The sequence below is a fragment of the Gossypium hirsutum genome, chromosome A04 (genome assembly GCF_007990345.1).
Source record: "Gossypium hirsutum isolate 1008001.06 chromosome A04, Gossypium_hirsutum_v2.1, whole genome shotgun sequence".
In the NCBI taxonomy this organism is placed as follows: Eukaryota; Viridiplantae; Streptophyta; class Magnoliopsida; order Malvales; family Malvaceae; genus Gossypium; species Gossypium hirsutum.
Genome location: NC_053427.1, coordinates 8,983,592 through 9,055,680, shown reverse-complemented (window position 1 = coordinate 9,055,680; position 72,089 = coordinate 8,983,592). Strand labels below are relative to the sequence as shown.

Genomic DNA, 72,089 nt, shown 5'->3' with positions numbered 1-72,089 from the left:
CGGGTTATCATCAATTGAGGGTTAAGGAGGCTGATGTGTATAAGACGACATTTAGGACGTGTTATGGTCACTACAAGTTCCTAGTGACGCCCTTTAGATTGACTAATACGCTAGCGGCATTTATAGACTTGATGAACGGAGTGTTTTAGACCTACTTGGATCAGTTTATGGTGATTTTTGTTGATGATATTTTGGTGTATTCTAAGACTAAATATGAGCACGATGAGCATCTTAGAGTGGTATTAAAGATTCTTCGTGAGAAACAGCTGTATGCGAAGTTCAGCAAGTGTGAGTTCTAACTTCGGGAAGTAACATTTGTGGGACATCTAGTTTCTGTTGAGGGGATATGAGTCAACCCTCAAAAGATCTAGGCGGTGTTGGATTGGAAACAGTCGAAGAATATGTCTGAGATCCGCAGCTTTCTAGGGTTAACGGGTTACTATCGGTGTTTTGTAGAAGGGTTCTCCTTGATCGCAACTCCGTTAACTAAGCTTCTGTGTAACGGAGTTCCTTTTTTATGGATTGATGCATAGTAAGAAAGCTTCGAGAAGCTCAAGACTGTTCTGACTCAGGCTCTTATTCTGATACAGCCTGAGCCTGGTAAAGACTTCGTGGTATATAGTGATGCATCACATGTCGATCTGGGTTGTGTGTTGATGCAGGATGGTAATGTGGTTGCATATGCGTCTCGTCAACTTAACACTTATGAGGTGAATTATTTGACGTATGACTTGGAGTTGGCCGCAGCGGTATTTGTACTAAAAATCTAGAGGCATTATCTATATGGTGAGAGGTGTATCATCTACACTAATCACAAGAGCATCAAATACCTCCCTACCTAAAAAAAGCTAAATCTTAAGTAGCGTAGATGGATCGAGCTGCTTAAGAATTACGACTGCACAATCGAGTACCATCTTGGCAAGGCCAATATGGTGGCTGATGCTTTGAACCATAGGGCTATGTCTGATCTGAGGCTGATGTTTGCTCGTTTTAGTTTATTTGGTGATGGTAGTCTGTTAGCTGAGCTTCAGGTTAAACCAACTTGGATCGAGTAGATTAAGGGTAAACAGTTGGAGAATGAGTTTTTGGGTCTTCGTTTTCGACAAATTGAGAGTGGTAGCACTACAGATTTTGGGTTGAACTCTAAGAGTGTGTTGTGTTTCTGAGGCCGGATATGTGTGCCGAATGATTCTGATCTAAGGTAGTCTATACTTAGAGAGGCGAGAGGTGTATAGTAGCCCTTATGCTATGCACCTTGGTGGGAACAAGATGTACCGAGATCTCCGTGAGTTGTACTGGTGGCCAGGACTGAAATGAAAAGTTACCGATTTTATGGCTAGATGCTTGACATGCCAGCAGGTTAAGGCTGAGCACCTGTCACCTTCGGGTTTGTTACAGCCGATTAAGATTCCCCTTTCGAAGTGGAAACGTGTGACGATGAACTTCATTAGTGGGCTACCCTTGACACCCACTAAGAAGGATTATGTTTAGGTCATCGTGGATCGATTGACCAAGTCAGCAGACTTCACACCGGTTCGTACGGACTATTCGCTATAGAAGCTGGCTAAGCTTTATATTTCTGAGGTAGTGAGCTGCATGGGGTACCAGTTTTGATTATCTCTGATAGGGATCCTCGCTTCACGTCTCGATTTTGAGGGAAGTTGCATGAGGCTTTGGGTTTGAGATTGGACTTCAGTACTGTGTTCCATCCTCAAACTGATGGTCAATCTGAGAGGGTGATTCAGATACTGGAGGATATGTTGAGGAGCTGCGTGATTGATTTCCAAGGCAGTTGGGAGGACTATCTGCCGCTAGCCGAGTTCACCTATAATAACAACTTTCAATCTAGCACTCAGATGGCACCTTACGAAGCTCTATATGGTTGTAAGTGTCGTACTCCCCTATGCTGGATAGAGTTGGGTGACGTGTTCTGGGTTCTGAGTTGGTTTCTGAGATTGAGGATAAGGTTAGACTGATTCGGAATTGTCTAAAAATGGCTTCTGACAGACAGAAGTCTTATGCTGATCTGAAGAGACATGAGATTGAGTATTCTGTGGGGGACTTCGTGTTTCTGAAGATCTCGCTATGGAAAAAGGTTCTGAGGTTTGGTCGCAAGGGCAAGTTGAGCCTTAGGTTTATTAGGCCGTACCAGATTCTGAAACGAGTGGGACTAGTCACTTATTAGTTGGAGCTACCTCCAGAGTTAGATCATATTCACGATGTGTTCCACGTCTCGATGTTGAGGCGCTATCACTCTGATCCCATGCATATTGTCCCTGTTGAGGAGATTGAGGTTAGGCCAGACTTGACCTTCAAGTAGGAGTCGGTTCAGATTCTGGATTGCGACATTAAAGTTCTGAGGAGGAAATCTATTCCTTTCTGAATGTGCTGTGGCGGAATCATAGCACTAAGGAGGCTACGTGGGAGCTTGAGGATGCGATACGTTTGGAGTATCCTAATCTATTCTGATCAGGTAAATTTCGAGGACGAAATTTTCTTTTAGGGGGTAGAGCTGTAACGCCCTAAAATTCTTATTTTTGTTTCTGCTAAAATGTGACAACTGTGTATCGGCTTCAATGGTTATATGTTCTGGGTGTGTGTGGGAGGTCCCAAGTTCAAGCCTTACTTGGGGTTAAATTTTGGTATTTTTCTGAATTAAGCTCTATCATTGGTCAGTAGGCTTTTAAGTAATTGTTGATAAGCTTATATCAGAATGGGTCTGCTGGTCTAGTAGTTAGGTGGAATGTGGGTTTGCTGGAGGTTCTGTGCTCGAATCCCTGTGTTAGCAAGATGGTGTTTTATTTTTGCTCGTTTGATTGAAAGAGTTTCTTTCGTACTAAAAGACTGAGAGTGGGTGGTTAGGAGGTGAATTGGTGAAGAGTTATCAAAATATTTTATTTTGATTTTATTTTTAAAATTTCTAATGCTTTTTTTTCTTTCGCTTCTCTACCAAATTTCGTTCCTCCATCTTCATTTTTCTTCTTGACCTCTTTTCTGTTTTGTCTTCTTTTATTCAACGTGTGACTGCTATAGTTTGGTAAGTGGAAGTGTTTTTATTTTCACTCGAGTAGGTAATCTTTTGCTTAAATCGTTTGAAGTATGAGAAATTCTTTGTTAATAGGGAATCTATGTTTTGACCACAGTGAGTCAGGCGAAACGGAGTTCTTATCGTGCTGTTTCGTAATCGAGCCGTTTAGAGTTTTGGGGGTAAATGTTAAACGCGTGATATGAGTGGTAGGTTTTGAATTTCGATCTAATCGAATCTTAAGATTGGTTCTGGGTTTGGTTCTGTCAACTATTTGGTGCTAGTTATCTCGGAAGTATTTCTACGACAAAACGATACCAGGTGTGTACCCGAAAACACAAAAAACGAGATTTAGCTAAAAGCCAAAAAAACTTTCTGTCTATGCCACACGGGTGTGTGGTCGCCCATGTGGTAGGCTGTGTGAAAGAACACGGGCGTGGTAACGACAAGCCCGGCCTTGCGCGCATGACACGGTCGTGTGATGGCCAGGTAGACCGTGTGCGACACACAGGCTAGACCGATCTGGGCCGTGTAGGCCATATAGGCTTATGGGCCCACACGGGCTTGTGGGATTCTGGGTCGAGCCGTATGATCCATACGGCCAAGGCCAAATTGGGCCATGTGGGCCACATGAGCGTGTGAGCCCATGTTTCTGAAATGTTGCTTAGGGTTGCATGGGTCGCCCAAGTCGACTGTGAACCTACTATAGGGTCGGTAAGCATTACTTAGACCCCTAATTGTATGAACTATCTGTATGATATCTAAATTGAGCATATATGCTGATCTGAATGTATGGACTGTAACTACATAATAGCATGACATCTTTTGTATGTTGTGTTGCATCGGGGTGGGTTATTGTTATTTGGAGGAAGTCTGAAAGGCTATCAAGCCTATTATCTGGCAGTTCTGCTGCAAATTTCTGATTATGTACCGCATTTCGATACAGCATGGCGTGTAAGGATGGTTGGGTTGATTTAATTCCCACATGGTGTGTAGGGATGGACGGAGATGGTGTGTAGAGGCTGGTGGGTAGGATTCTGATTTTCTGCTATTGCATATTGTATCTGAAATGGGCTAAGGCCCTAATATATATATCTGAAACTATATTTGATTGGGCTAAGGCCCAGACCGAGTTTGTACTGGGCTCAGGCCCAGCCTGTATTTGACTGTATTCTGATGTGTTCCTGTATGCATGTTTTCTATGGGGATTACACACTGAGTTTGCGAAAACTCACCCTTTTCTGTTTAATCTGTGCAGATAATCCCCAGACTTGACGGATCAACGCAGCGGAGAACTCGATGGTGGCCACACGTAAATTTTAGACTGTTTTATTTAATTTTCAGATTTTATTACTTATTTTGGAGGTTTGATGTAACTTATGGACTTTGGACTGTCTGGCTTAAGTTTTCAGTTTCTTAAATTATTTTACAGTTTATTACTACTAGACATGATAAACTCAGTTTTCACTAAGATCAAACTATTTTTCTAAAATAAGTATTTTCCAAAGCTTCCGCTAAAAAGATATGCTTCTTAACATAATGAAGAACATGCATTTTACTTCGAATTAAGATAAGGGCTAATTAACTTGTAACAGCCCGGTTTAGACCCTAGTCAGAATAGTGGTTTTGGGACCACAAATCTGAGTCAAAAAATATTTTAATATTATTTCCCATGCTTATAATATGTGAATTAATATCTGTGAAAGTTTCGTGTGAAAATTTTATTATTTGTGTGCCGATTTGATAAAAATGACCTAATCGCATAAAATGTAAAAGTTGCATGCTATATGTTAAGTGTCCCTATTTTTTATGTCTTATTAAATGAGAGGTCCTTATGATGTTATTAGATTATAACTAAGGTTAATGTACATTAATGACCATCCATTAAACAATTTTATAATGGTTTAACAAAGGTTATTATAGTAATTAGTATATTATGTTAATTAAAATAAAACAAAGGCATGCAATTAGGCCATTAATTTCATGTTGCCGGAAATTAAAGAAGAAAAAGAAAGAAAAACTAAAGTTGGGGTTCGGGCCTTGGTCTTCTTTGATTTAGGTATGTGTTTTGCTCGGTTTTTGATAATTTCTACGTTTTTGTGATTGTTGCTTAGTAATCGATCAAGCCCATGTCTCAATTTTTGAATTTGATGATGAATTTGAGTTATGCCATTGATGAAATTGTAAGCTTTGTGATGTTAGTTGATGGAAAATGAAAGATATGTGTTAGGTTAATATGTTTTATCTTTGAATTTTTGATGAATTTGAGTAATTTGGACTAAATTGTGAAAATGAGAAACTAAAGGGCTAAAATGTGAAATAAATGAAATATGTGGGCTTATATGAGCTAAAGGAAAATTCGGCTAGGCATGTGTGGAATGAAATTTTGTATATTTTGTGATTTTTGTGATTAGGGACTAAAGTGTTAAAATGTGAAAATATGAGGGCTAATTTGTAAAATGCCCTAAATATGTGTATATGGATTTATTTGAATGAATGTGAGATTGAATAAGTTAAATTTGAATGTATCTAGATCAAGAACCAAAGAAAAAGAAATTAGATCAGGGAAAGTCGAAAGTAGTTGAATAACTGTTTGTTTCTGTTCATTCCCGTACGAGGTAAGTCGATATACAAATAAATGTGTTTGTATTGAATTATTATGGCTTATATGCCGATAAATTGTGATGATTGGCTATTTACGTTGAATATAAGAAATCTGAGAAAGTTCTGATAATGTGGTGACGTCCGAAAAGGCCCGTACGAACCATAGGAATAGTTAGGATACATATGTCATGACATAGGATTTCTGATATGTGATTTAGTGTAAGACCACGTCTGGGATGTTGGCATCGATTTGAGATTTACATGTAAGATCGTGTCTAGGACATCAGTATCATATTTGATTTTGTGTAAGACCCTGTCTAGGATAGTGGCATCGATGTTAGAATACATGTAAGACCACGTCTGGGATGTTGGCATTGTACGAGCTTTCTGAGTTATCCGCGTATCCTATTGATTCCATAGGGTTCAACGGGCATTCCGAGAAATTAATGACTATGTGAATGTGTATTTAATTCAGGTACATTTTAAATGTATATCATGATTGAGAATGAAAGGTAAGTATATGAACATATGTGGTCATATGAAATATTTATGTATTATATAAGAATGAGATGTGTTATATGTAAGTGAATTATGCACAAATGAGCAATATGAGATTTTTGGATATGTGGTTAGGTTTTGCCATGAGCTACATGAATGAATTGAATTAGAAATGTGTTATGTGATAATTTTATTTGTATGTCTTACTAAGCTTTTAAAAGCTTACTTTGTGTGTATTTTCAATATTTTTTAGATATCGAAACTACCGGGAGTTTGGGGGTAGTCGAAGATCATTACCACACTATTGAACTTTACTTTGGTACCTTTTGAAAGTGTAAATATTTAAGTATGGCATGTATAGTCTAGATAAATTGAGATATGTTTTTGAGTTGTGAATATCTAGCCATGTGATGTGGCTTGGCTATGGTTGTGTTTATGAATGACTTTTGAGTATAAACTATGTGATGAAATTATGTCAATATGAGGTGTTTATGGATGGCTAAAGAGAATTGGTCAATTTGGTAAGATTTTGGTATGTGCTTATTTGAGAAATTGGTAAGATTATGGCATGAGATTGAATGAAGTAAATTGAGGTATGAAACATATGTTTTGTTGTGACTTTGGCTTATGATTTGACATGATTTGGTATGGATTATAAGCATGAAATTGGTTATTATAATATGGCATGAATGATGTATGTTTTGGGATTGAAATTGGTTGAAATTATGGTGCATTTGAAGCTTAATTGGTGCTTATAGGGAGGACCCTATATGGGTGGCATATTGGCATTGAAAATGGCCTATTTTTGCTCAAATGGGCAGGGACACAGGCGTGTGTCTCTGCCATGTTGCTCAAGGGCCATTTGGAAATGAGCCTGGGCAGACCACACGGTTGCACACAAGGGCGTGTGCCAAGCCGTATGGCTAAGTCAGTTTCGAGCACGAGCTAGACACACGGGCATGTGACTGGCCGTGTAACCCAAGTCAGTAGTCTCCCTAATTTTCACACAGCTTGACACACAGGCGTGTCATGTGGTCGTATGGACAAGTCAGTATGTATGCCCTATTTTGCCATGGCTTAGAGACACGAGTGTGTCTAATGCCGTGTGAGGCACACGGGCGTGTGACTTTTATAACTTAGAAAACAATGATAAATACCGACACAAGTTACCTAATATAAATACATTATCATTTCATGCACAATACTACGTAGAAAACAATGAATATAACAATATAAATTACATAATCTATACAATAATATTTCATGCAAATATAACTTAAAATAACAACATAAATAATCAATTTTCATGCAAATATAAAAACCATAAAAATAATAAATAATTTATGAAATAAATCAACATACTGACAATAAAGATAATAAACAAATTATGATCATATAAAAAATGGTTAAAAAAAAGAAAAATAAAGACAAAAACTAAATATAATTAAAAAATAAATGAGATATCAGAAATAAATATTTAAAACAATATATAAATAATAAAGGAGAATTTAAAAAAAAATGGTTAATATATATAAATATACTATATAATATAATAACTTAATATATATTTATAAAAATAATATTATATTAAATAGGAGCAAAACTTTATAGTAAATTTAGAATATTACATAATATACTAAATATTTAATAATAATATATGTATTATTTAATAATAATTTACAAATTTTTAAAATTATACATAATAATAAATAATAAATAATTATATAATGTATAATAGAATAAAAATAATATATATATAATAAAATGATATATAATAAAATGTATAAATCAAAATATATAATAAAATGTAAATAATATAATAAACAATACACAAATAAAAATAAAAATAATATATATAATAACCATTTTTACATATATAAATAATGTTTATAGTAAAAATAAATAATAATATATATAATATTTAAAATAAATAAATTATATAAAAATTAAAAAAGATTAAAATTAAATAAAAACAAAACTCTAGGGTTAATTTTAAATGAAAAATTTTGGCCCTAATTGAAACGCAAACTAAAATTCGAGGGGCTCACTGGGCAATTAGCCCTAATCTCAAAACGACGCTGTTTCAAGGATTACACTTTAATGGGTTCAGGAACCAAATTGAAACAGAAACAAACTATTAGGGCCAGATTTAAAATAGAGAAATTTAAAATTAAACGAAAAAAATAAAAAATGCGGAAGGGCTCAAACAACAATTTGCCCATTTGCCAAAAACGTGCGGATCCTCCCCGGGTCATGAGTCAACAGGCGGATCCTCAGCCTTGAAACGACACCGTTTTAAAGCCTATTGTTTTAAGCCAAAACGACGCCGCTCCTATGAGGCTATATAAGCCAAATTTTGGCCTCAAAAATCATTTTAAACCCGTTTAAAAAAAAACCCTCTGAAAGAGGATTGAGGGCAGGCTCTCGGAGCTCCGTCGAGCCTCCGTCCAAGGGCTCCCACGCGCCCACGCGCCACCGTCAACTCCGCCACGTACAGCGGTCGAAAGTTGAAGAGCTCTGATTTTCAGCGCAATTTTGATGGTAAATTTCTTTTATTTTATTTTAGTGATATTTGTATGTATTTATAACAAAAAAAAAGAGAAAAAAATAAAGGCAAATCACCTCTGTTTCTTCGATAAGATGCTGGTATTTTATTGTAAAAGTATATGTGTGTATCTCTTTATATCTCTATAAAAAAAGTCCATACTACAGTGAAGATATTTGACTTTTATAGCCCTTGTTTTCTAAGTACAAATTTGGTGTTTTATTCTGTTTGATTCCTTGCCATGTTTGCTGTGTATTTCTTTCCCGTTTTGCAGGTGACGACGAGAAAACCAGCGACGATCAAGCGCTGATGATGATGTACTGGCGCGTCGATTGGGGTGCGAGGTGAGGCCTGCTGTTAGGGTGCTTGCGGAGCCTAAGGTTTCAGAAAACCCTAGGTCCTCTGATTCTTTGGGTTAAGGATGTAATGGGCTACTGGGTAGTTTAGGTATTTGGGCTACCGGTGTGATTTGTAAATGGGCCATAAGTAGTGCTTCAATTGGGCTATGTAAATAGGCTAGCAATTTGGGTTTTGTAAATGGATTGTAAAAAAAAATTATTATTTCTTTGGTTTTTGTTTTTTTTTTATTTTACGGGCTGGGTAAATTTGGGTTATTACAGCTGCCCCTCTTTGCTCATTACTGTGTAACAGGAATAGAGCAAAGACTATAAAAAGACCAAATTTGCCCAATCTTATCAGATCCTGATTTCCTGGTCTTCAATTTGCTCATCGCAAACTCAGAGACGCCATGTTAATATCCTTGATCTGCTTCCCATCAAATACAGAGCGCCAAATCTGCTATCTTCGATCTGCTTTGATGTAAACATACGAATGTCAGTTCTGCTATCTTCGATCTGCTCCCCGTCTAATATAGAGACGCCAAATCTGTCATTTTCGATCTGCTTCAATGTAAACACACGAATATCAGATCTGCTATCTTCAATCTGCCCCCTGTCTAATACAGAGACGCCAAATCTGTCATTTTCGATCTGCTTCGATGTAAACACACGAATGTTAGATCTGCTATCTTCGATCTGCTCCCTGTCTAATATAGAGACGCCAAATCTGTCATCTTCGATCTGCTCCGATGTAAACACACGAATGTCAGATCTTCTATCTTCGATCTGCTCTCTGTCTAATACAGGGACGCCAATCTATCATCTTCGAACGGAGACGCCAAATCTATCATTTTCGATCTGCTTCGATGTAAACACACGAATGTCAGATCTACTATCTTCGATCTACTCCCCGTCTAATATAGAGACGCCAAATCTGTCATCTTCGATCTGCTTCACACGAATGCCAAATCTGCTATCTTCGATCTGCTCCCCATCTAATACGGAGACGCCAAATCTGTCATTTTCAATCTGCTTCGATGTAAACACACGAATGTCAGATCTGCTATCTTCGATCTGCTCCCCGTCTAATACAGAGGTGCCAAATCTGTCATCTTCAATCTGCTTCACACGAATGTCAAATCTGCTATCTTCGATCTGCTCCCCGTCTAATACGGAGACGCCAAATCTGTCATTTTTGATATACTTTGATGTAAACACACGAATGTCAGATTTGCTATATTTGATCTGCTCCCCATCTAGTACGGAGATGCCAAATCTATCATTTTCGATCTGCTTCGATGTAAACACACGAATGTCAGATCTGCTATCTTCGATCTGCTCCCCGTCTAATACAGAGATGTCAAATCTGCTATCAGTGATCTACATTGTCTCCTAAAGGACATAACCTGTAGAATACGTATGTGCTCATGCCTAATGATTAGGATGCCATGATCGAAATGAGTCAAATGCTCCTACTTAGACATATTATGATGCAAAATGTTATGAGAATAACTCCTATTTCGGACATCTTTACTCATTCATCCATCAAAGTTTCATCTTTATTCTACTCGAAGTATCAATCATACTCTGCTCATATGCTTTGAATCAAATTGGTCCCATTATACCATTTTTCGAATGTTACGACCTGCTGGAGATGATCCTTTCCTAGGATTGAATCATTTGAATTGTCCACTCATCCTTTAGACTGAAGAAGAAAGTTTTTCGAGTATTTCCAACCCTCACTCATGAGAATTCTGCAAACAATTGTTCTATTTTAGTTTCTCGTATTCTCTAGAGATTTCCAGAGTAATATGCAAAACTTCGTTTGTAAAAATTTTTAGTTCATCAATCATTATTTCAATGCAACACACTTTATAAATAATGGAAGACAAATAATTTGATCTTGAGAATAGTTAAATAAATCATCAAAAATACAAAAGGAAATTGATCTGAAAACATATCTTTGAGAAGAAAAAGAATCCAAAGATAGTAAACAGGAAAAAAATTAGATGCCCTACATATCACAGCTTGGGCTTCTGTATACAAACTCCATGAAGACTGTTTTGAGTTTAACATGTGTTTAGAAGATCCAAAGTACTTTGTTGATGCCCCAGTATGTAACACATTCCACTTCTTGTTGAATCCAGTATAGCAAGGTCATTGCATGCTTTTCAAATTTTGAGCTGCCCTTTCGGGTTTTCAACTCAAAAACCCCTTTAGTCTCAAGGCACCCTTTGTGGGTTTTCACCTTAGCCTCTCCATTTTTTCTCTCTTTTTTTTAAAGAAGTCTCAAAGCGCCCTTTGTGGGTTTTCACCTTAACTTCCCTTCTCTTTAAACAAAGTACTTCTTGACTGAGTCTGAATTCATTGGATTGGGTAAACTCTTCCCATCCATTTCTGTCAAAATCAATGCACCACTAGAGAAAGCCTTCTTCACAACATACGGCCCTTCCCAATTTGGCATCCATTTTCCTCTAAAATCCTTCTGTATAGGAAGAATCTTTTTCAGTAAAAGATCCCCTTCGTGAAATTCTCTTGGACGAACTTTCTTGTCATAAGCTCGCATCATTCGCTTCTGATACATCTGACTATACCGAATAGCCCTTAGCCTCTTTTCTTCAATCAAGTTCAATTGACCATACCGCGCTTGAATCCATTCTACTTCATCCAGCTTTATCTCTGACAAAATTCGAAGAGAAGGTATTTCCACTTCAATAGGTAACACTGCCTCCATCCCATAAACCAACGAGAAAGGAGTTGCCCCAGTAGAGGTTCTGATGGACATTCGATAAGCAAAGAGTTCAAATGGTAATTTATCATGCCAATCTCTGTAAGTCTCAGTCATTTTCCCCACTATCTTCTTGATATTTTTGTTGGTAGCTTCCACTGCCCCATTCATTTTTGGGCTATATAGAGATGAATTATAATGTTTGATCTTGAATTGGCTGCAGACTTCTGCAATCATGCTGTTATTCAAGTTCAATGCATTATCTGATATGATCCTCTCAGGCATTCTATACCGACAAATAATCTCCTTTTTCAAGAATCGACTTACTGCTGACTTGGTAACACTAGCATATGAAGCTGCCTCTACCCATTTCGTGAAGTAGTCAATGACCATGAAAATGAAACGATGCCCATTCGAAGCTTTTGGTGATATTGGCCCAATGACATCTATGCCCCACATGGAAAAGGGCCATGGAGAAGTCATAACATGCAAAGGTGAAGGTGCTACATGAATTTTGTCCCCATATATTTGGCATTTATGACATTTCTTAGCATAGCTGATACAATCTCCCTCCATAGTAGACCAATAATATCCAAACCTTATGACTTGCCTTGCTATTGTAAAGCCATTAGCATGTGTCCCACAAACACCTTCATGTACTTCTTCCAAGATTTGTCTGGCTTCCATAGCGTCGAGACATCTCAAAAGCACCTGATCTTTCCTTCTTTTATAAAGGACGTCCCCATCTAGTACATACTCCCAGGCTAACCTTCTCAAGGTTCTTTTGTCATTCTCAGTTGCTTGCTCAGGATATTCACGATTTCTCACATACCATAACATATCTTGATACCAAGGATGGTCCTCCTTTTCCTCTTCTTCGATGTTACAACAATGAGCTGGGACCTCAGAAATACTCATCTGAATTGGTCTCACATCTATTTTTTATTTGCTTTAATCATGGAAGCCAGTGTTGCTAAAGCATCTGCCATCTGATTTTCGTCCTGTAGGAGATAATTGAAGGTGATGTTATCAAACTCCTCAAGTAACTCCAAAACTACCTTTTGATAATTAATCAATTTGGGGTCCCTTGTCTCCCATTCACCCCTAAGTTGGTAAATTACCAACGCAGAGTCTCTATATACTTCCAGGGTTCTAATTTTTTGCTCTTTGGCCGCTTGAATCCCCATGATGCATGCTTCATACTCGGCCATATTGTTCGCACAGTCAAAATCCAATTTACATGTAAATGGATAATGATCACCGTTTGGGGATACCAAGACTGCCCCAATTCCATTTCCTACCGCGTTAGATGCACCGTCAAAGTTCAGTTTCCATGGATATTCTTCAGTAGTTTCCACATACATCAACTCCTCATTAGGGAAATCAAAGCTCAATGGCTCATAATCTTTTAAAGCTCTACTAGCCAGAAATTCTGCTATCGCGCTTCCTTTTATAGCCTTTTGACTCACATAGACTATATCAAACTCTGAAAGCAGTACTTGCCACCTTGCCATTCTTCCATTTAGGGCTGTTGACTCCATCATGTACTTTAATGGATCAAGTTTCAAAATTATCCAAGTTGTATGATATAGCATATATTCCCTCAACCTTCGAGTCGTCCAGATTAAAGCACAACACAACTTCTCAATTGGCAAATATATTATCTCACACTCTGAGAATTTCTTGCTGAGGTAATATATTGCCTTCTCTTTTCTTCCTGAATCATCATGTTACCAAGCACACATCCCATAGAATTACTAAACATTGATAAGTACCGAATTAATGGTCTATCTGGATTGGGAGGAGATACTACTAGAGCGTTTGACAAGTATTGCTTGACTTTATCAAAAGCATTCTGGCATTCCTCATCCCAAGTACCTTGGTTGTGTTTTCTAAGGAGGAGAAATATAGGATCACATTTCTCAGTTAATTGTGAAATAAACTGAGCAATATAATTTAGCCTTCCAAGAAAACCCTGAACTTCCTTCTGAGTACGTGGTGGAGGCAATTCTCGTATGGCTCTGACCTTCTTTGAGTCAACTTCTATTCCCTTTTCGCTGACCACAAAGCCCAATAACTTCCCCGACCTAGCTCCGAAGATGCAGTTTGCCGAATTAAGCTTCAACTGAAACATTCTCAATCTCAGGAACAACTTTCTCAACACTTCAATATGCTCCCTCTCTGTTCGAGATTTAGTAATCATGTCATCAACATACACCTCAATCCCTTATGCATCATATCATGGAATAAGGTCACCATAGCCCTTTGATATGTTGCCCCTGAAACCTTGTAACAAAAGGTGCCCCACAATGTTATGAAGGTGGTTTTATCCATGTCCCTAGGATGCATCTTTATCTGATTGAAACCTGAGAAGCCATCCATAAAGGAAAACAACGAATATCCCGCTGTATTGCCCACCAAAGTGTTGATGTGCGGTAAAGGAAAGTTGTCCTTCGGGCTAGCTTTGTTCAAATCTCTGTAATCAACATACATTCGTACCTTCCCATCCTTCTTAGGGATAGGCACAATGTTAGCCACCCATTCTGAGTACTTAACCTCTTGTAGGAATCCAGCATCAAACTGTTTCTTGACTTCATCTTTTATTTTTAGCACAATATCAGGCCTCATCCTTCGCAATTTTTGTTGGACTGGCTTGCATTCCTGTCTTATGGGGAGACGATGTACCACGATATCAGTATTAAACCCCGGCATATCCTGATATGACCATGCAAAGATATCTTCGAATTCATGTAGCATCTCAACAAAACCTTGTCTCGTTTCCTTAGCAATGTGTGTCCCTATTTTCACTTCTTTTCCTTCCTCCAAGACTACATTCTCTATTGCCTCTTTCTCACAGGGTAGGATTTGTTTCTCCTCTTGTTTCACCATTCTCAACAGATCTGGAGACACATCACAATCCCTATATTCTTCAAAATCCTTAGGTTCTTCTAAACACATGTCTTGCTCACAAGAGAATTCAGGATTTGTAGTATCAGTGCTCATGTCGTTGATATCTAGGGACCTGCGGGGTACGAAAGAATATACGAAGAATGAATGAATTTTAAGAATTTTTATTTATGTGTTATGTATGGAATGAAAAATTTGAAAGAACTTAAAAAGGTCAAAAGAATATTGATCGGTATAAAGGAATATTTACTCAGATTGATGAGAAAAGTCGTGTTTTATTGAAATGCAAATATCCAAACATGAGTCCATTTTACAAATGAAATTCTTATTACTCCTAGGCTCTAGAGCAACAAGAGTGTTCTGAAAATTACTCTGAAAAATCTTTAAAAACTATAGGAAGTTCTTCTACAGTCCAATTGTTTAAAGAGCTTCCTGATTTGTAAGGGCGAATGCCCTCAAGGTTTCTTCGTTCAGACTCTTCATTATGTACAGCATTGATGTGATAACTTCCTTTTTTGAGCAATCCTCTCTCAGGGTGAATTATCCCTCCTAATATAAAGGTTTGGGATATATGAGGAAACGTCATCAATTCCCACTCTACTTCTCTTCCACTTAAACGCGCCCTTCTTCTTTGTTGACGCTTAACTATTTCCTTCCTCCTATGCTTGTGATCTGGCCTGAAACCCAAGCCAAAACAATTTCTCTTCTCCTTTAGTTCTAGAACTTGGATCCCTCCTTGAAGATATCTTCCCAATCCTTTTCTTGGCAAGGCTCCTCTCCCCATTTTCAACTGCAAACCCATTCTTGTAGTTCTGGATATCCTGGGCACCGGCACCACATTCCCCTCTGAAATAAATGTTGCATTAAAGAATTATAAGGAACGAAAAGAGCATTCAATGGCCTCCTCGTTTACCTCTACATAGGGTGCTTCACTGGTAACTGCTGCTATGATGTCTTCCTTCGCATTTATGGTGATTAGCCTTCCATCCGCTACTAACTTTAATTTTTGGTACAACGATGAGGGCATGGCTCTTGCTGAATGTATCCAAGGCCTCCACAACAGGCAATTGTAAGAGGGCTTGATGTCCATCACTAAAAATTCCACCTCATACGTGTTTGGCCCAATCATCAAAGGAATATCAATTCTTCCCATAACCTTTCTCTCCGTGCCATCGAATGCTCTCACTACATTATGGCATGTTTTTATGTGAGAACTATCTATGGGTAATCTGTTCAATGTGGACAATGGCATGACATTTAAGGCTGACCCATTATCAATAAGCACACCCGGCAATGTATATCCTTTGTAACGAGTGGTAATGTGCAAAGCCTTAGCTGATCCCATGTCACTAGGTGGGATTTCATCATCATTGAAATAAATGAAATTGTCAGCACTTATGTTACTAACCAATCGATCCAACTTGTTGACAGATATATCATTATTAACATAAGTCTTGTTGAGCACCTTCATTAACCCCTCACGATGTACCTCTGAACTCAGAAGCAAAGCCAATACTATTATACGAGTTGGTTGTTTGCGAAATTGCTCAACCACACTGTACTCACTGTGTTTCAGGAATTTTAGAAACTCTCTAGCTTCTTCTTCCTTCACTGGCTCATTAACAAGTACCTCAGCCCTATTCTCCTTCTCAACGTCAAAGGCTTTCACTTTCGTAGGCTCAATTCTGATGCTTTTGCATCATAATGCTTCCCACTACGTGTGTAGGATCCTTCAACTTGAGCCTCCTTAGAAGTACTAGCTATATCTTCTCTCTCCGGTATAGTCACATTGCAGTCATAATTCCAAGGTACCCTCTTGTTATCCTTATAAGGAAAGGAAACGGGTTTGTGAATAATGACTTTCGGCGCTGTTGGTGTCTCAACTTCATTATTCCTTGGTAAAGAAATAATGATCCTTGGCCGGTTGATTCTTTGATTCTTTGGTTTACCTTTTAATGTGCATACATGTCCCTCATCTGAGCCAACTTCATAAAATTCCAGCTCCTTATTATCCATAAGGCTTTGTACCAAAGCTTTAAACTCGTTGCATTCCTAAATTTCGTGTCCCTCTTCTGCATGGAACTCGCAGTAGTCCCTTGTTCCTTTATTTCCTTCTTCAAAAATTATCATCTCCTCTTTCACCATTTTTTTCCCAGATTACTTTCATCGGCATTCTTACCTAGGCCATGTCCTCTTTAATCCTTCTCATACCAGTTTCCCCAATTGCGTTTACCCCTTGATCACCATGGTTTGGCAACGGGTTCTTTGTACTAGGGGCGTCGTCAAATTTTACGACCCCCATCTTAGTTAGTCTTTCCACTGCTTTTTAAAACTAGTGCAATTTTTGATTGAATGCCCCGATATCCCTGCATGGTATTCAAATTTGGTGTTTGTATCATACCATTTAGGACATGCGGGTTGCAATGGTTTCAAACGAAAAGGAGCTATTGCATGCGCATTAAATAAACTTTGATAAAGCTCCCGATATGTCACCGGGATAGGCGTAAATGAGACCTTTTCAGAATTTTGTCTCGAACTAGATCCCTACTTTTGGGAATCCTGTTGCCTAACTGTAGTTTCTCTGGGCTGACTAACCGTAATCACTTTCGAATTATAACTATTCGTATTGTTCTCCTCATTATCTTTCCTTCTTGGGGCCGATCTTTTAGCAGATTCCCCATCTATCTTGCCTCCCCTTATGGCGTTCTCAATCATTTCTCCTGCCATAACTATATCAGCAAAGCTCTTGGTGGTACTTCCAATCATATGAATAATGAATGGGGCCTTCAAGGTGTTAATGAACAGTATGGTAGTTTCTTTCTCCAAGAGCGGTGGTTGAACTTGCATGACAACCTCCCTCCACCTTTGTGCATATTGCCTAAAGCTCTCATTAGGCTTCTTTTCCATGTTCTGCAAAGTGATTCTATCAGGAGTCATGTCAGTCACATGATTATATTGCTGCATAAAGGCTTGCGCTAAGTCTCTCCAAGAACCGATCCTTGCGCGACTCAATTGATTGTACCACCTAGCCGCTGCCCCAACCAAACTATCCTGAAAATAATGGATCAATAATTGATCATTGTTTACATAGCCAGTCATTCGCCTACAGAACATGGTGATATGGGCCTCAGGGCAAGTGGTCCCATTGTACTTCTCAAATTCCGGCATCTTGAACTTATGAGGAAGCACCAAATTTGGGATCAAACTCAAGTCTTTGGCATCAATTCCCTGACGATTATTAGCGTTTTCCAATGCCTTAAATTTCTCCTCTAACCATCTGTAACATTCCTCTAATTACCTTGATGATTCGAGCCTCATCTCCTCCCTCTCAGCTACATCTAAATCAGGGATGACTGGATTGGTAGGGTTATCTCCCGGGTTGGATCCCGCACCAGTTTGGAAGTTTATGGGTATTCTAGCATCGACTTGCCCATGTTGAGGCCTTATTGTAATGGACGGCCTTCGGGGATATGCCTCAGGTTGAGTTTGCACATGGGTTGGAGTAAAACCCGAAGGATGATCCTCATTATCTTCTTCAGTTATAGGAGCCTTTCCTTTATCCTTTGCCCCCTTCAGCAGCTGGGATATTTTAGCCATCATATTCCTTTGAGCCTCCAACATTTGATCATTCATCTCTTGTTGGATTTTTGCCAATTGTTCCTGCAATTGCTCTTGCATTTCTTTCTGGATCTGCTCAAGTCTTTGATCCATATTCTTTGTCTTAGTGCGTGTACCGTAAGGATATGTTGCTTCCAGGTTTTCTTTTTCTCTCACTCTCTTTCTCTCTCTCTCTCTCTATAATTTTAACTAATTAGGGTCCTTCTATAAATTGGAATGCATATGATGCGATGAGATGCAAATGCATGAATGCAAAAGATATCGATTCTGATTCAGTTTCTTTTAGAAAATGTTATTTAAGAAACAAAAATCTTTACACAAAACGAATTACAAATACGCTTTCGCCCTTAGGCCCAGAGTTTTAACCCTATCCAATAACAAAGCCAACTCTCGACCTTTATCTAACACTGACTCATACTTTGCACTCAATACATTAGCTTGCGTTGCCAGGTCTTGGAAATGATCAGCAACCTCTCGAATCTGGACTATGGCTTCTCCCATGAGATACTCCCTGTTATAGGCCAATTTTGGCCCAGTCCATTTACAAATAACCCAATAGTTAAACAGCCCAAACCCAATGGTCTATTACATACCCAATTCACAAACCCTAAACCTAGCCCACTAGTACTAAACATTTTCCACCAAAAAGAGAAAGGAAGAAACCCTAGCCACCTAGCCACTTTCCCACTTGCCCCATTTTCCTCCCATTTTTGATATCGATTGTCTGCCACTATCACCTACAAAAGAAATAGAAAAAGAAATAATAGAAAATGATGTAAAAGATGGCTATAAAAAGCCATTCAAAAATCATGTAAGGGGGGGTTTTAGAAGATTGAAAAAAAAGACAAACACAAAAATCCCTCCAAATTTTGAATACAAAAGAAAATTAATAAAAAGGTTTACATCTTTTTTTTTTCTTTCTTTCTTTTTATATACATATACATATATATATTATTTAAAAAAACAAATTTTTTTTACCTTTTCCGGCCACCATCCACGGTGGCCGGCGGTGGCTGACGGCGGTCCAGTGACCGGATGGGGACCGGTCTTGTGGCCAGAAATCACCTCACCCCTCTCCCTCTCTCTTTTTTTTCCTTTTCAAGTGCAAGAATGAATTTTTTTGAAGAAAAAGGGCTTTTTATAGCCCCCAAAACGACGTCGTTTTGACTTGGACCGATTCGACCCGACCCGCCTAGGATCCGCGTGTTTTTTTAAAGGAAGGGCTAATTCGCTTTTAGCCCTTCCGCTCTTTATTGCTTTGCAATTAAGTCATTATTCGTTTTTTAATTTGGCCCCAAAATTTATCGCGATTTTCAATTTAGTCCCCGCTGATGTGCTAAGTTTTGATGGGAAGGAATATTTTCTGCTTTGGCCCCCACTGTTTCCACACGTGTTCAATATAGTCCTTTCCTTTTATTTTTATTTCAATTTTGCCCCAAATATTTTGTTTTTAGTTCAATTTAATCCTTTTTAGTTATTTTACTATTTAAATTAATTATTTTAGTATTATTATTATATTTTATTTACTTATGTAGTGTGTTAATAATTTTTATCATTTCTAATACGTATATATATTATATGTATTTTATATATATTATGTATATATATTTTTAATGCAATTAGTTATATATTTCTTATACTATTCCATGTATGTATTTTATATCATCTTATGTATATATTCTTAAACATTATTGTATATACATATATATATATTTTAAATACCATATTGTGTATATATTATTATTACTAATTATTACTATTGCTAGTATTATTATAATTATTATTACATTAGTGTATATTTTATGTACATATATATATATATTTTGTACATATCATTATTTTATATTATTGTTGTAAATTTTTTATGTATATATTTTTTATGTACGTTTCCTAATATTTTATTTTATTGTAGATATTATTATTATTACATACTTTTATTATATGCACATATATATATATGTATTTTTATGTACATATTATTATTTTATATTATTATTACCAAATATATCATTTTTCCTATTTTATTATTAGTACATGATTTGTTTTTATTTTCTTTTTTTTTTGTAAATATCATTGTTATTGTTATTCTAATATTCTAGTATTCCATGTTAATATTTTTCATTAATGATATCATTTTTTGCGTCGTTTATCTATTTTTAATTTCTCACTTTAGGAATATTTTTTCTCATGTTTTAATTAATTTCAATAAATAAGGCAATGTTTCGCATTTTGGAACATCGAAGAATTGTGCCCTAACTTACGGGGTTTCGGTTCTCTCGTTGGTTTTAAATAGCTAAATATCCTTTTGAATTTTGAAATACACGGATTTCCAATTTAAATTAAAAGACGACCTTGTGCTCAGAAATTCATGGTATTGCGTCCTAACTTACGGGATGTGATACTCCGACATCTCGAGATAAGGAAATCTTTAAACAAATCGATTTAAGCTAATTCAAGAATTTTAAAATCAGTATTAATAGAAAAGATCGTATTTCAAGTCCCTTCCCGAACTCATCCTCTCAAGTTTCGTAGACCAAAGGCCCTGTTTTAGTAAACTAAAATGTTTTATTAAAACAAGGGTGATCCGATCACACTCAATAAAGATCGGTGGCAACTCCCGTTTTAATTTTCACTTTCAAACAAAGTCGATCCCCGTTTTCAAAAGAATGGTTTCGACAGTCCCTATCTCTGACTTGATCCTGGAAATGGTGAAGCTCTCCCTTCCAATGTCCTTCTCTTGCCTTGAGCTGCTCAATCTGAAGTTCACAGTTCTGCAATGCTGCTTCCAACCCTCTAATATTCTGCTTCATTTCCTCGATCTTGTTCAGACTTGCCTTTAATTCGACCGCAGAGTTATGACTTCGGTGATGATGAAGAGATCGTCCAAGCTCAATCACCTTAGCTTTTAATCCTTGATTCTCCTTCTCTAAGGTCTGATTTTGTGCCTACATCTCTTGAAACTTCTTCTCCCAATACGCGGCTTTGGCTCTTTCTTCTTGAACCTCTTGCCGCCACTGTTCTGGAGACTTCCCCAATCCAGCTCTCTTCATTGATAGCTGTATCCTCTTATATTACGTTTTCAAGTCATCTCGGTCTTCTTCAATCTTCTTCTTTTCTTTCCTCACTTTTTCGACCTCGATTTTCTAAACGTCGACGTCTAAGCTTAGATATATCTTCTCCTCCTCAAGCCTCTCTATCTTTTTCCCAAGCTCCAAATTCTTCCTTTCGAACTCTTACTTTATGACTTCTAACTCTGATGGAATTACTCGTAAACTCTCCTTCATCGATTGAGCAGCCCCCAAACTCGGCCTAGGGATGTTATCATTGATCCTCTTGCTAAACCACCCTTTGTACTCAAGGGTCGTCATCGGACCTTCAGTCAGAATCTTCACACAGCAAATCTTCTTCCAAGCCTCGAAAATCTCTCGCATCTTTTTCTTATAATGATCCATTTTATATGAGAAATCACTCTGAGCTAACCCTTGTGTTGTAGGTATAAACTGCCCCGTTTTGTATTGCCTTAAGACGAGTAATGGTGCATAACCAACAACTCCCCAAATTCCAGGAAGAGGTACCCAATTAAAACTTCTGCAACGATAAAGGACTTCATTAGGAGCCATCCAAGGGGCTTTCCACATTACATCTTCCTCTTGGAGATTCTGAAGTATTTCCATCCATATTTCCTCTGTAATGTCGTCCCTCCTAGGCATAGCTGCTGCTTCCCTTAAGGGAGAATAATCCTCAAAGAACACTCGGCAAGGACCCTTATCAACCTTCTAAAACTGACTATGGAACCATACTAACAACAATTGTGCATATCCAATGAATCTACTTTCACCAGCTCTTCGACATGCACTCAAGGATCTAAACGTCTCGGCTAGGATTGCAGGCACAGGTGTGTTCTGTTTACTAAGTCGATCAAATAAATCCACAACTGCTTCATCTATGTGCCCTACAGCTTTGGGGAAATCACCAAACCATAAATACTTAAGGCCAAGACATCAACCCTCTTCTTCACATCTGGGTGTGCCAATATCAAATCCCTCAAACGTGCCCATAGAATGCATTTACTATCACCCTTTTCTTGGATTCGATCTGCGGCCCACTGTTCACTCACCCCTGTAATCATCATTAATTTCTTCACAAAGGTTGGGAGATTAGCAACCCTAACATAAGCGTTGTTACCTTGAATTTTTGGACAGCGAAGCAAGGTCGTATACTCCTCCAAAGTAGGTACTAAGTCTACCTCTCCAAATGTAAAACAATTATAAGCAGGGTTCCAAAACTATACCATAGCTCGAAACAGATGCTTATCCACCTTGATGTCTAGCAAATAGGGAAGATCTCCATAATTCTGGTAGAACAGCTACTTAGCCTCGTCATCCCATTGGGCCCAAATGTCCTTCAACTCCTGAAACTTATTCTGTGTCGAACTGATATGAGTGAAGTCCTACAACTCTGACGTACACCCTTCGGTGACACTATCTCCTTTCTCTAACTAGGTTTTCTCTGACCACGCACAGACAGAAGCGTTGTCCTCCACTTTATCAAGATATTCGTTCCTCATTACAAAACTTTCTAATCTAGAAATCAAACCGTGAATCGACACCTTTAAATGTTGAGTGACATGCAATGATAGCAAAATAAAATAGGTCAGTATCATATATAAAAGGTATAATAAACAAGGACTTATAAGGGTAGCTTACTAAAGGCTATCACTGTACTCCCTAAGGTAAGCACTTAAAGTTCACTATATGTGTTTCAGTTCTAAAGCGAGGGTCCTTGAACTAGCAGATTTTTCGATCCTCACCCATTATAGGCTCATATGGACCAGGTTCGGTTCAGGGGGACACATTTCCACTACAGGAAAATAGACTTTTAGCGGCGTTTTTTTGCCTTTAGCGGTGTTTCTAAGCGCCGCTAATACTTTTAGCGGCGCTTTCCCAAGCGCCGCAAAAAACGTCGCTATATGCAGCGCCACAAAAGGTTACGGCGTTTTTTAGAAAAAATGCCGCTAAAGACCACGATCTTTAGCGACGTTTTTTATAAAAGCGCCGCTAAAGACCAGGACCTTTAGCGGCGCTCTTAAAAAAATGCCGCCAAAGACCAGGACCTATAGCGACGTTTTTATAAAAGCGCCGCTAAAAGTACAGTCCTATAGCGGCATTTTTTATAAAAGCGTCGCCAAAGACTAGGACCTTTAGCGGCGCTTTTTTAAAAAATGCCGCTAAAGACCAAGAACTTTAGCGGCGCTTTTATAAAAAACGCCGCTAATTTGCTCAGTTTTGCAATATGTATTTTTACACCTATATCCAACCCTCCTGCAAGAAATTCAATAAAAAACAGTAAATCTACCATAAAATCCAACCCAACCAAAACATGTAAATTTAAATAATACAAAATTATACGAAAAATATATTATATAAATTGGAAATGAATATTCAAAATATTCTTAAAATAATGTTAAAAGTTACAGGAAAACATGTCTATGATGGTGGATTTTGAAATTGGTGGAACATAGTCATCATAGACTGAAGCTGCTGCTGGAGTTCATTGTATTTCCTATTCTGCTCCGCCTCCTTCGCTGCTGCCTCTGCCTCCCTCGCTGCTGCCTCTGCTCTAAGTTGAGAAATTTGCTCATCTGTGCTAGCTTGTATCTGAACTATCTGATCTTTTAACCTCTGAACTTCAGCTTGTCTTTGACTCCCAGAAGGCATGTATTGGTGCGAGGTGGATCCAAAATATTGGGTCAGGTTAACACCAGATCCTTGAAATCTAACCCGACCATACCTTTCAGGACCCAAAACTTCATTAATAATTCTGTTATCAATACCCTCAAAATTAACAGAACTATCAGTCGAAGCAGTCGCTTCATACTCTGCCTTCTTATCTTTAAGTTTCTCCTAATAAATCAGTTAAAGAGTTAGAAACGAAATATACAATAAAAAAGAATACAACATAACATTATTTAAATTACACTAATAAAAACGACGAATTAAAACATTATAATTAAATATTATAAATATTTATAATGAATCAATTTTTTTTTGCTAAATATACCATAATTTCTGCAGCCTCAGACGACATTGGAGTTCCATCTTTTTTCCTGTGTGTAATGTCAAAAAGTTGAAGGCGTCCAACTTTTTGACCAAACGAGGCTTCCTACAATATAGTAGTAAAAATATTATTTAATAGTAAAAAGTTATTAATACTTGATAGATTTAATAAATCCATAGTACCTCAGCTTGAGCTACACAAGCAAAACTTTTCGACCCTGCCGTGTGCGTAAATTTTTGTTTTTGCCTGCTGCTTGTTCCAACTCGCTCACAGTCCTACATAATGAAATTATTATTACGTATATAGTAAATACTATAAACCGAAAAATTTCTAAGAGTTTGCAAGTACATAATACCTCTCCTTTCTTCGAATTCCAAAATTGAACCGCATCTTCCCATTGGTACCTCAGCATTCCCTGTGGGACATTTTACAATTTTTCTTCGAGGCTTATGGGTTTTTTAAAATATTCTTTTTTCAAAATGCTTTTATTGTCTCTCCATTTTTTACCCAATGCCTTCTTGATATAGGCATCAGAGACCTCTAAAGCAAACCTATCCTAAAAAACACAAGTTTAGGAAGTAAATATAAATGAAACTTAAACAAAAGTATAATAGTTACATTAACGTTTTGTTACCTTAATATTAGAGAGAGCTTGATTTTTATTGCTATCAGGCATGTTATGCCATGATTCGTAGTTGATGGGCAACATATTGGCATTTCGTGCTATAATGCCCAAATAGCCTACTAAAAGTCGAGCTTCTTGTCCAACAGGCTGACCATGGCTGTTTCTAGTTACTTTGACACGCTCGACAGAATTTAAGTTATATAAATCTGTTAGGAGCGTACGTCCTCGACCTCTGCGCGTCCCACCATTTTCAGCTGAAAAATGGTAAATTATTACTATATTGAAATTTAAAAATAAATCAGTAATAAAATTTAATACAATTTGTAAAATAGAACATAACATTACTTTGAATTTCCACAGACTCGGCAAGTGTCTCCGGCACGCTTGAAGATCCAACAACTGTCTGCTGTTTAGTACTTACTTCTTCCGAATTGTTAGTATTTTGTACAATACTAAGATCTCTTAATCTTCTTCTAGGCATTTTTCCTGCAACACATAAAATAGATAAAATTTTAGTAAGAAATAACAATAATAGTAAATATAAAATAGTTAAATTAGATAACATGACCAATGTTAATATTGTAACAATACATATAAATAAAAAATCATAAAATCTTACTACATCATAAATCGTAAATATCTTCGTCTACATCCTGACGAACCCATTGAAATTGTGTACTAGTACTAGGGATATTTTCATCTAAGTCTTGTTCTGGAAAAGGCAAAGTTTTTGATCTTTCACCGATGTCATCTCTATTCCATTCCCCATGTCAACAAAGTCTCTAGGGGTGTTTCGGAGTACAACGTACCAACCCTCATCAATTGGATCTTTCGAGTAAAAAACTTGTTTAACTTGAGAAGAAAATACATACGGCTCGTCTATCAAATGTTCTCCAGTGTGAATTAATCGAGAGAAATTCACCATTGTAAAACCAAACTGATCATTTTTAATTTCGCGAGCAGTATTAGCATCAGCCCAATCACATCGAAATAAGACAACTTTCCATTTTCCATAATAATCCAACTCAATAATGTCGGTTAGAAGTCCATAATACTCCACATTTCCCTCGACAGGATTACTGTCCTTAGCACTAGCGTAACTTGTAATTAAAGAATTAACAACTACTCCACAATTCTGAGTTCTCCTCAATCTCTTGCGATATTTGGTATGAAATCTGAATCCATTCATGATGAAGCCACTATATCTTTTTACTACTCGATTCGGACCTTGGGAAAGCCATTTAACTTCGTCATTAATGATATTCCCACTGCAAACCTATTGAATCGAAAGTAAATTGAGTAATTATAAATGTTATGAGAAAACATTATTATTTGTCAACAAAATGTTGAGTTGCATACCGTTTGGCTTAACCATTCATGAAAAGATTCTGCGAATAACCTATTAATCTCGCGATGTTGTAATCTTCGTGAGCGTGGACGAGATCTTAAGATTTGTTTGTACTCACTATGTTAAAAACGTGTTTAATTCGTTAAAAAATAAACAAATCAAAAAAAGAAGAATATTTATCATATTCTAGAACTTACTTGCGTAATTGTTCAAGTGCATCGTGGTGGAAAAGAACATATCTATGTGCTTGTATCCAAGATCGGTCATCTAATTCTACAATTTCAACTTTGCCGATTGGTTCTCCATAACTTTGAAATAAATAAGTTTTGTCCAAGTTAGGATCATTGAGTCCGACATTTCTACTTGGTCTATTCAATCTTGTTTCAACATCTAAATATCTAGAACAGAATGTCATACACTCCTCTGCCAAGTAGCCTTCAGCAATTGATCCTTCCGGATAACGCTTGTTACGACAATAAGACTTCAATTTGCTTAGGAACCTAAACACCATATACAACATTATCAAAACTTGTAACTATAGGTATAAAGGTGAATGCCTTTGAAATAAATTAGCACCTTTCAATTGGATACATCCAACGATAGAAAACCGGCCCACCAATTATTGCTTCACGAGGGAGATGAATGACAAGGTGCACCATAATAGTGAAGAAGGAAGGTGGAAAGATCTTCTCCAAATTGCATAATGTCAAAGCGGCTCGATCTTGTACTTTTTCAAGTTCTTCAACATTCAGAACTTTGCCACAAATTGCTTTCATTATATTGGACAACTCAATTATACAGGACGTTACCTTCTTTGACATACAGCACCGTAAAGCAACTGGAAGTAGATCTTGCATCAAGATGTGATAGTCATGTGATTTTAATGAATATAGTCTTCGATCTTTAAGACTTACACATCGAGATATATTTGATGAATACGCATCCGAAACCTTTATATCCTTCAACACCGTGCAGAACATTTCTCTCTCTTCCTTTGACATTGCAAAAATTGTAGGCGGCAACCAATATTTTCCATTAGGAAGTACTTGGGGAAGAAGATCACGCCTAATTCCCATGTGAACTAAATCAAGTCGACTTTGAAGATTATCTTTTGATTTACCATCGACGTTCAAAATTGTCCGGATGATGTTCTCGCAGACATTCTTCTCAATATGCATCACATCAAGATTGTGGCGTAATATGTGATGCTCCCAATAAGGCAACTCAAAAAAATACTTCTTTTCTTCCACAAGTCCGCCTCATTAGGGTCATCCTCCTCGTCAGATTCATCATCAGATTCATCCCTCGATCGTCTATTTGTTTGCCTATTAGATGGTTGATTCAGCTTCCTGTAACTGAAATCCATATCTTTTAACATGAATAAGATTTCAGATCCAATGGTCTGCTCAGGAGCTTTTTTCAACTCTTCAGTACCGTCAAATAAAGCCTTCTGAAATCTATATCTATGATTTTCATCTAACCACCGACAATGCCCCATATAGTAGAACTTCTTCCTATTATATAACCACTGTGAACACGTTTGAGCAGCACAACAAGGACAAGCATAACATCCTTTGGTACTCCAACCCGATAAATTCGCATATGCCGGGAAATCATTAATTGTCCACATCAAAGCAGCACGTAGGTAAAAGTTCTCCTTTCTCAATACATCATACGTCTCAAAACCCGCCCATAATTGTTTTAACTCTTCAATAAGTGGCTGCAGATATATGTCAATATCATTTCCGGGGCCTTTCTCTCCGGGGATAATCATAGATAATATCAAAGAAGATTGCTTCATGCAGAGCCATGGAGGAAAATTATAAGGAACAATGACCACAGGCCAAGTACTGTACGAGGTGCTCATGATTTTAAAAGGATTAAATCCATCAGATGCTAACCCGAGCCTTACACTCCGAGGATCACTTGCAAAGCTTGGAAATTTATTGTCAAATGATTTCCATGCAAAAGAATCCGTAGGATGCCTTAATAATCCATCATCCGTTCGTTGATCATGATGCCACGTCATAAACTCAGCTGTCTTTGACGACATGAATAGCCTTTGAAGCCTTGGGATTAGCGGGAAATATCGCAAAATCTTGTTCGGCTTCCTTCTTGACTGTGGCCCATATTCATCCTCATTAACATCTTCTGCATCTCTATTCATCCAACGAGATTTACCGCAAACATGACAAGACTGTTGATTTCTCCGATCACCCCAATACAGCATGCAATCATTTGGGCAACTATGAATTTTGTTGTACCCAAGGCCCAAATCTTTTATTACTTTCTTCATGTCTTTACATTATTGAGGGATTTTTGCAAATGGGAACATTTCTCTCAAAAGCTCTAACAGCATTGTCAAAGAGTTTCCGGTCCACCCTCTCAAACATTTTAAGTGGAAAAGGCGAATATAGAATGACATTTTCGAAAATTTTGATCCCTCATAAAATTCTTCATTCATTTCACCAAGTAACGTGTAGAACTTCGCCGCTTCTTCATTCGGTTGTTCATCCGGTACACTTCTTCGCGTTTCCATAAAAGTATTCCCACCGATATTATAATCATCAGATGCAACATAGTTTGGTGGAAATGATTGGAAACTTTCACTCCGCATATTAAATGCGTCCCGCATCATACCTTCCATGTCATCTTCTCTAACATACTGATGGTAACCACTATAAGGATAACCCGGATTAATCGTCGAAGAGGCTCCACTAATTGTACTCTCCATGGAAATTCCATTTTTTATACCCCCGAATGAAGCCATCAACAATTAGATGTTCGTAGACAACTTCACGATAATGCCAATAGATATTGCCACACTTCTTACACGGGCAAAGAATCATATTCTCTTGGCTTGAATTGTGAAATGCAAAATCTAAAAAAGATTGCACTCCATTTTGATACTCGTTGCTTGCCCTTGAGAAATTCATCCAAGTCCTATCCATTTCATAGTTGTTGAAGTCTAAAGTTGGCAATAAGTTTCACGGGTAAGTTGTTTATTATGTAAGTCTTGATATGATATATCTTTATGTTTTATGTAAGTTATGTAGATTATGTAAGTTATGAAATTTGAACTTTTAAACTATATGCTTTTAAGGAAATTATTAGATTAAACTACAAGTATTAGTTAAGTTATGTAAGTTGTTATGTACGTTATGTGAGTTATGTAATTTATTTAAGTAATGATCAATATTAATACTATTTTGACAAAAATTAGTTATAATATATTTAAACAATGATCAATAATGTTATGTTGATAAAATAATTTATAATTGGCCATTCAGTCGTTGAAATTTTTAATTCTTTTTTAAGGTCAATAGAATTATTTATAAGCTTCATAAAACTTTTTTGGAAATCTTATTAATATAACAAAATTTTAAAGACATTTAAAAATAATAGCGATATTAAAATCAAACATGTTTAATATAACAAAATAGTAATTTGAATATAATAATATCAAGAAAGAATCGTAGTTTAATTTTTATAAGTAAACTGGAAATAAATTAAGGTTATATAAATATTCAATAGCGATAGAACTTTTTTCAATTCTTTTTGAATTTTTTAAGATTCATCATACGTGGCGTTGTTACACCTACGGAGGATCCATTATATCTTGCAGCTCGATATAAGGCAACCCGTCAAGTTTCCAACCTATATACTTTGAATCTTTAAAATATTTAAAATAAGGAATGGACAAGCAAGCTACATATATGGTAATAAAATTAATTCATACTTAAGTTGAATCAAATAATACTTAAGTTGAACCAAAATATAAAAACTTATTCATACTTCAAATAATAATTAATAATACTATTTTGATAAAAATTAGTTATAAATTTTAAAGACATTTAAAAATAATAAATATTAAAATCATACATGTTTAATATAACAAAATAGTAATTTGAATATAATAATATCAAGAAAGAATCGTAGTTTAATTTTTATAAGTAAACTGGAAATAAATTAAGGTTATATAAATATTCAATAGCGATAGAACTTTTTTCAATTCTTTTTGAATTTTTTAAGATTCATCATACGTGGCGTTGTTACACCTACGGAGGATCCATTATATCTTGCAGCTCGATATAAGGCAACCCGTCAGGTTTCCAGCCTATATACTTTGAATCTTTAAAATATTTAAAATAAGGAATGGACAAGCAAGCTACATATATGGTAATAAAATTAATTCATACTTAAATTGAATCAAATAATACTTAAGTTGAACCAAAATATAAAAACTTATTCATACTTCAAATAATAATTAATAATACTATTTTCATAAAAATTAGTTATAAATTTTAAAGACATTTAAAAATAATAAATATTAAAATCATACATGTTTAATATAACAAAATAGTAATTTGAATATAATAATATCAAGAAAGAATCGTAGTTTAATTTTTATAAGTAAACTGGAAATAAATTAAAGTTATATAAATATTCAATAGCGATAGAACTTTTTTCAATTCTTTTTGAATTTTTTAAGATTCATCATACGTGGCGTTGTTACACCTAGGGAGGATCCATTATATCTTGCAACTCGATATAAGGCAACCCGTCAGGTTTCCAGCCTATATACTTTGAATCTTTAAAATATTTAAAATAAGGTTGGAGAGAAGGTCAGCTATTGTTGTAATTATAATGGACAAGCAAGCTACATATATGGTAATAAAATTAATTCATACTTATTCATACTTCAAATAATTAATACTATAAGGTCAGGTTTCCAGCCTATATATATACTTTGAATCTTTAAAATATTTAAAACGTACCTTAATAAAACGTACCTGGTCTACTCCACTCTCACCAACAAACAGAGGCTGGAGTCCAAAAAGTCAATATTTGTTAAGTAATTTAAAGTGAAAATGCATAGAAATAAGGAAAAAAATTTAGCAACTAAACGGCATGTACGTACCTAGAACAAATGTCAATGGCTGTGGTGTATTTAGTTGCACCAAATATTATTTCAGGTGCTCGATAGTACCTAGAACAGATGTAAGATTATAAGAGTAGCACCAAATATATTTCAGTTTAAGAAAATATAAAAACTTTATCTATATCAGTACCAAATTTTAATTCGAAGATTAAATGGCAGCTTCAGTTGAACCAATACTTACAGGAGGAGCAGGAAGCAGTAAATGAAGCTGTACCCCTCAGCAAAATCTGGCAATACTGCACATCTTTTCAAACCATTTCTGCAAAAAAATAATAAATCTTTTATGAGCATACAAATGACTTCCATCTCTGCAAAAAAATTGTAAATACAAGGCACATAACACAATTAGCAAATCCAGTCAGTTGTTTCTTTAAACCTTGACTTTCCTAAAGTGCCCAAATCGAACACATTATCCTACATCTGAAAACAGGTTTCAGAATAAGTACAAGCAAATACTAGCATGCTCATTCCCACTCACACATGAATCAGAGCATCATAGGAAATAATATCAATATTCTAAAGACAGAAAGCAAAAGAAAAAACTCCAATACTAACAATTTCGTTTAAGGACAACAGCCACCTCTTGTTCTCTTGACTCTCAACAAGAATTTTCAGCATGGCAGGCAATTCTCTTCTTTTTTGGTTCATTACCAACATTTCAGGAACATTATTTATAAAATTTCACAACCATCATTTTTATTAAGTTCTAGGTTTGGTGAACAAAAACTTTATAATGAAAAAAATTCTTAAAACTTTTGACTTTGTCTCACAGAGCACTTCCTTTTTTGTAGTATGGAGGGTATGAAACTAAAAAGAATCCAACAGGAAACATGTGAGGATAAAATGATTCACACAGAACTAGACATGAACAGGTTAACAACCCAATGTGTAGGTTCCCAAAAGACCATGAAAATTACTCTCGCAAGCAAGTAAAGTGTCTTTTTCTTGCATGCTAAAATTCTTTTATTTGATTCAAAATGCATGAAAAGGAAAAATCAATATTAGGCTAGACTCTAGAGACAGCCGAGGAGAAAATTAGAAAGAATCTTCACATAATTTCAAGAATGGTGAAATAGAACATAATGTCAATAAAACTATAAATTCATCTAAACCTGGTTTTACTGTAGAGTTTGAAAAGCCAAACAACAGCCCAGTAAGCTCAAAACTCAAAAGGTCCCTTTCCAGGATGCAGAACAGTAAATGCAGTTTTTAACATTCAGTACCAGGTAAATAAATGCAAAACTACCCCAGGACAATTCCAATTCAAACAATAAAAAATAATAAACAAATGGATAAGAAAGCAGTCAAAGCACAGCCAATTTCTTCACATAACTGAAAGAAAATGAATAGAGGAATTCAGCAATATAAAACGTGAGCAACAAGACAGCAATAAACTCTTAAATCAATCTAAGTCCACACTAAACACTTAAGTTGGATAGAAACATGAAAACAGACCAAAAGAACATCTAAATAACCAAAATATAACAATTTTATTATATAAAACGTGAGCAACAAGACAGCAATAAACTCTTAAATCAATCTAAGTCCACACTAAACACATAAGTTGGATAGAAACATGAAAATAGACCAAAAGAACATCTAAATAACCAAAATGGAATCACCATTATTATGTAAACATGAAAATGCACAGATTGAAACAAACCAACTTTGCATGTGCAGAATCATACTCCACAAAACTCATAAACATTAACTTCTCCTAACCAGAATACCAACTTTATGTTTACAGAGACCTTGATGGAAACTAACATAACTGTTGATATATAACTTATCTAATAAGAATCACAGAATATGCAGAAAGTACCTGAGTATTTAGTATCAAGAGAACCATGTATTCAAAGGAAAAGAGCCAGAAATTGATCAATGTATGCAAAACTTGGTCTATATTTCAAAACTGGAATAAAGCTTTCATCTAGTACCAAATACATACATATATAGAGACACAAACACACAGGCATACATCTTCCATTACCTAAATCTGTTTATTGAAAATAAAAGATAAGTATGCTTCTACAGGAAACTTAACGAAGGAAGCCAAATCGAGACAAAACACAAAAAAGAGTGGATGAAATAAGCTTAAAAATTTAGGAATGTAATTAAAATGTTAATTAAATGTTAGGAAAAACATTAAAAATTTAGGAATGTAATTAAATGTTAATTAAACATTGAAAACATAAAAGGAACAACATGTTGAAAGAAACATAAATGTTAGGAAAAACATGTTACCTTGATTGAAATGGAAATGTTTTCTTGAGGGTTTATTTAGAGATGCTTGGGATTGATCTCTAATAATGTCGAGAGACTTCCCTACTCATTGCATTTGAAGAACAAAAGTCTGTTTCTGGTCGACAAAACAATCAAATGAGTTCTAAAAATAAACAACATTTAATGATTGGTATAATATTAATTATATTGCATAATAACAGGTGGGAATAACCAAATAAAATGATTAAAAAAACAGCCAGCAATTTGGTATAACATTAACAGGAGAAATAGGACCAAGCTCAATACCATTAAAAGACAGTAAGTTATATTGTATACATATTAAAAGACAGTAAGCTGTTGTTGCTCCAATAAATTTGAAAACTGTCCATATATTTGGGATCATAGTAGATCCAATATATATAAGCACTAACAATATTACTGTTAATGCCAAACACCTTTTTTTACTCTCCGTGAGAGGAGCTGATCCCTCAAACACCAAGTTATCCACAGTTTGGCGTAGAGAAAAGTGAATAACAGGGAAAACCAGAACCAAATGAAGAGCAAATATAATTCAAAGCAGTGCTAAAATGAATTCCCAGATTCCTATCAAAATTGGTCAAAACATCACCTTCGAGCTCATTGTATATAGGTTGAACATTGAAATGGAAAACATATGCATTAGTCATAATAGGGATAACTACTAGTAAATCCAAAATTGCCATTTTCGATCCAAAATCTGGGCTCCTCCTTGGAGCCTCTATCTTCCCTTCAATAAGCTTAATGAATGCAACAGCAAAGCAAACCACAACGAAAACAATAGCGAGAGCTACCGAAGCAGCCGAAGTCATGCTCAATGAATCAATCCTATCTAACACGCAAAGTGGAGCAAGAAAAACAACCATAACAACCAAAACCAATAACTTCCTATGATCCCCAAAACCAGTCCTAACCACTGATCGAGAACCCCAATATGATGAACCAAACCAGACATAATATCACCCAGACATTACGAACCGAACCAGTCCTAACCACTGATCGAGAATCCCTAAAACAAGCCCCAGAACCTTCATAGTAGCAGGTAAAGCCATGATTCCAGCACCAATAATTGTGGTGGTTCAGTTAAAAACAGCACCAGAAACACCAGACCCGGTATTGGGTTTACTTAAAACAAGGGTATAATCATCGAGATCAACATCAACATCAGTATCAACATCATCATCATCATTAAGATAATCAAAATCAGCAATAACCTTGGGATGATTTACCCGGTTCCCATCATCAGAGAGGAGCGATTTTTGTTGGGATCTAAAGTCGTGGTGTTCATTATGCATTTGTAATTCTACAAATGAGCCTTTGGGTATAGCTGAATAACTACTATCCATTCTAGATCAAAGAAATGCTTAAGAAGCTTGAAACTTTGTGAAGATCTCTCAGAAAAAAATCGAATGTAACGATTAAAAAACTTACAAAGAATTGGAAGGAATTGAATTGAATGGAATGGATTTTGAAAGGGTCAAGAAAAAGCAACAGATCCGTGGTGGGTCAACATTTTTGGAAATAAAGGAAAAGTTTTCCAGTGCTACCATTGGAGGATATAATTAAAAGCCAAAGCAACATGGCCAGAGCATAATCACTCCCAGACTGCTATAGCAACTGAACAAATCAGAGCAGAGGTAATATGCTAAAAACGAGTTGCAAGTTCTCCATGAATAACATTTAATTACACGAATGATAGAAAAGTCTACAAGAGAAGAAGACATAATAAAATTCCAGCATACACTACATATCAAGAAAGGAAGTGGTTGTTCAAAATAGCAAGTTCAGTCATTTAAGCTTAATTCCAAAAAAAAATAAAAGCCAAGTAATACAGTAACTACACATTAATCTAAAGGGGACTAAAAAACTAACCATTATCTTCCCATGAAGCATCTGACCGTCGACGAGAGGAAAGGGAAAATAGTAAGGGATTTCGGGAATGGGGGAATTAGGGGATGATTTGGGGAAAAAAAAAGGTGTTTGTTTTAGGGATTTGGGGAAGGAAGACGAGATGGGGGAAAATGACTTAGAAAAAAAATGAAACCGATTTCGGGTAAAGGGCATAAACCTCAGGAGAGAAAAAACGACGCCGTTTCAAATAAGAAAAATTTGTGGCGTTTTCAGCAACGCGCCGCTAATAAGACCTTTTGCGGCGTTTTCAGCAAAGCGCCAATAACACCTATTTTATCTACACTATAAAACGACGCCGTTCTAATACGCGTTGTGGCGTTTATTATAGAAACGTCGCTAAAGCCACTACTATTCAGAGGAAACGATGCCGTTTTACTCTAATGTATAATGAAATTTTGTGGCGTTTTCTAAAAAAAAGCCTCTATTTTCTATCTTTTGTGGCGTTTTATGTATAAACGCCGCTAATACCTGAATATTTTATAGAAATTGATCAAAATTTAAAACTATATATTTAGAATTTCTTTTAAATTATATATAAACCCTAAAACCCTAACTATAGTTGAAACTTTAATTTTGATTTAATACACATTTTAAAATACATATTATGTATGCATATAAATTAATTAATTAAATAAAAACATGATGCTGTTTATTATATCAATAACGTGTAAATATTTTACAAGATCTAGATCAAATTACAGTTCATGTACACAATTGCACACTAAACCACTTTTCATATATATATATATATTTATATATATTTTAAAATAATATTTTATATATATTTATCTTATATACATTTATCTTCTAAATTAAAATCCAAAATTATACTCTAAATTTAAAACCCTAAACCTGATACTCTAAACCTTAAACCTTAGACCACAAACAAAAAACCCCTTACCCCAAACTTTAAACCCCAAAACAATTCGTAACCCCTAAACCAACCATAACTCCTAGACCATAAAGCCCAAACTATAAAGTATACTTTAAAAAACTGTTAACCCTAAACCATAATAAACATATTTTTGGGAATTCGTGTGGCCAATGTTAGTGTAGTACAAATTAAAACACACATATATATGTTTATATTCTTATATTAAATAATATTATGAGTACGTATATACAAAATAACATGAATCTTAGTAAAATCCAAATGTTCTTCAGTTAAGCTAATAGTATCATTTCCTTAAACCCTTAACCTAAACTTAATTTTTAACATATTTTATTTCAGACATTCTATTTAATCTAAATAAATTTAAACAAAAAAATAGATAATTAAAAATACACAATAGCATTATTATTTATACAAAGTTACATAACTTTAATAAAACAATTAATTCTCTAGATTTATTGGAACACTCTAGTTATAATGTCCACTCCGTAAGATATTTCTATGTTATATAAGCTTGGAATTTATACATAGTTCAACAAATGCTAATTCCACATTCAAAATCACCATTTCTTAATAGCATTCCAAGTAAGAATCTGGAAAGGAAATTATCTCTTAAGAAGTTAATAATTGTCCCATTAATCTAAACTTTAACCCTTACCTTTAAACCCTAAATCATAATCCATAAACCCCGAATTCATCATAAACCTTCAAATACTAGTTAACTCCTAAACCTTAAACCATAGTTAACGATCATAATTAAACCATCTTAAACCATAAACCTTAAACTATAATGATAATTAATTCAATATTTTAAATTCAATACTATCTCTTTTATGATTATATAAGAAAATATTTAATATATTGTATAATCATAAATTTTAATAATTTTTTGTTTTAGTGGTTAGAGATTAGTGTTTATGATTCTTTTTGAGTTTAGGGGTTATGGGGTTTTTAGCGGCGTTTTCCCTAAAGCGCCGCTAATGCCCTGGTTTTTAGTGGCGTTTTCCCTAAAGCGCCGCTAATGCCCTGGTTTTTAGCGGCGTTTTACCTAAAGCGCCGCTAATGCCCTGGTTTTTAGCGGCGTTTTCCCTAAAGCGCCGCTAATGCTCTATTTTTAGCGGCGTTTTAGTAAAAAACGCCGCTATTGTTCTGTTTTTACCGGCATTTTTTTGGAACGCCGCTATTGCTCTGAATTTTAAAATTTTGGGGGCGTTTTTTAATAAAACGCCACTAAAAACGCCGCTAAAGCCCTATTTTCCTGTAGTGTTCCCTATGGCCATGCGGAGATGAAAACCTCACGAAGACATAGGTACGGATGTATCCCAGAAGCAATCCACTAGCTCATGCGGAGGTGAAAACCTCACGAAAGCGTAGCTTCTCACTCCCACTTAAGGGTGCAACCACAGCGGTCATGTAAATGCAATGTGTGCGGAAACAAAATAACAAACATATGGAGCAAACACATGCAAAAAGATCAATATTTTTAAAATTTTCCAAACTTCTGACATTAAAACAGAAAATAATTAATTTCTTGGCTTGACTCTCTTATTCTTCCCTAGCGGAGTCGCCAAGATGTCGAAACCTTTTTTTAAAAGGGGGACTTTTGAAAACGGGAGTCGCCACCAACCTTTTTAGGTGTGATTGGATCACCTTATAAAACATTTTGGTCTACAAAAATATGAGAAAACAAGTTCGGGAGTCGATTACGGACGAGGAAGGATTAGCACCCTCGCAACACCCAAAATTGGTACCAAATTTAATAGTTTTCTGTCTTGATGTCAAAAGTTTGAAAGAATTTAAAAGTAGGATCCTTTTTTAAACCGGAATAATTTGAGTTGAAAATCGAGATTCCTTCGCTACAAAAAGAGTACAAACATCACATCCAGCATGATTGGACACGATATTCTTAAACTTTCATAACTGAAATCATCTCATGATTTACAAAGTCTATTTAAAAGGATACTTTAGGCATTTAGACAAACGGGAAATCGCAACCCAGCATGTTAGGGCACTACTTCCCGAATTCCTAAATACAAAAGACATTGCCTTACTTTTAAATTTCTTTTGGATTAAATAAAATATAAAAATTTTTAAAACAATGATGCATTTAGCATATTACAAGATATCAATACTAAATAATATAAACTACATGATACATATTTTAACATTTCATGTAAATATAATATAGACAATGATAAATACCAACACAAGTTACCTAATATACATACATTCACTACAGGAAAACAGACTTTTAGCGGCGCTTTTTTAGCCTTTAGCGGCGCTTTTAGGCGCCACTAAAACTTTTAGCGGCGCTTTCTAAAACGCCGCAAAAAACGCTGCTATAGGTAACGCCACAAAAATTTGTGGCGTTTATTGGAAAAAAGTGCCGCTAAAGGTCAAGTCTTTTAACGGCGGTTGTGGGAAAAGCGCCGCTAAAGGTCAAGGTTTTTAGCGGCGTTTGTGGGAAAAGCGCCGCTAAAGGTCAAGTCTTTTAGCTGCGTTTGTGGGAAAAGCGCCGCTAAAGGTCAAGGCTTTTAGCGGCGCTTTTTTTACAAACGCCGCTAAATTTGGCAGATTTGTAATATTTTTTTTCACCAATATCCAGCCCTTCCTGCATTAAAATCCAACCAAATATAACAAATATAATATAAAATGCAGCCAAAAACAGGAAATTTTATATAAAAAATACAACCAAAAACATTAATTCTAAATGATACTTCAAATTTAACTAAAGATATATGCTATAATTAATAAATAAAGTATAATTTAAAATATTTTTACAATAATGTTAAACGTGACAAAACTTAAAAACATTCTTACAATGAGAAAACTAATGTCTAAGACGGCGGCTTTTGCAATTGTTGAAACATATGCATCATCTGCTGAAGCTGTAGCTGGAGGTCATCGTACTTTTTTCTCCGTTCTGCTACCATCGCTCGTGCCTCTGCCTCTCTCGCTGCAGCTGCAGCTGCTGCCTCCCTCTCTGCTGCCTCCGCTCTAAGTTGTTGCTGGAGTTCTTCATATTTTCGTTGAACCCCGGCAATTTGCTCAACTGTGTTCGCTTGCATCTGAGCTATCTGGCCTCTTAACCTCTGAACTTCAGCTTGAGCTTGACTTCTGGAAGGCATGTATTGCTGGGAGCCGGATCCAAAATATTGGGTCAGGGTAACACCAGATCCTTGAAATCGAACCCGACCGTACCTTTCAGGACCCAAAACTTCAGTGATAATTCTGTTATCAATGTTCTCAAGATTAACAGAACTATCACTCGAAGCAATCGCTTCATATTCCGCCTTCTTCTCCTTTAGTTTCTCCTAAAAAATCAATTAAAGAGTTAGAAACGAAATATATAATAAAAACAAATGCAACATAACTTAACATTTTTTAAAACTACTAATGATGAATTGAATTAAACAATTATAATTAAAGATTATAAATATTTAGAATAAATCAAATATTATTAAGTGAATATACCATAATTTCTCCAGCTTCGGATGTCATAGGAGATCCATCTTTCTTCCTATGCGTAATCTCAAAAAGCTGAAGGCATCCAACTTTTTGTCCGGATTTGACTTCCTACAATATAGTAGTAAGAATATTATTTAATAATAGAAAGTTATTAATATTTGAAAGAATTAATAAATTCATAATACCTCGGCCTCAGCTACAGAAGCAAAACTTCTCGACCCTGTCGTGTGCGTGAATTTTTGTTTTTGCTTGCTGCTTGTTCCAACTCGCTCACGGTCCTACATAATAAAATTATTATTACGTATATAGTAAACACTATATATAAGAGTTTGGAAATACGCAATACCTCTTCTTTCTTTGAATTCCAAAATCTAACCGTATCTTCCCATTGATACCTCAGCATTCCTGGCGGAACATTTCTCAGTTTTTCCTCGAGGCTTATGTCTTTCTTAAAACATTGTTTCTTTAAAGTGCTTTTATTGTCTCTCCATCTTTTACCTAATGCCTTCTTGATATAATCATCGAAGACTTCTAAAGCAAATCTCTCCTAAAAAAACATAAGTTTAGAATGTAAATATAAATGAAACTTAAACCAAAGTATTATAAATTGCATTCACATTTTGTTACCTTAATATTAGCGAGAGCCTGGTTTTTGTTGCTATCAGGCATGTGATGCCATGATTCGTAGTTGATGGGCAACATATTTGCATTTCGTGCTAAAATGCCCAAATAGCCTGCTAAAAGTCGAGCTTCAGATCCAACAGGCTGACCATGAGTATTTCTACTTACTTTAACACGCTCGACAGGATCTAAGTCGTATAAATCTCTAAGTAGCGTACGTCCTCGAACTCTGCGCGTCCCACCACTTTCAGCTGAAAAATGATATACTATTATTATATTTAAATTGACAAATAATTCAATAATAAAAGTCAACACATGTAAAATGAACATAATATTACTTTGAAATTCTTCAGGCTCATCAAGTGTCTCCGGCACATTCGAAGATCCAACAACAGTCTGCTGTTCACTATTTCTTTCTTCCAAATTTGGAGTATTCTGGACAATACTTAAATCTCGTACTCTTCTTCTACGCATTTTTCCTGCAATACACATAAAATAATTAAAGTTTTAGTAACAAATTACAACAATAGTAGTACATATAAAATAGTTAAATTATATAACATGACAAAGATTAAAATTATAATATTACATATAATTAAAAAATTGTAAAATCTTACTACATCATTATTCGTAAATATATTCATCCACATCATGTCAAACCCATTGATGTTGTGTATTATTACTAGGGATATTTTCATCTAAGTTTTGTTCTGGAAAAGGTAATGTTTCTGATCTTTCGACGATGTCATCTCTACTTCCATTACCCATTTCAAACAAGTCTCTAGGGGTGTTCCGGAGTACAACATACCAACCCTCATCAGTTGGATCTTTCGAATAAAAAACTTGTTTCACTTGAGAGGAAAATACATATGGCTCGTCCATCAATTGTTGTCCAGTGTGAATCAAGCGAGAGAAATTCAACATTGTAAAATCAAATTGATCTTCTTTAATTCCTCGAGCAGTATTAACATTAGCCCAATCACACCGAAATAAGACAACTTTCCATCTGCCATAGTAATCCAACTCAATAATGTCGGTAATAAGTCCGTAATACTCCACATTACCCTCAACCGGATTACTGTCCCTAACACTAGCATAACTTGTAATTGAAGAATTAACAACAACTCCACAATTTTGAGTTCTCCTCATTCTCTCACGATACTTTGTATGAAATCTGTATCCATTGATGAGGAAGGCACTATATCTTTTTATTATTCTGTTCGGACCTTGGGAAAGCCATTTAACTTCGTCATTGACGTCCTTTCCACTCCAAACCTATTGAATCGAAAGTAAATTGAATAATTAACTAAATTTCGGGATTATATGTAACTTATTAACTTTAGTTACATACTGTTTGACTTAACCATTCATGAAAAGATTCTGTGAATAACTTATTAATCTCTCGATGTTGCAATCTTCGAGAGCGTGTACGAGATCTCAAAATTTGTTTGTACTCACTATGTTAAAAACAAGTGTATTTGGTTAGAAGATAAACAAATCAAAACGAAAAATATGTGAGGAAATTTTAGAACTTACTTACGTAACGGTTCAACTAAATCGTGGTGAAAAAGTACATATCGATGTGCTTGTATCCACAATATATCATCTAATTCTGCAATTTCAACTTTGCCGATTGGTTCTCCATAACTTTGGAATAAATAAGTTTCGGCCAAGTTATGATCATTGAGCCCAGCATTTCTATTTGGTCTATTCAATCGTGTTTCAACATCTTCTAAATATCTAGAACAGAATGTCATGCACTCCTCTGCCAAGTAGCCTTCAGCAATTGATCCTTCTGGATAACGCTTATTGCGACAATATGATTTCAATTTGCTTAGGAACCTAAACACGATATACAATATTTATCAAAAGTTATAACTAAATGTATAGAAGCGAATAAATAAATACTTGACAAATAAATTAGCACCTTTCTATTGGATACATCCATCGATAAAAAACCGGTCCACCAAGTATTGCTTCGTGAGGGAGATGGATTACCAAGTGCACCATAATAGTGAAGAAGAAAGGTGGAAAGATCTTCTCCAAATTGCATAAAGTCAAAGCAGCTCGATCCTGTACTTTCTTAAGTTCTTCAACGTCCAAAACTTTGCCACAAAATAGCTTTCATTATATTGGATAGTTCAATTATACAGGACGTCACATTTTTTGACATGCAGCACCGTAAAGTAACTGGGAGTAAATCTTGCATCAAGATGTGGTAATCATGTGATTCTAATGAATATAATCTTCGATCTTTAAGACTCACACATCGAGATATATTTGACGCATACGCATCTGGGACTTTTATATCCTTCAACACCATACAAAACACCTCTTTCTCTTCATTTGACATTGAAAAAATAGAGGCGTCAACTGATATTTCCCATTCAGAAGTACTTGAGGATGAAGATTACGCCGAATTCTCATGTCAACTAAATCAAGTCGACTCTGAAGATTGTCTTTTGATTTTCCATCGACATTCAAAATTGTCCCAATTATGTTCTCACAGACATTCTTCTCAATATGCATGACATCAAGATTGTGACGTAAAATATTATGCTCCCAATAAGGTAACTCAAAAAAAATACTTCTTTTTTTCCACAAGTCTGCCTCATTAGGATCATCCTCTTCGTCAGATTCATCATCAGATTCATCCCTCGATATTCTCTTTGATCTCGTGTTAGGTGATTGATTCATCTTCCCATAACTAAAGTTGATATCTTTTAACATAAACAAGATTTCAGATCCAACGGTCTGCTGAGGAGCTCCTCTGTACTCTTTAGTACCGTCAAATAGAGTCCTCTGAAATCTAAATTTATGATTTCCATCTAACCACCGACGATGGCCCATGTAAGAGAACTTCTTCCCATTGTACAACCACTTCGAACAAGTTTGCGCAGCACAACAAGGACAAGCATAACGTCCTTTAGTACTCCAACCCGATAAATTAGCATAAGCTGGGAAATCATTAATTGTCCACAATAAAGCTGCACGTAAATAAAAGTTCTCTTTTCTTAATACATCATATGTCTCAACACCCGACCATAATTGTTTTAACTCTTCAATAAGTGGCAGCAAATAGATGTCAATATCATTTCTGGGACCTTTCTCTCCAGGAATAATCATTGATAAAATCTACGAAGATTGCTTCATGCAAATCCATGGAGGCAAATTGTAAGGAACAAGCACCACAGGCCAAGTACTGTACGAAGTACTCATTATTTTAAATGGATTAAAGCCGTCAGCTGCTAGCCCAAGCCTCACATTTCGAGGATCGCTTGCAAAGCTTGAAAATTTCAAGTCAAATGATTTCCAAGCTAAAGAATCCGCAGGATGTCTTAATAATCTATCATCGGTCCGTTGATCATTATGCCCCTCATAGATTTGGCCGTCTTTGACGACATGAAAAGCCTTTGAAGTCTTGGTATTAGGGGAAAGTATCGCAAAACCTTGATTGGCTTCTTTCTTAACTGTGCCCCACCTTCATCTGTATTCACATCTTCTGTATTCCCATTTATCCAACGAGACTTGCTGCAAACATTACAACACTGTTGGTTCTTCTGATCACCCCAGTACAACATGCAGTCATTTGGGCAACTATGAATTTTATCGTACCCAAGGCCCAAATCTTTTATTAGCCTCTTCATATCTTGACAAGATTCGGGGATTTTTGCAAAAGGAAACATCTCTCTCAGAAACTGTAGCAGCATTGTAAAAGAATTTCCTGTCCACACTCCCAAACATTTTAAGTGAAATAAATGAATACAGAAGGACAATTTTGAATATTTTGATCCCTCGTAAAGTTCTTCGTTCATTTCATTAAGTAAATTGTAGAACTTCGCCGCTTCTTCATTTGGCTCCTCATAAGGTGCACTTGTTCCCGTTTCGCCAAAAACATTTCCACCAATATTACAATCATCGGATGCAATAAAGTTAGGTGGAAACGATTGCTCACCATGACTGTGCATATTAAATGCATCCCGCAACATACCTTCCATGTCATCTTGTCTAACATACTGATGGTAATCAGTATCAGGATAAGTCGGATTAATCTTTGAAGAAGTTCCACTAGATGTACACTCTCCATGGAAAATCCATTTTTTATACCCCCGAATAAAGCCATCAACAATTAGATGTTCGTAGACAACTTCACGAGTATGCCAATTGATGTTGCCACACTTCTTACACGGGCAAAGAATCATATTCTCTTGGCTTGCATTTTGAAATGCAAAATTCATAAAAGTTTGTACTCCATTTCGATAGGCGTTGCTTACCCTTGACAATTTCATCCAACTCCTATCCATTTCGTAGTTCTTGAATTCTAAAGTTGACAATAAATTACACAGGTAAGCTATTTATTATGTAAGTCTTGATATGATATATCTTTATGTTTTATGTAAGTTATGTAGATTATGTAAGTTATGAAATTTAAACTTTAAACTATATGCTTTTAAGGAAATTATTAGATTACACTACATGTATTAGTTAAGTTATGTAAGTTGTTATGTACGTTATGTGAGTTATGTAAATTATGTAAGTTATGTGAGTTATGTAAGTGGTTATGTAAATTATGTAAGTTATATGAGTTATGTAAGTTATGTAATTTATTTAAGTAATGATCAATATTAATACTATTTTGATAAAAATTAGTTATAACTTTTAAAGACATTTAAAATTATTAAATATTAAAATCAAACATTATTAATATAAAAAAATAGTAATTTGAATATAGTCATTTTTTAAGATTCATCATACGTGGCGTTGTTACACCTAGGGAGGATCCATTATATCTTACAGCTCGATATAAGGCAACCCGTCAGGTTTCCAGCCTATATACTTTGAATCTTTAAAATATTTAAAATAAGGTTGGAGAGAAGGTCAGCTATTGTTGTAATTTTAATGGACAAGCAAGCTACATATGGTAATAAATATTCAATAGTAAATGAGCTCGATAGAACTTTTTTCAAGTCTTCTTGAATTTTTTAAGATTCATCATACGTGGCGTTGTTACACCTAGGGAGGATCCATTATATCTTACAGCTCGATATAAGGCAACCCGTCAGGTTTCCAGCCTATATACTTTGAATCTTTAAAATATTTAAAACAAGGTTGGAAAGAAGGTCAGCTATTGTTGTAAATTTAATGGACAAGCAATCTACATGGTAATAAAATTAATTCATACTTATTCATACTTAAGTTGAATCAAATAATAATTAAGTTGAACCAAATATAAAAACTTATTCATACTTCAAATAATAATTAAGCTACAAGAATCAGGTCTGGTTCAAGTTTATTTAAAGGGCTGCAATTCATACATTTAAAGGGCTGCAATTCATACATTTGATTAATGTTATGAAATAAAGGGTGTGCTTGTTTTTCTATCCCATAAAGGATATCCCACATGCGCATATTACTGTAAGTTGAACTATACATCATGGTTAAGTAAGCAAAATTGTACAAACACATACAAGCATATCTAAATAAGCAAATTTCACTTGCAACATAACCAATTCATACATTGCTCACTTGACTAACATTAATCATTTTTCATGTCATTTAGCCAAATTAAAACATGTCAATTTCATATGCTATAAATCATGCTGAAATTTCATATACACAAGTAAATCAATTTATATATATTCTGTCATTTAATATGACTTCAATATAACAGTTAAAACATATTCATTCTTGCCATCGTAAACCAAACATAAATAGTCAAATATCATAGCTGAACATACAATAACATATATATATATAACAATTTGACATTTACATCCCAAATCACCAAAATTCATGACATAAGTACATATGTATTTATTTATCTATCATCAACCAAATATAACATCTCATCACTGCCATTTCCGAAACTAATGAATAAACAAATTACAGTCAAAATGTAATTCAATAATAAACCATACCCAAAACACATCCAACAACCATACTTAATTCACTTGAGTCAGAAAAATAACAACCACAAATGCATATCATACCAATTAACAATCTTACCAAGATGAGCTAATTATAAACCATACTTATCATTACTTCATACCAAATCATATATCTAAGTAAAATGATTTTTTTCAAAATCATCATGATGAAACTATTATTTATGCGAATTTTGAACTAAAACGTACCTTAATAATTTCAACAAGCTGGTCTACTTCACTCTCACCAGGAAACAGAGGCTGGAGTCAGAAAAATAGTATTTGTTAAGTAATTTAAAGGAAAAATGCATAGAAATAAGTTAAGTAATTAAGCAACGAAACATGTACCTAGAACAGATGTCAATAGCTGTGGTGTATTTATTTGCAACAACTATTAATTTAGGTGCTGGACAGTACCTAGAACAGATGTAAGAAAAAAACAAAAATTGCTTTATGTATTCGGATATTTTCATAAGTTCTAAGAATTAAAGGCTCAAAAAGAATCCATAGATTCACAATAATATAGCTAAACATCATGTACCAGACAACTGAATGACAGACTGAAAGATGAAGCATATGATTGAGTTCCTAAACTTATTGATGCCCACTTGGAGTATCATTAGCTTATTGATTTTTTTAAGAAGATTTCTAGAAGATCTTGTGTTTTGAAGTAGTAAAACCACAAAGTGCAACTGACAGCTAGAAACCAGAGCATAAATAGTAAGAATGGCATAATAACCAAGAACAGAAACAACATACCTGCATATAAATGCTAACAAACGGTTCAAACTTTCTAGTAATATAAACGCAGAAAAGCACACAGCAATGCTGAATGGACAATTAAGAAGCTATGCTATTTAAACTCAAGTGTAACTATCATATGCATACTATATTAGTTTATTTGAGGTCCATTTTATGACGATTTTTATGGACAATAGGCAGTATTGTTTTACAATTGCTGTGATTTCTCTCACCAATACATTAATAGTATTACTTGGAATCTTCTGTTTAAGAGCCGAAGTCTTATCAGCTAATCTCTGGTTTAATCCTACTATTAGTATGAATCCTGTTATGATCAGCTCCCTAGAAGCTAACAATATAGTACACGATTAAACTTTTAGAGTCAGATGGACTTCCTGTCCAATTTGGAAACAGGCTTATGATGTGGGATTGACTTCAACTGCTATGCACAATTGTTTCTTAGAAAGATGGCATGCCTTTTAATTGAAATAATGTTGTTTGTGACAGGTAGTTAACCAGTATATTGATGAAGGTGTTGCAGAGCTTGTACCAGGAGTTCTATTCATTGATGAGGTCTTGTTCTTTTCTTTAGTTGAGCTATTTTAGCATACGATATATGTCTTTTAGATGCATGGATGCAATGTATGTTTCTATGCGAATAAGCATGCTAACAAATGTATATCTAAGATACTTCTTAGGTCTTGACCTGTGCACATGCTCAAAGCATTTTACACATCATGCATGTTTATGTTCTCTAAATCATGGTTAGCAGGTGGATATGCTGGACATGGAGTGCTTTTCATACTTGAATCGTGCTTTAGAGAGCTCACTATCTCCAATAGTAATTTTCGCTACAAATAGAGGCATTTGTAATGTAAGGTAAGTGAAATCGATTTTGTCATAATTTTTGAAATATCGGCAGCTTTTAGAGGGCTAGCTTAGTTTTACATGTTGACTTTCCAGGCATGCGATGCAATTTGAGAATCTGAATATAGTAGACCTCTTCTGCAAGATGAATTGTAATTGTTTTTGTTTTGGGCCTAAGTTATATTTTCTATAATCATAAAAACAGCAACTCAATTCAGTAAAACTAATGTTCCTACTATATTAGTTTATTAGTATAAAATTTTTGGGTAAAACAAATAATTCATAAAATTCACAAACTTCAGAATTTATGTATTTAGAATTATGTATTTATATAAACACACAAACAATTCATATAAGTTCAATCACGAAGACGACATCTAAACCTGACTAAGTTATAGAACACACACACGGATAAATATATATATAACTCCTATTAAGCTTTCCAAGAACAAGATTCAAATTTCCAAATTCCAGTTTTCCAGCAGGAGCTATTAAAAGAAAATACAACTCCACTCAGTACAAAACTGAATCAAGCAACACAAACCCAGATAAGAAACTTGAATGAACTTAGAATATAACATAGCAAATAACGAAAATAACCAGTCATTATCGAGGAGAAAATAGCAAATCTGAAGCAGAAAAGAAATATGCTTTTCCGTTGAACTCAAAAATTATCGAGGAGATGAGCAGAGAAGAACTTACAGGTGTAAACGAAAATGGAAAAAGGGATAGTTAGAAACCTAAATCCAACACCTACAGGACACCTGACACTTCGAATACCGATCATTAATATAGAAGAAACAAACTTTGAAAATCATTAATCGTTGAACTATTTTCTTACCTTGAACTGTTTTCTTCAACCCCGAAGCCAACTTCTGAAACCTTTCCTTTCTTAATCCAATTTTCTATAGATGGAAAATCAATGGCCAGTGGGAAGGGTGGATTTTAGGGATTTCAAACTGGGGAAGAATGGGCTATTTTCGGATGTCAAATTGGGGAAAAAATGTGATAATTCTTTAGAGATTTGGGAGTAAACCAGAGAGGGGAGGGGAAATGAACTGGGGAGACTTAGACAAAATTTCTAAGTGTTATCGTCTGTAAAAATGAAGACAACAAAAACGACGATGTTTTGACAAACTTAATTTAACATTTGCGGCGTTTTTGCATTAACGCCGCTAAAAGGGTAAGCTATTGCGGCGTTTCAAATAAACGCCACTAATAAACTAACAAAACGACGACACTTTGATCTGAACAAAATAATATTAGCGGCATTTATACACTAGTGCCGCTAAATCCAAACCTATTGCGGCAATTCACAAAAAACGCCACTAATAAATCCTACAAAACGGCGCCGTTTTGTTTAAAAGATGATGCTCTTTTGCGGCGTTTTTCAATAAGCGCCACTAATTCTATACTTTTTAGTGGCGTTTTTGTAAAAACGCCACTAATTCCTCTGCACACAAATCATAAAACGACTTCGTTTTGCCTGATTTGAAATTTTTTTGCGGCGTTTTTTACAAAAACGCCACTAATGCATTTAAATTTTAATAGTTTAATTATTTCTTAAATTCCTTTTAAACTAATTTTGTTTACTTTCAAACAATATATCTAATTTGAAAAAAATTAAATTATATTGAATAATTATTATTTAAATATTTAATATTTAAATTTTAGGTAAATAATTTCTAATAATTATTTAAAACATGAAATGAATTCAAATAAAATATATATATATATATTCATATAATACTAAATCCATGCGTAATTATTTGGGAATATAAACATATACATCGTAAATACATGTATAAACATGAGATCAAGTATTTAATTAAACCACACTACGAGCACTCCAAAACCTAGATTCAACCAGAACATCATTTAATCAATTAACCCTTAAACCCTAACACTAACCCTTATAACCTTAAACATTAAGACCCTAAACCCTAAATTAATACTTTAAAATAGTACCAAACCCCAAACAACAAACTAATTTAAAACACTATACCCCAAATCCAAGATAACAAACCCGGCCCATACCATTAACTTAATATATATACTATACCATTGAACCGGCCTAAACCATAAACTTAAAATATATTAATTCTACCATTGAACCCTAAACCATAGGCTTTAAACCTTAAATCCTAAACCCTAAATCTAAAAATAAATTTAATCAATATTAAGTACTTCTTCCACAATTTATTATAAACATAAGCTTTTACATTAATATCTATATATATACACATCAACATGAACCATATGATTTTTTTGAAGGTGGGTTTAGGGTTTTGGAGTTTATGGATTAGTGTTTATGTTTTATGATTTAAAATTTAGGGTTTAGGGTTTAATGTTTAAGATTTAAGGGTTTACAGAAAGCCATAAAACGTCGATTTTAACAGCTTGGTAACTTAAATAAAAATTTGTAAATAGTTTAGTTATCAATTTGTAACTTTTCATAATTAAGTAACAAAAATGAAACTTTCTCATAGCTAAGAGATGAATAGTGTAGTTTATATTTTTTTATAAAGTTAGCTTTAAATACAAAAATAATTAAATTAACTTCAAAATAAAAATAAGAAAATAATATGAAAATTAAATCAGATCAAATCAAAATGAGTGTCGGTTACCCTACTAAAAAATGCCTGCTAAACTTTTTGCGGCGTTTGGACCAAAAACGCCGCTATTAATCAGTTTTTAGTGGCGTTTTGGATAAAAACACCACAATTGATCAGTTTTTTGTGGCGTTTGGGACAAAAACGCCGCAATTTAGTGGCGTTTGAGATTAAAACGCCGCTATTGATCAGCTTTTAGTGGCGTTTTGAGAAAAACGCCGCTATTGACCAGTTTTTAGTGGCGTTTTTGCCAAAAAACGCCGCTATAGTTTAGCTTTTAGTGGCGTTTCGGACAAACGCCGCTAATGTATATTATTTGCGGCGTTTTTTGTTAAAACGCCACTAAAAGCGCCGCTAAAAGTCTATTTTCCTGTAGTGATTATCATTTCATGCACAATACAACATAGAAAACAATGAATATAACAATATAAATTACATAATCTATACAATAATATTTCATGCAAATATAACTTAAAATAACAACATAAATAATCAATTTTCATGCAAATATAAAAAAACATAAAAATAATAAATAATTTATGAAATAAATCAACATACTGACAATAAAAATAATAAACAAATTATGATCATATAAAAAATGGTCAAAAAAAGAAAAGAAAAATAAAGACAAAAACTAAATATAATTAAAAATAAATGAGATATCACAAATAAATATTTAAAACAATATATAAATAATAAAGGAGAATTTTAAAAAAAATGGTTAATATATATATAAATATACTATATAAATAATAACTTAATATATATTTATAAAAATAATATTATATTAAATAGGAGCAAAACTTTATAGTAAATTTAGAATATTACATAAAATACTAAATATTTAATAATAATATATGTATTATTTAATAATAATTTACAAATTTTTAAAATTATACATAATAATAAATAATAAATAATTATATAATGTATAATAGAATAAAAATAATATATATAATAAAATGATATATAATAAAATGTATAAATCAAAATATATAATAAAATGTAAATAATATAATAAACAATACACAAATAAAAATAAAAATAATATATAATAACCATTTTTACATATATAAATAATGTTTATAGTAAAAATAAATAAAAATATATATAATATTTAAAATAAATAAATTATATAAAAATTAAAAAAGATTAAAATTAAATAAAAACAAAACTCTAGGGTAAATAAAAACAAAAAGATTAAAACTTCGCCACGTAAGGCGGTCGGAAGCTGAAGAGCTCCGATTTTTAACGCAATTTCGACGGTAAATTTCTTTTATTTTATTTTAGTGATATTTGTATGTATTTATAACAAAAAAAAAAGAAAAAGGTAAAGGCAAATCACCTCTGCTTCTTCGATAAAATGCTGGTATTTTATTGTAAAAGTGTATGTGTGTATCTCTTTATATCTCTATAAAAAAAAAGTCCATATTACAGCGAAGATATTCGGCTTTTATAGCCCCTGTTTTCTAAGTACAAATTTGGCGTTTTATTCTGTTCGATTCCTTGCCATGTTTGCTGTGTATTTCTTTCCCTTTTTACAGGTGATGATGAGAAAACCGGCGACGATCAAGCGCTGATAATGATGTACTGGCGCGCCGTTTGCGGCACGAGGTGAGGCCTGGTGTCGAGGTGCTTGTGGCGCCTAGGGTTTCAGAAAGCCCTAGGTCCTCTGATTCTGTTAATAGTTTGGGCCTTTTGGGCCCCGTGTATCTTTGGGTTAAGGGTGTAATGGGCTGCTGGGTAGTTTAGGTATTTGGGCTACCGGTGTGATTTGTAAATGGGCCATAAGTAATGCTTCAATTGGGCTATGTAAATAGGCTAGCAATTTGAGTTTTGTAAATGGACTGTAAAAAAAACTTTTATTATTTCTTTGGTTTTTGTTTTTTTGTTTATTTTACGGGCCGGGTAAATTTGGGTTATTACATATGGCACCAGGTGAATTTTTTTACTTCTGTATTATTATTTTTCTAATATGCATTTTATATTTTGTTTCATGTGTATGTGGATATATATTTGAATAATCATTTTAGAAGTAATTAAGGATTAATTATGCTCTAATTATACTTGTAATGCATAATTTGGATCAACAGGAATTGTTTCTATACAATGTGATGTTTATAGTTATGAGATTGTCCTTATAGAAACTTTCACAATGAAAAAGCCAACTGATAATTTTTTTGCTGAAGAAGTGACTATAAAGCATTGGATGGAAAGTTCGTTGCCCAAAGGAGCATGAAAATCCCCAAAACCCTAAAATGAAGAGATGGTGAGAGAAAGGGAAAAAATCACATCAAATGAAAAGAAAAAGATAAAGAAATTGAACAAAATTAAATTTGATGTGGAAATTGTTTTAATACTTTTAATTTGAGTTTGAAAAGGTTGATGATATGACATAAAATAATTGGATAGGACCATATTTGAGGTAGTGGGAAGCATCAATGGAATAATTTCTCTATGTTATCAAATAGATGAATGATAGTTATTGGGATCAAACTAATGATTTTGAGGATGTTAATGGTTAATTTGGTGGAGAGGGTGGAAAAGAAACAAATAATTCATTATAATTCATTATATGTAATATAATTATGCAATTCAAGTAATATATAGTAAGTTTCATACATAAAAGTTTCATACAAGTTCAAAGGAAATTAAATGACTTGTAAGTTTGTTGAACTTCTTTGAAAGGCCCAAAGGCAATTGAACATTAATAGTCTCTAAATACTGTAGACAGAAATCAAATCCATGGGAGCATTACAGTTGGTTAAATTGATTAAATTGAGCATTGGCAGAAATTCCATCATAGGAAATATTGGCAAAATCGTCTATGGAATTAGAAAAACAACATAATCCATGAAACATAGATAGCCCAATACAAATGTCATCGAGAAAAAAAGTCTTTTTGTTTTATAGCACATGATAGTAAAGCATGCGAAGTTTCATTCTTCTTATTGGCCTCCTTTAGTTTTCCTTGATCATCAACCACTAGCCAAAAACACAATTAGATTAGATTATAAATGAAACATTCAATTATGATAAAATTAAATAGAAAACACCTCCTTTAGTTTTCCTTGATCATCAACCACTAGCCAAAAACACAATTAGATTAGATTATAAATGAAACATTCAATTATGATAAAATTAAATAGAAAACACCATAATAACTCTAAATAAATGAAAAGTAGCAAATTACCTGGTAAGGCAAGCTAGCTCAATTAAGACCATTGTGTTAGACTTGTCTATGTATTAAATAATCTAAAAGAAAATGAAGAAAAAGACTCAAAAAACACTTGAAAATTGAAAAAAAAAATTATGCCATTGATTGGTTAAACTATGATCACCCATAACAGACCTTGTATTTGAGTTTTTGTTGAGGGAGAACAAGTCCTTCAAGAGAAGTCTTCTGAGTGTTGTTTGCTAGGTAATCGCTGCTACCCCCAACAACTAAAGGTATTGTCCCCATGTCAGGATTTTATCCTCGGCCTTTACGGAATAATCATGAAGATTACTCGTGCAAGGATTCAAACCACCAACAAATGCATATGTAGCATTTACCTTGGAACTATCTCCATGAACCCACAAGGTTCTTCGCGGAATCAAGAGACAAAACCCCAACACAAGAATAATACCCTCTATTGAGGGGTTCGTTAACATAAATGAAATTCATACAATTTTTTTAATGAAAATAAATATCATATTTGATTGGGGAAAAGCAACAATAAAATCCAACAATAAAATCCTTAGCAAAAGATTAAAACACAGTTATATCGTAAATGAAATAAGTAACTAAGAATATCCAATCTAACAAAGAAAATAACTTGATGCTCCAAAGCTACCATATACCGTAATTCATGGGAAGGTCTGATGCTCATTTTATTGGTTTCCATCTTGATTTTACAAAAGAAGTTTGAATTCTGAAGAGAGAAAATGATTGAGCGAAAGAAAAAAAAATTAGTTTATTAATTTTCACGATTTATAAGACAAACCTTATGGAGGCAAATAATGAAATATTAGATATTTGTAATTAAAATTCTAGAATAGATTAAAAATGTTGAATTAATGATAAAATTAATAGTGAATTAATAACAACAAGCGTACTTATTACTTACCTTCTTTGTTAAACGTGTTCGATGTTGTTTAATAGCCTTTGTTTAATTTTCTTTAGCTCAACCACAACATCTTTCATATCTTTTCTTTCTTCTGGTAACTCAGCTGAACAATTCAAAGCCAACTCCATGATGGATGAAATACAATTTGCTTTAACAACAAAGTACTCATCCTCTCTTCTTAGTAAATCAACATCTGCAATTTCTATCGCTCCTTTAGGCAATGAACTTTCCATCCAATGCCTTATAGTCACTTCTTCAACAAAAAAATTATCAGTTGGCTTTTTCTTTGTAAAAGTTTCTATAAGGATGATCCCATAACTATAGACATCACATTTTATAGAAACAATTCCTGCTGATCCAAATTCTGCATTTCAAGTATAATTAGAACATCATTAATCCTAAATTATTTCTAAAATGCTTATTTAAATATATATTCACATACACATGAAACAAAAATATAAAATGCAAATTAGGAAAATAATCATACAAAAATAAAAAAAGAATTCACCTGGTGCCATATATCCGATAGTTGCAAGAGTCATGGTTTGCTTCATTACTTCACCTTCTCCCAACAATTTGGCAACGCCAAAATCTCCAACATGTGCAACCATGTCTTCATCTAGTAAAATATTGCTTGGTTTTATGTCACAATGAATTGTAGGTGTTGGATGTCCATTGTGGAGGTGTTCTATAGCTACCGCAACATCTATCATTATGTCGACCCTTTGTATAATATCAAGGAAACAATTTTCAGAATGTAACCATTTCTCAAGGTTTCCATTAGACATGTAATCAAGTACCAAGGCTTTGAAGTCAACACTTGAGCAGCAAGTAATAACCTTCACAATATTGCGATGAACTATATTACGCATAGCATCACATTCAATGTCAAAACTCCTAAACGCTCCCTCTGTTTGCAAATTGAAAACTTTTATTGCAACTTCCATTCCATCTGAAAGCCTCCCTTTATATACATATCCAAAACTCCCTAAACCAAGCATATTGCTTTCCTCAAATCCATTAGTTGCTCGTGAAAGTTCAGCATGTGAAATTCTTCTCGGTGTTTTCAAAGACAACAAATCATCTGTAATTGGTAAAGTTGTACTTCTTCTTCGGCATCTTCTATACATAATAGTTAAGACTATTAGTACTAGGACAATACCAATTGTTGGTAAACCATTCCTAAAAGCATGCAATATAATCATTTGGGAGTTTTTGTGGATGTCGTTTTTGCAAGGTGGGACTAGCAACCTAGGTGGACCACAAAGTGCATAATTCTTCATGAATGATGTGCTAGAAAAGTTTGAAAAACATCCTTTGCATGGAATTTCCCCTTCAAGTCTATTGAAAGACACATTAAAATACTCTAGATGTAAAAGCTTTTCCAAAGATTTGGGAATAACTCCAGAGAGATTGTTATTGCATAAATCCAAGAATTCCAAACTAATCAACGCACCAAATGATTCAGGGATATGACCATGTAGTATATTATTTGATAAATCTAATGAAACCAAAGTTTGAAGACCCCCAAATGTGGATAAGATATCGCCCGTGAGAAGATTCTTTGATAAATTTAGGTCCAGCGGACTCCTCAAATTTCCAACATCAATAGCATGTGAATTGTGAAGATGGTTTGATGATAAATCTATTTTTAAGATATCTTTAAGATTCCACAAAGTTGATGGTATTGTAGAACTCAATTTGTTGGAATCTAAGTAAAGATATCTCAAAGCAGAAATATTACCTAAACAAGAGGGTATGGATCCATGCAGCTTATTCAACCCTAAATACATCTCGTATAGTCTCTCCAAACCACAGAGGCTTTCTGAGATAGGCCCTCCTAATTTATTACTGTAAAAAGTTAGACTTTGGAGATTTCTCATTCCTCCTATTGATGCTGGAATCAATCCATTTAATTTATTATAGCCGAGTTGTAAAAGCAATAGGTTGGTTAAGTTACCTATTTCCATAGGAATATTGCCTTTAAGCTCACACTTTTCGGCATAAAAGTATTGAAGGGATTTTGAAAGGTTCCCGATATAAGTAGGAAGAACGCCACTCAATGGATTTCCTGAAACACTTATTTTTCTCAAATTCCTACAGTTCGTCAAAGAAGAAAGAAAGTTCCACTCATGATCAGTAGCAGATCCTGTGATCAAATTATTGTCATGGATTAGGAGCACTTCAAGGTGTTTTAAGCTGGCAAGCATTTTAGGGATTGGGCCAGAGAATAAATTATCTCCCAAGGATGGAATCTTAAGCATGGAAGCATTGGAGATAGAGTTGGGAATGTTTCCGCTAAGTTTATTTGTCCACAATAAAAGAATCTCAAGCTTTGGAGCATTGATGATGGGTGGTAAATTACGTGTAAAATAGCATCTTTTAGTATACATATTCATTGAATACCAAATTCACAAAATATATAATACATTAAAATATATATTTAAAATAAAAACTGTAAAACTTTAAATCTATTAAGAATAAAATTTTGGCATGGAAAATGTGATGAAATCAATTTTTTAATTGAGACATAATAAGAAGTTTAATTTGAGTAGTAATTAGTCCTTGTGATTTCTATAGACAAAATATATAATACACTAATAATTTTTTAAAATATTGTAAAACTTGAAATAAAAAAAAATAAAAGTTTGGTATGAGAATGTGACATCTAATAAATCTTAAAAATGAGACTGACACTGAATAATAATTAGTTATGATTTGGGAAATAAAAATGTTAAATCCTTTATTTTCCCTAAATACAAGTGTAAGAAATCAAAATAATATATTATTTGGTTGTGCAACTTTTCTCTATCTTTTAAGTAATATGTATTGAAAATTAAAAAGAATTTTATATTGTAAACATCTAAAAGTGACAAAATAAATGAGAGTAGCATAAATTTTATTAATTTTAATGTTAAAAAGAACTGCAGCTCTTGAATAAATCATTAAATTGATAAAGTGCATTTTATGGGTTAAGATGTTTGTTTCAAATACAACATTGTTCTAAGGGTTAGATGTTGGTTTAGCCTTTCATGTTGTATTTATTTTTTATTTTGGTACCTAACCAATTTATTTGTATCAATTTAATATTTGAAATTAAATAAAGTAAATTAAGATGCCAAAAAAAAGAATGGAAAACACCAGAGGTGGAAATACGATGTAAGTTCGGATAGTCAAACTGCACCAACACTATCCATATGTGATACGTATAAGCCATTGTTTTTAATGTAAATTGGTATGATTTTTATCAATTGGGTTAATTATTTATTTTTATTAAATTATAGTGTAAAATTAAAAGATTATTATTTGCTCAAAATTTTTTTAATTAAACCTTAATTTGAGCTAAATATAAAGGTAAAACCATTCTTATAATTTAAATCACGTGCAACAGGTGACATGGGAATCTATGTATATAAATGTATATGAATATATATCTTTGTTTATTTTTTAAAATAAATATATTTTCCACATTGGTTTCTTTTCTTCTATAGACAAAGGATTTCTAATGATTTTTTTATTTTTTACTTATATAAAATAGATTAGTTTATGCAATGAAAAATAATTTCTTTTTTAAAGTTAATGGAAATTTAAAAATTTAAAATAAATCAATTCATATAAATCGTATTGTTTATTATCAGATTAAAATGATAAAGTATATGAGCAAAAAAGAAGAAACAAATTAAAGAGAATGTTTTTGGAGTTTGGAAAAAATTAAAGTGAAAAACATACCTTCTAATTTGCTGTCAGATAGACCTATTTCTTCGAGCGTAGTTGAATTAAAAATACTTTTTGGAATCAGCCCACTGAATTGATTTCCTCCTAAAATTAATTTCTGAAGCTGGTAACATTCACCTATACCTGATGGAATCTGACCTGCACACGTAGTCGAAAATTAAAGTGAAAAACATACCTTCTAAACTGTTCAACTAAAAATACTTTAAACATAATTTTTTTCATCAAATTAACTATTTTGCCTTGAATGAAATAAAATGTTCTTACTTTTGTTATCTATTACAAATTAAACTCTTTCATGAAAAAGTACTTTAAATTAAAGAAACAAAGAAAATTCAATACCTTTTAAGTTATTCAACCACAAATCTAATTCTTCGAGTCGTGTCAAATTTCCAATAGTTCTTGGAATGATCCCCGAAAATTGGTTCGTGGACAATGCCAACATCTTAAGGTTGTTGCATTTGTCCATACTTGACGGAATGGTACCAGATAGTTCATTTCTATGCAAGAAAAGCACTTCAAGCTTGGGAAGATGTTGACACATATCACTAGGCAAACTACCTGATAGGCTATTGTTGGAGAGATCAATAGTCTTCAGAGAAGAAATGTTGAAGATCGAAGTTGGAATCTGACTTGTAAGACCTTTAATTGCTTGAATAATAAGCATTTCCAAACCAAGAAGATTACCGATTTCTTCAGGAATTTGACCTGCAGACATAATCGAAACATCAAGGTGTTAAACTACCTATTTTGTTAGTGTAAATCAAAGTGGTTTTCTTTCCTATAATTTAAAATAAATATATAAATGTATGAGCAAAAAGAAGAAACAAATTAAAGAGAATGTTTTTGGAGTTTGGAAAAAATTAAAGTGAAAAACATACCTTCTAATTTGCTGTCAGATAGACCTATTTCTTCGAGCGTAGTTGAATTAAAAATACTTTTTGGAATCAGCCCACTGAATTGATTTCCTCCTAAAATTAATTTCTGAAGCTGGTAACATTCACCTATACCTGATGGAATCTGACCTGCACACGTAGTCGAAAATTAAAGTGAAAAACATACCTTCTAAACTGTTCAACTAAAAATACTTTAAACATAATTTTTTTCATCAAATTAACTATTTTGCCTTGAATGAAATAAAATGTTCTTACTTTTGTTATCTATTACAAATTAAACTCTTTCATGAAAAAGTACTTTAAATTAAAGAAACAAAGAAAATTCAATACCTTTTAAGTTATTCAACCACAAATCTAATTCTTCGAGTCGTGTCAAATTTCCAATAGTTCTTGGAATGATCCCCGAAAATTGGTTCGTGGACAATGCCAACATCTTAAGGTTGTTGCATTTGTCCATACTTGACGGAATGGTACCAGATAGTTCATTTCTATGCAAGAAAAGCACTTCAAGCTTGGGAAGATGTTGACACATATCACTAGGCAAACTACCTGATAGGCTATTGTTGGAGAGATCAATAGTCTTCAGAGAAGAAATGTTGAAGATCGAAGTTGGAATCTGACTTGTAAGACCTTTAATTGCTTGAATAATAAGCATTTCCAAACCAAGAAGATTACCGATTTCTTCAGGAATTTGACCTGCAGACATAATCGAAACATCAAGGTGTTAAACTACCTATTTTGTTAGTGTAAATCAAAGTGGTTTTCTTTCCTATAATTTAAAATAAATATATAAATGTATGAGCAAAAAAGAAGAAACAAATTAAAGAGAATGTTTTTGGAGTTTGGAAAAAATTAAAGTGAAAAACATACCTTCTAATTTGCTGTCAGATAGACCTATTTCTTCGAGCGTAGTTGAATTAAAAATACTTTTTGGAATCAGCCCACTGAATTGATTTCCTCCTAAAATTAATTTCTGAAGCTGGTAACATTCACCTATACCTGATGGAATCTGACCTGCACACGTAGTCGAAAATTAAAGTGAAAAACATACCTTCTAAACTGTTCAACTAAAAATACTTTAAACATAATTTTTTTCATCAAATTAACTATTTTGCCTTGAATGAAATAAAATGTTCTTACTTTTGTTATCTATTACAAATTAAACTCTTTCATGAAAAAGTACTTTAAATTAAAGAAACAAAGAAAATTCAATACCTTTTAAGTTATTCAACCACAAATCTAATTCTTCGAGTCGTGTCAAATTTCCAATAGTTCTTGGAATGATCCCCGAAAATTGGTTCGTGGACAATGCCAACATCTTAAGGTTGTTGCATTTGTCCATACTTGACGGAATGGTACCAGATAGTTCATTTCTATGCAAGAAAAGCACTTCAAGCTTGGGAAGATGTTGACACATATCACTAGGCAAACTACCTGATAGGCTATTGTTGGAGAGATCAATAGTCTTCAGAGAAGAAATGTTGAAGATCGAAGTTGGAATCTGACTTGTAAGACCTTTAATTGCTTGAATAATAAGCATTTCCAAACCAAGAAGATTACCGATTTCTTCAGGAATTTGACCTGCAGACATAATCGAAACATCAAGGTGTTAAACTACCTATTTTGTTAGTGTAAATCAAAGTGGTTTTCTTTCCTATAATTTAAAATAAATATATAAATGTATGAGCAAAAAAGAAGAAACAAATTAAAGAGAATGTTTTTGGAGTTTGGAAAAAATTAAAGTGAAAAACATACCTTCTAATTTGCTGTCAGATAGACCTATTTCTTCGAGCGTAGTTGAATTAAAATACTTTTTGGAATCAGCCCACTGAATTGATTTCCTCCTAAAATTAATTTCTGAAGCTGGTAACATTCACCTATACCTGATGGAATCTGACCTGCACACGTAGTCGAAAATTAAAGTGAAAAACATACCTTCTAAACTGTTCAACTAAAAATACTTTAAACATAATTTTTTTCATCAAATTAACTATTTTGCCTTGAATGAAATAAAATGTTCTTACTTTTGTTATCTATTACAAATTAAACTCTTTCATGAAAAAGTACTTTAAATTAAAGAAACAAAGAAAATTCAATACCTTTTAAGTTATTCAACCACAAATCTAATTCTTCGAGTCGTGTCAAATTTCCAATAGTTCTTGGAATGATCCCCGAAAATTGGTTCGTGGACAATGCCAACATCTTAAGGTTGTTGCATTTGTCCATACTTGACGGAATGGTACCAGATAGTTCATTTCTATGCAAGAAAAGCACTTCAAGCTTGGGAAGATGTTGACACATATCACTAGGCAAACTACCTGATAGGCTATTGTTGGAGAGATCAATAGTCTTCAGAGAAGAAATGTTGAAGATCGAAGTTGGAATCTGACTTGTAAGACCTTTAATTGCTTGAATAATAAGCATTTCCAAACCAAGAAGATTACCGATTTCTTCAGGAATTTGACCTGCAGACATAATCGAAACATCAAGGTGTTAAACTACCTATTTTGTTAGTGTAAATCAAAGTGGTTTTCTTTCCTATAATTTAAAATAAATATATAAATGTATGAGCAAAAAAGAAGAAACAAATTAAAGAGAATGTTTTTGGAGTTTGGAAAAAATTAAAGTGAAAAACATACCTTCTAATTTGCTGTCAGATAGACCTATTTCTTCGAGCGTAGTTGAATTAAAAATACTTTTTGGAATCAGCCCACTGAATTGATTTCCTCCTAAAATTAATTTCTGAAGCTGGTAACATTCACCTATACCTGATGGAATCTGACCTGCACACGTAGTCGAAAATTAAAGTGAAAAACATACCTTCTAAACTGTTCAACTAAAAATACTTTAAACATAATTTTTTTCATCAAATTAACTATTTTGCCTTGAATGAAATAAAATGTTCTTACTTTTGTTATCTATTACAAATTAAACTCTTTCATGAAAAAGTACTTTAAATTAAAGAAACAAAGAAAATTCAATACCTTTTAAGTTATTCAACCACAAATCTAATTCTTCGAGTCGTGTCAAATTTCCAATAGTTCTTGGAATGATCCCCGAAAATTGGTTCGTGGACAATGCCAACATCTTAAGGTTGTTGCATTTGTCCATACTTGACGGAATGGTACCAGATAGTTCATTTCTATGCAAGAAAAGCACTTCAAGCTTGGGAAGATGTTGACACATATCACTAGGCAAACTACCTGATAGGCTATTGTTGGAGAGATCAATAGTCTTCAGAGAAGAAATGTTGAAGATCGAAGTTGGAATCTGACTTGTAAGACCTTTAATTGCTTGAATAATAAGCATTTCCAAACCAAGAAGATTACCGATTTCTTCAGGAATTTGACCTGCAGACATAATCGAAACATCAAGGTGTTAAACTACCTATTTTGTTAGTGTAAATCAAAGTGGTTTTCTTTCCTATAATAGAGTAATTTGGAGATGTTAGATTTTAATATATTTAAGCATATTTTTTTCATCAAATTAACTATTTTGAACTATTTTGCCTTGAATGTAATAAAATGTTCTTACTTTTGTTATCTATTACAAATCAAACTCTTATACAAAGAAAACACTTTAAACTAAAGAAATCAAGGAAATTCAATACCTTCTAAGTTATTCAACCTCAAATCTAATTCTTCGAGTCGTGTCAAATTTCCAATAGTTCTTGGAATGATCCCCGAAAATTGGTTCGTGGACAATGCCAACATCTTAAGGTTGTTGCATTTGTCCATACTTAACGGAATGTTACCAGATAATTCATTTCTATGCAAGTAAAGCACTTCAAGCTTGGGAAGATGTTGACACATATCACTAGGCAAACTACCTGATAGGCTATTGCTGGAGAGATCAATAATCTTGAGAGAAGAAATGTTGAAGATCGAAGTTGGAATCTGACCTGTAAGACCTTTAATTGTTTGAATAATAAGCATTTCCAAACCAAGAAGATTACCGATTTCTTCAGGAATTTGACCTGCAGACATAATCGAAACATCAAGGTGTTAACTACCTATTTTGTTAGTGTAAATCAAAGAGGTTTTCTTTTCTATAATAGAGTAATTTGGAGATGTTAGATTTTAATATATTTAAGCATATTTTTTTCATCAAATTAACTATTTTGAACTATTTTGCCTTGAATGTAATAAAATGTTCTTACTTTTGTTATCTATTACAAATCAAACTCTTATACAAAGAAAATACTTTAAACTAAAGAAATCAAGGAAATTCAATACCTTCTAAGTTATTCAACCTCAAATCTAATTCTTCGAGTCCTGTCAAATTTCCAATAGTTCTTGGAATGATCCCTGTAAATTGATTCATAGATAATGCCAACATTTTAAGGTTGTTGCATTTGTCCATACTTAACGGAATGTTACCAGATAATTCATTTCTATGCAAGTAAAGCATTTCAAGCTTGGGAAGATGTTGACACATATCACTAGGCAAACTACCTGATAGGCTATTGCTGGAGAGATCAATAATCTTGAGAGAAGAAATCTTGAAGATGGAAGATGGAACTTGACCAGATAATTGATTGAATCCCAAGTGCAAGATCTCTAGATTAGACATGTTAACAAGTGTTTCAGGGATTGTGCCTGTAAAGTTATTATTTTTCATTTTCAGCCTTTGAACTCTCTGTAAGTTCCCAAGCCATGATGGAATTTCCCCATTAAGACAGTTGTAGCTTAATCGAATGATCCTCAAACGATGCAATTGGCCCAATTCTTTAGGGAGATGGCCATAGAAATGGTTGCTACTCAAGTCGAGAGAGAGTAGAAATGAAAGATTTCCAAGGTGTGGAGGGATAGTACCCCTAAGATTCATGCTTGTAAGATTCAAAGCTATAACTCTTTTATGGAGGATGCCACAAGAAACACCAATCCAATTGCAAACAGAGGTTGAGGCCGTCCAATTGTTTGCCAAGACATTTTGAGGACCGGTAATGTGATCCTTAAACTCGAGAAGTGCAAACTGATCGGAGTTGGGATTCCTGGCTGTCATAGCCAAGCAAAGTACGGAACATGGTATGAATAAAGCTAAAAGAAGATGAAAGCAAGTGTTGTAGTTCATTATTGCAAGAAGGAATAAGCCAAGAAAAAAAAAAGTAGGAAAAGGGAAGTTGAGTTGATAAAATAGTTTGGATGATGAAGAAAGGCCCAGAGAGCATGCTTTAATATGTTTAAACCCTCGCACACTTGATAAACTTGATAAATTTAAGACTACCCTAAAAATTAAAAAGGAAAGCGAAGTTTTGAAGAAATTTCAAAACAAATGTCAAGTCTTCTTCTTTAAAAAATACGTACGAAAAAAGCAAATTTTCAAAATTTCTCCTAAATTTTCTTCACATTACTCCACATAATCCATTAAAAAAAACTTAAAAAATATATTTTATTAATTACTATATATTCTTTTATTTTCAGAATAATAAATTGTTTAAAATATGCTACTAGTCCCTTTAATTTAAAAGTTAAAAGTATTTGGGATCTCCAATGCATCAAATTCCTCCTTTTATGATTCAATGTTTTTTTTAGTTACTCTAATTAAATATATCTAAATTGTAATAGAGTTCATATTTATTATATAAAAAATATTTTAAATTTTTTTCAATTGCAGTTTAATTCTAATAGAAACATTTCATTTATAAAACCATAAAACTTTAAAAATATTAACTCTGTTAAATAAAAAATGATATTTTTTAAAGAGTAAATGTTGACTTGATTAACACAAATAGGTCTTTAGGGTTAAACTTCAGTAATTGACGAGCTCTACCACAAACTGTGGATGATTTGGGGATTTACCACTATATTATAAGTGAATATTAAAATTTATCACTATATTTTAATTGATACTTGTCATTACAATTTAAAAATATAAGTAAATTAGCCATTTAACTCATATGTAATTGAACTTTACAAGTAAACTTAAAATTTTATTTAATTTTGTCAAAAATAAAAAAAATTATTTAATTTTGTAAAAAATCAATATAGATTTTGGTGACCTAAAACAAAATTAATAAAAAAATTATTCTCTCAGATAATTTTTTAATGTTTAATAATAAATTAATTTATAAAATATACTTTCATTGGACACAAGCATCGAAGGCGGTGAATAAACCACTGATCAAATTAATTTGGAGGTATTTTTTTTCTAAATCAAGTGAATTTACGAGTTTTGCTTTCTTTTAAAAATATTTTTAATATTTTTGTGGATATCAAAAGATACCAAAAATTATTTCACTAAGAAATTTTATTTCACTCGAAAAAATTATTTCACAAAGAAATTTTATTTCACTCGAAAAGTTAATGTTTTATTTCAATGGATTACAATTAAACATTAGATTTCACGTTTTTAAATTTCTTTGATAATTGTGTAATTAACAATTACTGATTTTGGGTGGTGTAGGTCTACTATAATCTTCCTTACACGTAACCGACTATTGAACTCACTTTTTTTTCTAGAATTCAACACAGAACTCAAATTTACCTTTTTAAAATAATTTTAAAATATCTGTATAAAAGGTATTTTTTTGTGATCGATCACACTTAACAAAAATTTAAAAATAATATATTTTTTGAAATTTAAAGTGATCTAAAAACATATTTTTAAGTGTTTTGGACCATCCGGTGCTGATTTCCTTATTATATTAAGTGCTTGCAGTCACTCCTGATATATTGTGCTTGAGTTGTGACAGAGTCAATCGTCAACATACCATAATGTTCTATTGATGCTGAAATTGGAATTTTTGTTATATTGATAGAGCTTATCCTTCAACGCGTACAAGGTGTGTTTGTTATTTTCTCCCTCAAATTGTATGATCTCACTCATTAAATGAATTAATGAATTTCCCTTTAAAAATATATATTTTTAAAAATTAAATATTTTATAAAATATTTAAAACTATTTAAAAAATTGTTAAGCCTTAAAACAATCGATAAAATATATGTTTCTCTAAAAAATCAAAAAAAATATGTTTGAAATTTTATATGAAATCTAAATTATTTTAACAATAATATATTTTAAGATCATAGTAACGCTACAATATATATATTTACTAATTATATACACCTTTTTTATATTTTTTCCTAACATATCATTATTTTCAACACTATCGTAATCCTGTTTTGATAATTCCCTTTCCATACATCCTTTTTCTGCATAGAATTTCAAAAGAAAATGTGAATTAATGTAGACGTGAGAAGACTTAGAGGTAAGTCACCCAATGAATGTGTCCTAAACCGACTTATGGAAGAATCAAACAATAATTTTGTATCTTATAATATATTTAATTACATTTATTAGTTTATCAATCAAAACTTAATTAGAATCCATCAATATTTCACACATCAAAAACCCACACATAAAATTCACTTTTAAAGTATTTGGGATGTATTTGTATTATAGGAAATGGATTAAATTAGTCTCTTTATTATTAAATGTATCATTTTAGTCTTTGTATTAGGTATGAATGATATCTTCTAGATTGAAGTCAGAGTAATTCTTGAAGGACTAAAATTGACTTGGGCTAGAGGATTTAGATGTGTTGAGATGGAAAGTGACAATGCAATGTTGATTGAAACTATTCGTAATAGGCTGGCTACAGTAAGTAGTGTTGCTAAAGTAAGACAAATTCACGATTGGTGTTCAAAAATTGGGAAGTCAAATTTCGATATATTCAGCAAAATGCCAATAAAGTTGCTGATTGCATTGCTAAGGCAGATGGAGGCGTAATTGAGGAGCTGGTTATCTTGGAAGATCCTCCAGATTATGTGAGATGCTAGTTTGAAGAATATATTAGACAGTTGTGGGTCATTGATGATAATTTTCATTTGGACTGATGCTTGCTTAATTTTCTAAGTTTATGTTCAACCAAAAAAAAAATTTATGTCTAAATTGTAATAGAGTTAACATTTAGTGTATAAAAAATATCTTAAAAATTATCTTTTTAATTGTAATTCAATTCCACAAATACCGATGATGAACCTTGAAACTAACATGAAAATTACAAAAAAAAAACACATCTATTATCAAACCAGCAATCCATGTCTAAACTTAAATTAACAAAATTCGTCACGCAACCCAGTACACTATTTTATATAATATATATATATTAGCTTTATTCTTGATTCACATGTTTATTATATTTAAAAATTAAAGTATATGATTTACTGAGCTTTAGTTGAGTTAGTATTGGTATTATATCAGTGTAGGACAACGTGAGTTTAATCGTGCTTAAATGCGTTTTATCTTTCAACTCAAGAGTTGGGAAAAAGTTATTGATAATTAAATTATACCAATTTTTACAATATCTAAAAAGCATTTATAAATAATGTAAGGGAAAAAAAAGAGAAACATATTCATATTGATGGGCTCTTTCATTGTTAGACTTTGTTTCCTAACCACCATGAAATTACTTGTCACAATTCATCTTTTTAAATGAGAAACATTTTCCACAATTTGCCATCACTTTAACATACACCAACTTTTCTATGATTAGTCCAACTAGCGTGATCCTTGGTTTTACTTTCCAACAATTAGTTTGTTTTCTTTAAAAAATATTTTTGTGGATATTAGGAGATAATGAAAATTATTTTACTATGAAATTTTAATAAAACAGGAAAATAAGTAATTTATTTTAAGAGATCAGAATTAAACATTAAAATTCCAATTTTTTAATTATAATTTTTTTTGACAATTGCATAATTAATAAAGTACCAATTTTGAGCATTGTAGGAGTGCTATAACCTTCCTACGCATAATCGGCTCTTCAATCCACTCTTTTCTCTAGAATTCTACATAGACCATAATTTTATTTTTTTAAAAGAATTTTAAAATCTCTTTACAAAAAATATTTTTTTAGGTGATTCATCAAAGAATAAAAAGATCGGTAACGATTCCTTTTTTTATTCACCAAAGAATAAAAATAAGTGTTAGGTATAATGACAAGGCACATTACACTCCTAAGAGGAGATCAGGGTTTGGACAAGAGAAAAATATGATTCGAATTTTGGAGACAATATTCTTGAAATTAGCAACCGCAAACCCCGATTATGAACCATAAAACGAACATCAAAAGTAAAAAAAAAAAAAACATGTTTATTATCAAAATAGTAATCCATCCTATGCTTAAATTAACAAAATTCACCATCCAACCGTGTAGACTATTATATATATATATACTATATTTATTCTTCATGCAAATGTTTATTATATTTAAAAATTAAAATATATGGTTGATTGAGTTTTAGTTGAGTTAATATCGATATTGTTATTAGTGCAAAAGAACGTGAGTTTAATCATATTTAAATAAGTTTTATCCTCCAATTTAGAACTTGGAGAGGATTCTCAATAGTTCAATTATATCAGTTTTTGTCTATTTAAAAATGATTTATAAATAATATAAGTAGAAAATTTAAAAAAAATACATATTCATATTCATCGGCTTTTTCATTATTAGACTTTTTTCCCCACCGGTAAAAGTATTTATGGACAGGATGATGTAAAATTATGACCCGAATAGTTTTCAACCTTTCATCACTGCAAAAATGAAATAATAGAAATGAAAGACTAGCCATTGTATGAAATATATAATTGAACTGTCAACAGAATTGTGAGAAATTTTTAAATTTTATAAAATTTAAAATTTGAACTGTCAATAGTAGAAAATTGCCTGAGTGACTTGGGATAAGAGGTTGAACATTTCTGGATCACATTGCAATTAAGACAGGTCTTTAGGGTTATACTTTAGTTATTGAGAACATTTTCCACAATTTATCGTCATTATTTGTGAGTGATTTGTGGGGTAAGAGGTTGAACACTTCTGAATCACATTGCATTTAAGACGGGTCTTTTGAGTTATATGATACTTTAGCATAGACTGACTTTTCTGTAATGAGTCACTGCTTGCTTTGCTTTGGGTGGATTCTTCCAAGTAGCGTGATAGTTGGTGTTACTCTCCAAGAATTATTGTAGCGTCCTCTTCCAACTAGCGTAGAGTCATCTTTATGCCCACCCGACGCGGCTAACAAACCATTGATCAAATTAATTTGAAGATATCACTTTTTGAACCCACGAGTTTTGTTTTGTTTTTTTTTTTATATTTTTTATATTTTTTGGATACCAAGAGATACCAAAAATTATTTTACTTATAAATTTTAATTCACTCGAAAACTAAGTGTTTTATTTCAAGGAATCACAATTAAACATTAGATTTCTCATTTTTAAATTTTTTATTTTTTTAACTACTACATAATTTACAAGTTCCAATTTTGAGTGTTGTAGGGGTTCTATAACTTTTCCTATGCGTAATTGAGTCTTAAATCCACTTTTTTTTCTCTAGAATTCAATGCAAACCTCAAATTTATCTTTTGAAAGTAATTTTAAAATCTATTTATAAAAAGAGAGATTTTTAGATGACCAATCATACGTAACAAAAAAAATATGCCACTCCTTTCCAATAAAACCTTGTGTTTTTACAAAGAGAAAAATTTCCATATATTTTCAAAAATTCGTGAAGCTAATATTATTTTCTATTTTTTTTCAACCAGAAAATGGTCGCTACAATTATTATTTATTTTCCCCATTTTTTACTGTTTTTTTAAGGGAGATGAATAGTGGAATAATAAATTTTTGTTAAAGTAAAGTAAACTCAATTATGCGCTTCATTCTATTTTAATCACTTAGTTATTAATTTTTTTGATTTAACTACATAACTTTTTGAAATTAACACTCTCTTATTAGTTGCCACTAGCTAAGGGATAAAAAGTTGAATTTGTAATGACCCGATTTTAGTCGGTGTCAAAAAATATAGTTTTAAAATTCAATTTCGTAAACTGAGCCTATGAAATTTTGAATAGAAAGATTTATGTATTTAGTATGAAAATATATTAGTGGACGACCAAGTAATTAAATCAAGAAAATCAATAATTATAGTACACTAATTAAACTGTAAAAATGTAATTGCTATAAAATTTTAATTTGGAAAATGTTTGAGGACTCAATTAACAATTATGCAAAGGACTTAATGGTTATTTAACCATTTCCATTAATGAGTTAGTGGGTGTAGATGATCTAAATCATTCATTTCCATTATGGTTATTAATTTCCATCATTGTCATCCATTAAGCTTAACTAAACTTAATTAAGTTATTAATCCATAATATATACTTAAGTGAGTGGTTAGAGAATAAAACATTCATATTTTCTCTCTTGTGTTGGAAAAATCTGGTTTAGAAAAACAATTTTCAATCACAGTGGAAAATTAAAATTTTGAACACCTAATCATTTTGTGATATTTATAGTAATATTTTTTCCCAAAAAGAACCTGTGATTTGAGCATGATTGTAACGCCCTGAATTTTGGGGTTAGAAGTTTTGAATTTTGGTGGTTAGGGTTAGAAGGTAGGGTGTGCTATTGATTTTAGTAGCACGTTTAAGTGACAGAATGATTCTGTTGGTCTGGTGGTTGAGTGAGTGTTAGTGTACCTCGAGGTTCTGGGTTTGAGTCCTTTTTGGTGTGTTTTGTAAGAAATACTTTAAATTTTCTTTTGTAAATAGTACTTGTTTTAAGTTAAAATAATTATTTTAGTTTTATTTATTTATTTTATTTTATTTTTTATTTTATTTTTCTTTTCCTTGGTCATGTTCTCTTCTACTTTTTCTGGGGTTTTGCTTCTTCTTTTTTTTTGTTGAATCGGGGGTGTTGAGGTTTGCGAAGAGCTTCGAATTTTTGGTCTTAGAGCAGGCATCAGGATATTTTCGATCACGAATCAGGTGTGGGATTCGAATCTTGTTTACTTTTATTTTTATGAATTATTGTTTCGACAATTGTCGATTGTGCTCTAAATAGTGATTCTGGGTGTTAGTTGTTGAAAAAGGTTTGGGGAATGCATCATATCCCAATCCCTCTCTGTCATTTCAAAGGTTGGGGCTATTACGATGGCTGGAACGGTGTTTTGAGCTTGTTTTCAAAGTGGTTTCGTGACCACCCAACAGCCACACGGGTGTGTGCCTTCTCGCACGGTCATGTGGAATTAGAAATTTGGGTTTCTGGCATTTTTTTGGTGCCACACGGGCACGTAGCTGATTTGGGATTTTTGTTGTTTCTCACACAACCGTGTCCCCTGAGCACACGGGCGTGTGTATTTCAGAATTAGGGATTTGGTAGTTCAGTGTCACACGACCTGGCCACACGATCATGTGACTAATTTAAGGATTTAAGGATTCGACACGGGCGTGTGTTTTTGACACACGACCACGTCTGGTGGATACACAGGCGAGTGACATCCTCACACGGCTGTGTTTGCCCTGTACTCTATTTTAGTGCAAATGAACAGTGAGTTACACAGCTTATTCCCACGGCCATGTCCCTAGTCCACACGGGCGTGTGCCTTAGTTACACGGCCATGTGACTCTCTTCACAAGGGTGTGTGCCACAGTTACACAGCCGTATGCCCCCTTTTTACACGGGCTTGTGACCTCCCACACGGTCAGAGTACATGGGCGTGTAGTCCTAAGTCACTTAAATTGGTTCTGTGTACGATTCTGATCTGAAATATGTTTGAGTGTTTCAACCCTTAGCTAAGCCTTAAAAGGGTAGTTAAGACCTTGATTTGGGCTTCAGCTTAAGTACTTTCTGTTACTATTGTGTGTAAGAAGTTGATTGTGGATCTGATATGTTGGGTGTGTGCATATCTGTTCTGTCTGATTGTCTGTTAATGCTTTATTGTTCTTTGAGATGGTATGCATTCATACATTTGCATAAGTAAAGTTTTGGGGGTGATTCTGAAGAGAAAGGAAACTGTTTCTGATATGATGTGGCAGT

The 72,089-nt window shown here is 33.5% G+C and overlaps 3 protein-coding genes, 1 long non-coding RNA gene and 1 pseudogene across 4 annotated transcripts; all 5 read right to left on the bottom strand.

The window, feature by feature from the left end:
• Positions 1-29,040: 29,040 nt before the first annotated feature.
• On the bottom strand, positions 29,041-31,412 carry LOC121227927 (uncharacterized). The gene is made up of 4 exons (XR_005925460.1): positions 31,366-31,412; positions 31,215-31,283; positions 31,072-31,119; positions 29,041-29,261 (listed from the first exon to the last, which is right to left on the bottom strand). It is a non-coding gene; the product is annotated as an uncharacterized lncRNA (long non-coding RNA).
• A 2,290-nt stretch (positions 31,413-33,702) lies between these two features.
• LOC107926189 (amino acid transporter AVT6E-like) lies at positions 33,703-34,840 on the bottom strand (annotated as a pseudogene).
• A 4,294-nt stretch (positions 34,841-39,134) lies between these two features.
• LOC107949341 (uncharacterized) lies at positions 39,135-40,230 on the bottom strand. The gene is made up of 5 exons (XM_041111156.1): positions 40,112-40,230; positions 39,951-40,043; positions 39,772-39,873; positions 39,560-39,611; positions 39,135-39,283 (listed from the first exon to the last, which is right to left on the bottom strand). Exons 1-5 carry the CDS (start codon positions 40,166-40,168, stop codon positions 39,135-39,137), a joined length of 453 nt encoding a protein of 150 aa, XP_040967090.1. The 5' UTR covers positions 40,169-40,230.
• A 13,069-nt stretch (positions 40,231-53,299) lies between these two features.
• LOC121227925 (receptor kinase-like protein Xa21) lies at positions 53,300-57,017 on the bottom strand. Its single transcript, XM_041110874.1, has 2 exons — positions 55,148-57,017; positions 53,300-55,003 (listed from the first exon to the last, which is right to left on the bottom strand). The coding sequence occupies exons 1-2, from the start codon at positions 56,901-56,903 to the stop codon at positions 54,648-54,650; spliced, it is 2,112 nt and encodes a 703-aa protein (XP_040966808.1). The 5' UTR covers positions 56,904-57,017; the 3' UTR covers positions 53,300-54,647.
• A 1,301-nt stretch (positions 57,018-58,318) lies between these two features.
• LOC107947977 (LRR receptor-like serine/threonine-protein kinase GSO1) lies at positions 58,319-64,391 on the bottom strand. The gene is made up of 12 exons (XM_041111155.1): positions 63,503-64,391; positions 62,878-63,243; positions 62,252-62,617; positions 61,907-62,050; positions 61,367-61,732; positions 61,023-61,130; positions 60,483-60,848; positions 60,138-60,281; positions 59,598-59,963; positions 59,253-59,396; positions 58,714-59,079; positions 58,319-58,512 (listed from the first exon to the last, which is right to left on the bottom strand). Exons 1-12 carry the CDS (start codon positions 64,338-64,340, stop codon positions 58,319-58,321), a joined length of 3,768 nt encoding a protein of 1,255 aa, XP_040967089.1. The 5' UTR covers positions 64,341-64,391.
• Between the last annotated feature and the right edge of the window lie 7,698 nt (positions 64,392-72,089).

What these genes read in the sequence shown, in the direction of transcription:
- LOC107949341 (XM_041111156.1), bottom strand. Translation starts at nt 40,168, where the DNA reads ATGCTGAGGTATCAATGGGAAGATACGGTTAGATTTTGGAATTCAAAG. An exon ending in CCGAAGCTGGAGAAATTATG is followed by an intron (nt 39,612 to 39,771) that starts GTATATTCACTT and finishes TTGATTTTTTAG; the next exon opens with GAGAAACTAAAGGAGAAGAA. An exon ending in AGCGATTGCTTCGAGTGATA is followed by an intron (nt 39,284 to 39,559) that starts GTTCTGTTAATC and finishes GAGCGGAGGCAG; the next exon opens with CAGAGAGGGAGGCAGCAGCT.
- LOC121227925 (XM_041110874.1), bottom strand. Translation starts at nt 56,903, where the DNA reads ATGCTTAAGATTCCATCCTTGGGAGATAATTTATTCTCTGGCCCAATC. An exon ending in TATCGGATATATGGCACCAG is followed by an intron (nt 55,004 to 55,147) that starts GTGAATTCTTTT and finishes CTTGAAATGCAG; the next exon opens with AATTTGGATCAGCAGGAATT.
- LOC107947977 (XM_041111155.1), bottom strand. Translation starts at nt 64,340, where the DNA reads ATGAACTACAACACTTGCTTTCATCTTCTTTTAGCTTTATTCATACCA. An exon ending in GTGGTTGAATAACTTAAAAG is followed by an intron (nt 62,051 to 62,251) that starts GTATTGAATTTT and finishes CTACGTGTGCAG; the next exon opens with GTCAGATTCCATCAGGTATA. An exon ending in GTGGTTGAATAACTTAAAAG is followed by an intron (nt 59,397 to 59,597) that starts GTATTGAATTTT and finishes CTACGTGTGCAG; the next exon opens with GTCAGATTCCATCAGGTATA.